This window comes from Marmota marmota, unplaced genomic scaffold, assembly GCF_001458135.2.
Source record: "Marmota marmota marmota unplaced genomic scaffold, marMar, whole genome shotgun sequence".
NCBI classification, from domain to species: domain Eukaryota; kingdom Metazoa; phylum Chordata; class Mammalia; order Rodentia; family Sciuridae; genus Marmota; species Marmota marmota.
Window position 1 is genome coordinate 10,597,555 of NW_026000020.1, and position 71,679 is coordinate 10,669,233.

The 71,679-nt window shown below is 46.5% G+C and overlaps 1 protein-coding gene and 2 long non-coding RNA genes across 4 annotated transcripts in view; 2 read left to right on the plus strand and 1 right to left on the minus strand.

The window, feature by feature from the left end:
• The first annotated feature begins 10,680 nt into the window (after positions 1-10,680).
• On the plus strand, positions 10,681-40,954 carry LOC125618850. Of its 2 annotated transcripts, XR_007350236.1 has the most exons (5): positions 10,681-10,691; positions 11,174-11,178; positions 11,458-11,671; positions 37,161-37,170; positions 40,923-40,954. It is a non-coding gene; the product is annotated as an uncharacterized LOC125618850 (long non-coding RNA). The 2 variants fall into 2 exon arrangements; XR_007350237.1 differs by lacking the exon at positions 11,174-11,178.
• Positions 40,955-41,826: 872 nt separating this feature from the next.
• Positions 41,827-54,859, plus strand: LOC125618866. The gene is made up of 5 exons (XM_048810410.1): positions 41,827-41,990; positions 51,365-51,507; positions 51,657-51,986; positions 54,470-54,584; positions 54,851-54,859. The coding sequence occupies exons 1-5, from the start codon at positions 41,868-41,870 to the stop codon at positions 54,857-54,859; spliced, it is 720 nt and encodes a 239-aa protein (XP_048666367.1). The 5' UTR covers positions 41,827-41,867.
• Positions 54,860-65,209: 10,350 nt separating this feature from the next.
• The window catches only part of LOC125618858, a 124,194-nt gene continuing 117,724 nt past the window's right edge, over positions 65,210-71,679 (minus strand). Inside the window, exon 3 of the long non-coding RNA XR_007350245.1 lies at positions 65,210-65,305. This is a non-coding gene — a long non-coding RNA (uncharacterized LOC125618858). The remainder of the gene's footprint in view (positions 65,306-71,679) is intronic.

Consider the following 71,679-nt stretch of genomic DNA (forward strand, 5'->3'; position numbering starts at 1 on the left):
ATCAATCGGCAATTGCAAATATGTTTGAAACAAATGAAGAACAAACAGAAAGCATCAGCCAGGGAACAGAAACTGTGCAAGGACAGAAAAAGGAAAGTTCCAGAACTGAAAACTCAGTTCACCATAAGAGCCCAGTGGGGAGCTGAGCAGGTGAATGGAGCAGAGAGAGGAAGGAGGCAGCAGGAGGGACATCCATGGTCACACCCAGCTAGAGAACCCGGGAGACAGCCTAGTGGGCCAGGAAACAGGGACTCAAATGACCAGGAGGTGCTGCCAGCCCAAGCCACAGTCACACTGCCAGCTTCTGAAGACAGAGACAGAGACCTTAAAAGCTGGGAGGGAAAAGCGACTCCTTAGCTTTATGGGAGAAGCAACTGGAATGAACAGAGAATTTCTCCCCTGGAAACAGGGAGGACAAAGGAAAGGACACACTTTCAAGTGCTGAAAGAAACGACTGTGGACCCAGAACTCTAGATCCAAGAAATGTTGTTCAGCAATCAAGATAAACTCAAGGGCCCTCAGTTGTAGGAATATAGATGTCCCTTATTCCTGCCATAAGGGACATCTTATTAAAGATAAAGTGCATCTTGAGGGAGACTCCTAGAGTCTGCAGGAGGTCCTCCCCATGTGGGGTGTGGGTGATGCTGTGTTTGTAGGACCATTGGAAGCCACCATCATGCACATATTGTTCCTGTTCCTGCAGCACACAGTAGGTCCTGCTGTGACAATTTCTGTCTCAATCACACCCTCTCTGAGTGTCTGGATGCTGATGCTCCTCAGAGTGCCTTGGGCAGGAAAGGCAAACTTGACCCACAGCACAGGTGTGTTCCAGGAGGAGGGTACCACAGCCCTCCAGGTGATGGTGATGTGAAACTCCTTCCCACAGATGGCTGGTGACATTTGTTTCTGCTGCTGAGAAATCAGATACTCTGTGATGGCTGTCGACCAGCAGCACCAGTAGAGGTGGTGGAGAGAAGAGGCACTTGTCATGACCCCCACCCCTGCCTCCACTGGACCAAGGATCTATTGTGAGAATATGGTGGAAGTGAGAGGGACACAAAGACCAGGCAATCTGACTAGAGGTGGGGAAGGCTTCTAGCATGGGTGCTCAGGGTCCAGGGAAGGTCCCTTCCTTCCTCAGCACCTGCAGAGGCTGAGGGGAGAGGCACAGGGGATGATGGAGTCTGGAGCTGCAGCACCACAAAGACCAACTCTGCTGCTTCTCATGGGGTCATGGGTGACCCTGCTGAGTGCTACCTCTGCATCTGAGAGACCCTGGGTGCTGCTGAGGGTCTCACAGAGGCTCTATAAATATTTGGGGTGGGAGCATGAGGCTTGGCTGGCAGCTCTAGACCAGCAGACCCAGGACTCTCCCTGCTCTGGTACCTCTGCACCCTATAGGGGTCTTCAGGCCCCTTCTTTCTTTGCCAAAACTACAACTTTGGCATCTCATGTGGGTCACATGGGCCAGGTGTCAACCTCCCTGAGACCAGCATGTGTTTTAAATTCCTGATGAACTGTTAATCTTTTGTCCTTAAGCCATGGACTATTACTTGTACAGAGGGATCACCTGAGTTTTGTGTAGAATCTTGTCTAATGAAGAAAGAAGAGGAACAGCTTTACAAACTGGGGAGAAAAGATCCATGCTCAAGACTGTGGAACCCCAGACTACAAATCCTGAATGTTGATTCTGCAGACTGTCACTAGAGAGCAAGCACAGCAGACAGTTACAGTCCCAGCAACCTGATCTAGAAACCCCCAAACAGGAGCAGTAGGTCCCTGCTAAGTTAGTCTTCTTACAATGATGATGAGCATTGTCACCATAGAGACTACAACACTAGAATCAAGAGCCCCTCGTGTTCTGTGTTAGATCTGTTTAAAGGTCTGATCTGTTTAGGTTGAAGTGAGAACTACCAGGAAGATGCTGTTGGTGTAACAGCTGCACAGATGTGCCCTGTGAGGCCAAGGGAGGTTGGAGACTGTCTTGATGTGACACAAACTGTCAGTGATAGAGCCCCATCTCACCCACATGGCCTGACTCAGGCCCAGCCTGACAGCATTAGGCCATGGGGTGGACACTGTGCAGCTGTGGTGAAGCTCTTATAGCTGAATGGTGCTGGTTCCAGGGGAAGGTGGAGCAGCCTCAGTGCAGGAGCTCCCTTGAGATGCAGAGAAATGTCAGGAGACCAAGAGTTTAGGTTTTCAGAGGAAGCAGCAGATGGATGGGGTGCGACAGAGTTTTCATACTTTCAAGGAAAGAAGGCCCTGAGTTGGTTGGTGGCTGCATTGTGCAGGATGGAGTGGGTAGACCACAGGAGGAACATAGGCAGAGCTATGTGGTGCTGCTCAGCCCTCTCATCCATTTCAGGGAGGAGGAGCAGCTCCCTGGGGCTCAGGCAGCCCTGCTCCTCCAAGCAGGTGTGGTTGACCTTTCATGGCCTCTTCTAGGCCTCAGGGAGGCTTGTTCTTTGCTAGTTTCTACAGAGAATGTGTTGGCCTCAGGGCCTCAGGAAATTGGGACAAGGAGCAAGTGAGATGTGCACCTGAAGGTCAAGTTCTGATGGACTCCACATTCCAGCCTGAGGCTGCCCTGCCCTGGTGCAGAGCATTGGGCACAGGTGAGGTAGAGAGTGACCTGGGGTGGCAGCTTCTCCTTTCCCTATGAGTTTGCCCAAGCAGCATGTCAGGGAAACTAGCTGACTGGTGAGGCAGGAGGACCTGGGAACTCCATGACAACAGGAGCTTGCACTAGCCTCTGCTGCTTCCAGGGCTTCCTTCAGTGAGCCTCCACTTATCCCAGGGAGAAATGCTGAGAGTCATTGGGAGAGTCCTGCAGGCCTCTGTTCTGGAAAAGCCAGAGGCTCCAGGCAATGGCAGCAGTGCTCCAGCCAGCGAGCCTTCAAATTGGGGAACAGCATGGACACATGGACACAGCTGGTCTCACACACATGTCAACGTACATAGCAACACTGTATGATTCTTATGTGAAACACTTTCCAGTACTGCACATGCTGGTGTGCCCTAGGCCTGATGCACACTCATGCTGTATATCAACATAGGAGACTTGACTTACATTGACATTGTTGATGCATTGCTAACACTCACATACTCATGAGCATTGGTAGATATGTTGGATATGCATGTGCTGTGTTTTCTGATGTTAATTTCTTCTCTCCTTGACTTTATTCCTTTACCTAGTTGTGTCATTAAAATTCCTAGTCCTGATTCTCTAAATTATTTTGTCACTCTGGAAGGATATACATATATTCTCCATATAAAATGCCAAGCCAAAGAATTTCCTGACTAGCTGGGTACATGATAACTCCTGAGGAGAAGTCTGAAGGAAGTGTCTTAGGGAAAGCCCCAGAGGGACAGTGGGGATTTGTCTTTAATGTGAGTTATAAGTATGAAGGCCACAGTGGTAAAACTAGAAAGGCAGAGTGTGTACTCAGTGACAGAGGGACTGGGAAGGCCTGTGAGCCTGTCCAGGAGGAGTGTGGATAACAGAGGGTTGAAGGTACAGGACGACCAGGGCCTGTGGGCAGGACAGAGGGGCTGAGCAGGGGAGAGCACCAGGAGGAGAGAGCAGTGAGCACTGTGAGCAGTTAGTGGACAGCAGGGCCCTGGGCCTGATGGGAGGTGAGGAAAGCACTTGTACTGGATTTCAGGCTGATCCCTGGGTCTCTGATGAGTTCCTCACACTGCTCATCAGGACTGTGCTGAAGCTAACAGCATGATAGAGTGGTAAAGTACCACAGCACACTTTGGGTGCTGATGCTGTCCTGATACTCTGCCTGTTAGAACTTGTTGGACAGGAGGATGTGGGAAATTCTATTACATCATAGTATCATGGATGTGAACCCTGAAGTAACTACTCCTGCCACAGTTCCATGGTGATGGAGCTCCACCCAGCCAAGGGCCAGCTTCAGTGCTTGTGCTGGTAACTTATAGAATGCTGGGGACATGATCTTCTGCAGGAAGAAGCTCTAACTTCTGAATGGATGAAGATTTCATTGGGAGCTGATGGAGCATTAATAGGAATTCCAGTGGGCTAAAAAAGGCTGGGGAAGCAAACTCATTGGACTCCTGTGGGGAAAGCATACATATAGGACATGAGGCTCAGAAGAGAGAAATGTAGCCTGAAGACCTGCTCAGCCTGACCAGAGAAGGCTCTGGACCAGTCCCTTACCTCCCCATGTGATCCAAGCTGAGGAGCCCAAGGAAAGTCAGCTGCATCCTCTGTGGATCAGAACCAGGAGCTGAGGTCCTCCACATTGCCCAGGGGAGAAGCTGGGCTCTGGTCAGTCATGCACATCACACAAGACAGAGAGGAGAGGGTTTTAGAGGGTCATTGAAGAAAGACATTCCTGCCTGCTGGCCAGCACTTAGGTCAATCTCAGAGACCTAGTGCCTGGAGTCTGAGGAGCCAGAGCCAGGCCCTTGTCACCTGGGCACTGGTGGTTTCTTGTATCACACTCTGGGGCTAAAGAGAGCTGCTCATACTACATCTCACACAGGGTGAGTTTCTCCTGGGCCTGCAGGAAAGATCAGTAAGGAACAAGGAAGAGGTGTGGCCTGGTCACCTTCTCTTGGCCAGAACAGGTAACCCTACCTCATGGAGAAGACCAGTCATGGGAGATGAAGAGAGAAGTGAGACCACAGCCTCCATGATGTTCCCTGTAGGACTGTTCCAATGTCAGCTGGGCAGTTTATCAGCCAGGTGAGGCATGAGGAAAGAGGTGAAAATCTGTAGCCCAGGAGGGAGATCTCCCTCAGGCTGAGCCCAGGACTCTCCTGCTAGGACCACCTGGGTGTTCAAGTGCAGAGAAAGGAGGCAAACTCTCTGCCCCAGGAGGCCCACTGGCCTCTTCCAGCTGCTTTGCATGCCCCACCCACACTGCTTTCCAGAGCCATGAGTGACTGCTTAAGGCTCTGGGGAGCTCAGTGTTAGGTGGGACCCTAAAGGAGCCATGCCAGTCCCCAGTCAGCTTCTCTGTGTCCTGTTACTCTGGCTCCCAGGTGAAGGACCAGGGGATGGTTCTGCATGTCTGTGAAACCTCTGACATTGTGGTTGAGTCTTGTGTCCTGGCACCTCTGTTTAGCAAGCCCAGTATTTCAAGCTCAGGGTGCTGCACAGTCCTGGCTCTACTCTGGAGACTGGGGTATGACCTAGACTGCACAGGTGACCTTTCTGTTCTTTTTCCATCTCAGGTGCCACTGACACAGACTTTGTGCTGACACAGACTCCAGCCTCTGTGGCTTTGTCTCCAGGGGAAAGAGACACCTTCACCTGCAGGGCCATTCAGAGTGTTGGCAGCTCCTTAGCCTGATACCAGCAGAAGCCTGGGCAGGCTCTCAGATACCACATCTATGGTGCATCCAGCAGGGTCAGTGGCATCCCAGCCTGGTTCAGTGGCAGTGGGTCAGGGACAGACTATACCCTGTCCATCAGCAGCTTGAAGCCTGGGGATGCTGCAGTTTATTACTGTGTGCAAGGACATACATATTGCCACAGTTGTTCAGTCCCCAACAAAAACCTCACCAGCTCTGCTGCCACCCTCTCTCCCCTGGGACACAGCAGCTGCCCCCAGAGGCCCCCAGTCAGATATTTTGTACTTTTCTCTTTCCTTGATCCTGCAAAGTTTGTGTGAGAAAGGAAATAAAGCTTCATTCAGGTCTGAAATTTTCATAGTCTCCTACACCCTCTTTTACTCCCCTAGAAAAAAATATGAGAGATTAGAGAGGATGGGGACAATTGATATTATTTCCCTACTTCACCAGGTGAGGATGGAGTGTCCAGAAGAGTCATAATATCCCAAACACAGGTGGAGTTAAATATCCCTAAGAGTAATTAATTTTTAGATATTTATTTCCTTCTCATTTTGACATCAACAACATCTTGCTAAATCTGTCAAAGCATAGACTGTCAACCGTGGTTCTAGAAACAGCTCCAGGTTCTGCTCACATTTATTTCATAACAAAGCCGGGTAAGTTGGGGAATCTTTAACACTTTCTTTTTGCTTGTGTCCACACAATGCCTCTCAGTTATTCCTGCTTCTCCACCTATAGAGAGCCCAGGGTTCCAAGGAGGTGGGAATTGGTGGAAGGTCAGGCTTTCTGATGAACACATTCCTCCATCCATCCTAAGGAGCTAATATCTGAGTGATTTGTCTTTTTCCTGTCACAATCCTGCTACCTGATGTTTGACACTGAATAATAAAGGGTGTGAATAGAACTGTAGCTCAACACACCTGCACATAAATTTCTTAAATAGTCAATCACTTAGGGAGTTATTTAGGAAAAAATTCCAGAACCCATTCAAGGACAATTTGCAATAGGTTATTTCAACAATGAAATTCCAAGAAAATTCCAACTGTCCTAGCCAATAAGCATTCTTTTTCTTCTCTTTTTCCCCCTTTGGCCAATGAACTTTCATAGTCTCAAGCTCAGTATCTCATATGCAGAACCTGATACCTACCCCCAAAGGACTATGTTCCTGTAAAGAGGAACTATGACCTTCTCTATCTGCATGATGGGGCTCAGACTCCCCTTCTCACCTCCCAGTCCACAGGCAGCCTCCTTCCCTTCCTGCAATCCATCTGCTCCCAGTGCTGGAGAGGTAGATGTGAGCTGAGGCCTCCTGTCCTCCATGCCAGCTGGCCTCACAGGAAATCTCACTCTTTTTGCAAACCTGGGTGTCCCAGTTTGGCTTCCATGTGCATCAGAGATAAGGCCTGTTTGGTGTCAAATACTTTCATGGAAAAGTTTGGAATCTCAGACCAGCCCATCTCCGGAGCTCAGGTTGGCTAGCAAGACCCCTCCTACTAGTTGGCTTCCTCATGAATCTCTGCCACTCTCCAGGACAAAGTGTTCCTATGCAACTCGTGCCATTGTGCGTTTCCCACTCAGCACAGGAGATGAGCATTTGTCCCTCTAGTGCTCTCTCATGTTTGGTGAAGAAAATTGGGATGTTTTTGCACAGACACTTGTGCTTGAATTTGAACCTTTGAAAAACATGCCAGGTGTTTCACATTTTACAACAGAGTCCTGGTATTTATCATTGCTACTCTGACTTCACACTAAAATCAGCTGTTTATTATATTCCCTTACCTGGAAAATGGAAGAAACACATTTTCCTTTCCTTCTAAGACATCAAGGAAATTATGGGTTGGAAGATGTGAAGAGCAGAGCCATGACCAGGAGCACTGACTGCAGAACTCACTCTTGGCTCCTCCTAGGCACACTTTGACTGTAAAGCCTTAACCTCCTTCTTTGCAAAATAGAGATAAGAAGTTTATTTTGCACAGGCTCCTATACTGAGTGTTACAGAATGATAATAAAGGAGACTGTCAGAAAGTAAATTTATCTCTGTCTGTTTGTTTTTGTGTTGAAAAGCCTCACATGAACATAGTAGTCCATCCCAATGGCTTTCAAGGCTGATGCAGGAGAATCACAAGATCAAAGCCACCTTCATCAACAGGAAGGCACTAAGCAACTCAGGGAGACCCTGCCTCTAAATAAAATACAAAAGAGGGATGGTGATGTGGCTCTGTGGTTGAATACCCTTGAGATCAATCCATGGAACCAATAAATAAATAAATAACAAAAAATAAAAGTAAAATAAGATAGCAGTCCATCTCAAATTGTTAAGCAAACTCAATGCAATAATTATCAAAAGCACAATCACATCTTCTTTCTTTCTTTCTTTCTTTCTTTCTTTCTTTCTTTCTTTCTTTCTTTCTTTCTTTTTTGCATAATTGGCAAATTGCTTCTTACAGTCAACAGGATAATGCAGGGGACACAGAGAGTCTAAATAATCTTTCAAAAAAGAAGTACACTGAGAAGCCTCAGTTTCTGATTTCTAATGAGTTTAATTTAATTTTGTTGGCTGTTTCTCTGTGGTGCTGGGGACAGAAACCAGGTCTCCCCCATGCTGCCAGTACTCTCACAGTGCCCGGACCCAACCCTCCCTTCTCCCTACCACAGTGCTGGGGAGTGAGAAGTCACTCTCCCCTGCAGATCCAGCAAGAGCATTAGCAGCGTCCAGCCTGGCATCATCAGTACCAGGCCTGCCTGCTGAGCTCATGTGCCTCCTGCTGCCCTCTGCACACCTGCCTGCCTGGGAAGGCTGTTGGACAGGGATACAGGTCATTCTGGCCCCCAGCAGCCACACTTCCTTCAAGGCACATGAACTTCTTCCTATCCCCACTAAGGGACAAACCTCCATTCAGATGCTGCTTGTGCACAGGGCTGCTGACAGTCTGAGGAACCTCAGGGGAGCAGGTTGGGGACAGTTATGAAGTCACACCCTCTTTCCACTTCACATTTCTTCTCCCCAGATCCTTAGCTCCTCCAGTGTTTCTCCTCTGCTCTCCTGCCTGGGTCTTCTCTGTCCTGTCCCTTCCTACCCTGAGTTCACACCTGTCTCTCCTCACTTCCCACATGGCTGTCCTCATATGGGTAACAACCCTGTTCTCCCGCACAACCTAGCCCTTCACCTGCCTTGGATGCCATCCCTTGGATTCTCATAGGCGAGTCAAAGGTGGTGCCTAGTGGTCTTTAGAGACCAGAAAGGAGAGCAGCACGTGTTCAGGGCTGTACGTGTAGCCGCCATGGTCCACTGTGAGAAGAGTCCCTGCATCATGGCAGATGTGACTTGCCAGAGGCACTTGTGTCCTTCTAATCAGAAGAATGGCCACCAGCATGTGTGGATGGCTTTGTCCTGTGGCCATGCAGTCACTGCGCCAGCTCTTCTGCCCTGGGAGGGGAAGCAACCATGCAGGAGCTGCCCATGCCCAGCTCTGGACATAGAAACAACTGTCCATCTCTATGACACTTGCTTCTCTCTGTCACTGGAGGCCGTCATATTCCCCCAGTGTCCTGAGCAATGGGAAAGTCACTGTTCCAGGCAGCAGCCAGACCCTGTGCATATCCTAAACTCCATGGTGCTCATGCTCAGGACATGAGAGTAGAGAGGCAGCCATGGGATTAGACATGAGATACCAGCTTTTCCTGCCCAGACTCAGGGTGTCTGAACTTAGAATCCCATTGGCAAGGTGGCACACACCTGTAATCCTGGACACCTTGAGACTGAGGGAGGAGGGTGCAGGTTCAAGGCCACCCCAGAAAAACTATGGAACACAGTATGTAAACAAAAGGGAGCTGACTTGGATGTAGTTCATCGTGGCCTAGCCTGTGAGAATACCGACTGCATCACTGCAGCTGAGAAACTAATATATAAACAAACAAATAAATAAATATAAAATCCTGCATTTATCAAAAAGTCAAGAAATACCTATGTCATACAAATATTCATACTAGAGTTACAGAGTAAACACAGACATAATCATAGGATTTATATTTTAAAAATTACATATGTGGCATGGAGTATTCCTTAAGTTTTAAATTTAACTCTGGCTGAGAAGAGGCTCTGGGGGTCATTGATGACCCCCCTCTCTGGTTGAGAAGGGTCTTTGCCCACGACAATGATCTCAGCACTGAGTGCAGAGCCAGGCGAGTGTTGACTACTGACCTCTGAACCTCCCTTGGCCATGGCATCTCTGCTTGGCTCAGCCCTGGGGAGTGGAGCACCTTCCTCCCCTGGCTCCCTGGCCAGAGAGCCTGAGGGCAGGGCCTCTGCTTCCCCAGGTCCTCACCACACTGCCCAGGAGAACCTCCTCTTCAGAGCCCAGGGCCAGAACCTGCAGCTCTCAGGCAGCTGCAGCCTGAGCTCAGCCTGCGTGGGCTCCTGCCCCAGTCTCTCCCATCTATGTCACCAGCAAAGTCCTTCCTTCATCAGATGCTCTGCACACATTCCCACAATTGTCCACCTGCAGGTTGTCACCTTGCTAGGGAGAAACTTGATCTGAATGTACTTTTCCACAGTAAAGATTACATTGTAGTCTCTCTTCGCTCAGGAACTCAGCACAAGCACAGGGATATTTAAAATAGGGTGAAGCTTTTAAACCTTCCCCTTTTCCTTTAGTTTACTGCTCACCAGCTCTGTCCTGCTGTTTGTGGTAGGAACAGGTGAGCCCCCCAGACCAGGGCAGGAGGAAGTATCAGGGGACAACTGATGATCTCAGAAATGATGTGTAACTGAGGGAAGGAGGGGCTGGGTCTCTGACTTAGAGGTAGAGAACTGTGCAGCATGCACCAGGCCTTGGGTTCAGTCATCAGCACCAAAGGGAGGAAGAAAGGAATGAAAAAATGAAAGAATGAGAGAAAGACAAAAAGAAAGAAAAGTTGGAAGAAATGAAGGAATAAAGAAAGGAAGGAAGGAAGGAAGGAAGGAAGGGAAAAGAAAAGAAAGAAAGGTTTTTGATAACTAAAAGAAGAACAGCAGTGAAAAACTTTATCCTGCTTTATTCCTGGAAAAGTTGCTAGAGGACCTGATACAGGACATTATGTTTAGAGACAATGCAGCCCTCTTGAGGTCATGATTCATTATTAAGAATTAAAAGGCCCTGTGGTAATACTGGAAAAGATATGTAAGATATGTAAGGATTCAGAATATTTACTGTTTTTACCAACATGCTGCACTAGCCCTGTATTCTCTAATCTTCTATAGTATTTTCACTTGTTTGTAAAATTATTCTTCTCCTAAAGGACAGTTAAGAGGAAGAGCCTGGCTGGCCTTAGACCTGCTGGTCTGGAGAAGATGGGCACCATGATGGATATAAGTGTGCTCTGTGGGACTCTGAGGCAGGGAGGGCTGGATCCATGAGTGGGTCCCTCCTTCCCTGCCTCTTACCCATGCTGTGCCAATGTCCAGAAACCCCAAACACCTCAGTGAGTTTTTACATCTTCCTCTCTTTCTGTCTTTATTTCTGCTTTTACTTCCAAAGCATAAACTATATCCTTGCTTCTGTAATGTCCCTTCTTCCTCCAAGGATCACCAACACAGAACTGTGCTTAGGACACAAGGACAGCCTGTCCTGATCCAGACTGTGTCCTGTGGCCCCAAGGAACCATGTTTCCCCCAAGCAAATCTGAGCTGCCCTGGTCTGACCTGGGACACCTGGACACACTGAGCCCGTGTTGATTGACCAGGAGGAGACTCCCTGCAGCTGGGCCCAGCCTGCCCAGCCCTGCTGATTTGGATGTGCCCACAGCACAGCCCACTGCCCTGAGGACTTCTTAAGAGGCTGCTCACACCCTGTGCAGGAGTCAGTCCCAGTCAGGACACAGCATGGCCATGAGGGTCCCTGCTCAGCTCATGGGGCTCCTGCTGCTCTGCCTCTCAAGTAAGGATGGACAGCACTGGGGATTTACTAATCACAGTGTTGTCAGTGCTGCCTGGCTACTCAGGAAAGTCCTATTGTAACATAACCCTCATAATTATATTTCTTTTTATGTTTACAATGACAGGTGTCAGATGGGAAATCATGATGACCCAATCTCCATCCTCCTTGCCTGTGTCTCGTGGAGACACAGTCACCATACCTGTAGGGACAGTCAGGGTATTGGCGGTTATTTACACTGGTATCAGCAGAAACCAGGCCAAGCTCCTAAGCTCCTCATCAGAAATGCAAACACTTTGGAATCTGGGGTCCCCTTGAGGTTCAGTGGCAGTTGATCTGGGACAGATTTCACTCTCACCATCAGCAGCCTGGAGCCTGAAGATGTTGCCAATTATTACTGTCAACAAGGTAGCAGTTCCCCTCCCACAGTGACACAGGCCATGACCAAAACCTCCCAAGGAGCAGAAGTGTGAGGCTGGGCTGCCCCAGCTGCTCCTCCTGCTCCCTTCACCTGCTGAGGGCACTGCTCAGAGGCAGCCAGGCCCTGAGCATTACAAGGGGGTTTGTCAGAGGATCCAGGGGAGCTCTTCTGCATCCTGACCCTTCTGCTCAGCCCCAGCAGGCAATGAGCTCACTGCTATGAAGAGATTGAATTAGGCAGTATCAGGAGTTGTGCAGCAAAGATAGGCCTCTCCATGTATTCCACATGGGAATATTTTAAGACTTTGATTTTTAGTGGAGTTTAAGTTCCCAGCAAAACTGGGTGAAGTGCAGGGTTCTCTTGTGTCCCCATGCTCCCCACAGACCCTCTGTCACCACCTCCAGACTCTGTTGCTTCTGTTACAGTTCATCAACTTCTGCCCAAGTCTACAGGTCACACCAGGGTCACGTTGTGCATTCTGTTGAAGTAGACAAGTGGACAGTGAGCTGTGTCCAACAGTGTGGCCTGGCATAGTGCAGGTTCCGCCCTCATATTCTCTGAGCTCCAGCTGCTCCTCACCCCCCATCTCTGCTGTGGACCTTCATGATTTTCCATCATGTAGTTTCACCTAGGCTGAGTGACCCCTGCCTGGCACTCACAGCAGGACGATGTTTAGAGTAACCTGTCACTCTCAGTGCCCAGTCACACAAACCTCCTCCAGGGATTTTCATTAGAGCATAGAGAGATGTTCCCTTTTTTCTTTTTTTTCAAATTTTTATTCAAACTTGGTATTAAATTCAGATACACACTACCACTCAGCTACATTCAAGGTCATCTCTCTCTCTCTCTCTCTCTCTCTCGTGCTCTGCCGATCTCTGCAGTGACTATTGGGAAGTATCAGAGGGTAACATGCTGTCCTCATCTAGTACAAACACCCCTACCCCTAGCATTGTGCTGTGCCCCATGGCCACACAGCAGGGCTCCTGGGTCACAGCACAAGCCTGCTGCAGAGTGTCCTTCTCTGGACTCCTCAGCACAGACAGGCTTCCCAGGTAGCTGATGAGTGGTTGGTGAAGTTTACCTAGCATGGAGTGTGCCATCTCATCTCTGCACAGAGCCCAGCCAGCACTGAGAATCCTTCTCAGTGGCTGGAGATACAAGGAGCAACTCCTTGTCCCTCCCCTGAAAGGGAGGAGTCAGCAGGCCTCACACATCTGAGCCCCATCATGTTCACAATGTGACAGGCCCTTCAGTTGCTGTAGGTCTGAAGGCCAATCACTGGACAGCATGGAATGCACTGGAAAACAGATCATCTCCTGCCCATCATGTCCAATCAACATGATGCTATCCAGGCAGAGTCTTATGGGGCAGTGCTGCATGTTGTCCACAGGACCAGAGTTTCTTCAGGCTGTGCTGCACCCTAGAACAAGAGAGTTCTCATTGCTTGAGGTCAGGCCTGAGGGCTGAGATGCTGGGGATTCCAGATGCCTATAAGATCAGGTAGAAGTCTGTGGCAGGTGGGTCTTTCCTGTGCCTCTGGGTCCTGTATCTGGTCCCTGTGCCTCTCTGAACAGAAACACTTGGTAATACCATGCTCTTTTTCTGTACCTTGTGGGTACACCTTGGGCCACGACCCAACCAACACCCTAAATCTTTCCCCCGCAGCAGAGCTGAACCCAGGTCACTGCAGGACACTGCCCTGTTCACCAGCTGTCACTTTTCAAACTAAAAGTGACAGATAACTTCTCTTGTTGCAGACAACTTCCCCTCTCCTTCCACTACACAAACATAAGGTCCATTACAGGTCTTCCTTTGGGTGCTAAATTTGCTCAATTATTGCAAAAGTTACTAATGGGGAAAGATTATGAAGCAGACAGGGCATGAAACAGAGTTGACGTGAAAGCAGTGCTCAGTTAGTAGTGTTCCCCTTGGCTTCTCTCTTCCAAAATCACCTCATTGGCATCTCATGTGGGTGACTTGGTCCAGATGTCAACTGCCCTAAGATGAGAATGGGCTATGAGTTTCTGAGGAGATGTTAATCTTTTGTTCTTAAGTAATTGAACAATTTCTGCTTAGGGATCACTTAAGTTTCCTACAGAATCTCTATAGTGATGAAGAAAGAGGAAGCTTCATGAACTGGGGAGAAAAAGATCCATGGTCAAGACTTTGGGACCCTAAACTATAGATTCTGGTTGTTGATGCTCCACTGAGCTGTCCCTAGACAGCAAACACAGGATACAACAAACAATCCTGGGCAGCAGATCCAGAATCCCTGGGACAGAAGCACCGATCCTGTCCCATGGGGGACACAAAGGCTTAGGAGCTCTGCCCTGCACTCAGGCCCACAGGGCTGCTGGGGCTCTGCACAATGGCAGTATCTCCCCAAATGCAAGCTCAGAAGGGTTTTCTGTTTATATTTTTGACCTGTATTAACCACAACTTGATGAAGGGAACTGTCCCCCAGGGATTCATGTAGTACCATTAGAATACAGGTCAGCAGAGGACAAGGCTGGTGGGAGGACAAGGGCCCTGCTCTGAGAATGCCCCCGGTGAGCAGGGAGGATGGACTGTCCTTGGGATTTCAAAAGAGGGGACAGGACACACTGAATGCCATTCAGTGATTGTGACCAGACTCTGGAGGTGTACCAAGAGGAGGGGACAGAAATGGAAAAGAGAGGTGTTGCAATTCGAGTGCTGTCCCCAGAGTGTCCCCAGAGCCCTCAGCAAGAGGCAGGTCACTGTTCAGTGCACAGGAGCCCAGGCTGGGCTGAGCTCCATGTTTCATTAGAGCCATGAAAGGAATTAAAACTTGTTTCTAAAATTACTGTAACTTCTCCAGAAAGACACTTAGGAAAGAGCCCTGCTGGGCCCTGCACCTGCTGCTCTGGGAGGACACACTCCATCCTGTCTAGGTGTGTGTTTTGGAGAGACTGAGGCACATGGGCTGTATCATGACTGGTCACACCCTCTCCCAGACTCATAGTCCTGCAAGGTCAATGTCTAGGAAAACCCAAGCATCCTCAAGGAGTTTTCAAATTCTATTTATTTGTCCTCATTGTTCTTTTTATATCCTAATCATGACAAATCCTTTTTCCCCTTAATTTATCCTTGTTACTGTTATAATAAAGAATTGTCATTAAGAAACACAGGAAAAGCCTTTCCTGAAAAACATGTCAACTTACAAGAGAGTGCACGGATTCTGTCCTGAGTGTTTCAGGCAGAAGGATATTCTGGCCTTGCTCATTTGTGCTACTCTTGACTGACCTGGGACACTGGGGACACCGAGTATGTGCTGAGTGACTGAGAGGAGCAGCTCTGCAGCTGTGCCCAGCCTGCCCAGCCTGCTGATTTGCATGTGCCCACAACACAGCCCACTGTCCTGAGGACTTCTTAAGAGGCTGCTCACACCCTGTGCAGGAGTCAGTCCCAGTCAGGACACAGCAAGAACATGAAGGTTCCCACTCAGCTCCTGGGGCTCCTGCTGTTCTGCCTCCCAGGTAAGGAATGTCTCAGGAAAAAGCATTGAGTGACTTGCCTTGCAGACTGTTTGGGTCTAATTATGTGAATATTTGTGTCTTACTGTTGTTTCCAACCTCAGTTGCAAGAAGTGACATCCAGTTGACCCAGTCTCCATCCCCTCTGTCAGTATCTCTGGGAGACAGAGTTGCCATAACCTGCAGGGCCAGTCAGGACATTAGCAATAATTTAAACTGGTATCAGCAGAAACCAGGGCAAGCTCCTAAGTGCCTCATTTATTGGGCAACCAATTTGCAATCTGGGGTCCCCTCAAGGTTCAGTGGCAGTGGATCTGGGACAGATTATACTCTCACAATCAGCAGCCTGGAGCCTGAAGATATTGCCACTTATTACTGTCAACAGTATAATAGTTCCCCTCCCACAGTGACACAGGCCATGACAAAAACCTCCCAGGAAGCAGAAGTGTGAGGCTGGGCTGCCCCAGCTGCTCCTCCTGCTGCCTCCACTACTTGAGGGCACTGCTCAGAGGCACCAGGCTCTGAGCATCATTGGGAGAGTTTACTAAAAGGGAGAGGGAGAATCATCTGCTCTAAAACCCCCTTGCTCTTCCTCAGCCAGAGCAGCACAGACTGGACAATGTTTTTCTTGATTTAATGCAAGACACACCTCATTACTTCTGTTGCAGCTCTGTGAAGAATCCATGAAACACGTTGCATGGTGTCAGCTTAATTGGGTGGTGAGACTCCTGGAGCATTAGTACAGCGTGCTCTGTGTGCGTCTGTGATGCCGTTTCAGGGAAGATTTGTCTGATGGTCAGGGGACAGGGTGAGGGCCCTCCCTGAATGTAGGTGGCACTGTTCCATATTCTGAGACCCAGGTGAATGTAGGAGGAGAAAAAGGAACACCCACTCCTTCTTACATCAAGCTTCTCCTCCCCAAGAGGATGTGCTGTTTATTCTACAACCTTGGTCACCGACCCTACGTCTTTAGGCCTTTGAACCTGGACTTGCACCTGCTGTCCTCCCTGGGGCTCAAGAGCCTGTGGATGTGACTGGGGATGCATCATGGTCTCTCTCTCTCTCTCCTGTGGCCCTCTAGTTTCTACTCCTGAGCTGAACCTCCCTTCCTTGGCCTCCAGCCTGCAGACCCCCTCTACAGAGGGAAGTCTGAGGGACAGATGAGGACAGCCTAAGAAGGAGGATGGAGACTGATCTGGGACACTTTCCTAGGGTGATGTCTGCCTAATGGAGAATTATAAGGAACACATTGATCAGATGTGAATGGACACAACAGAAAGTCTGAGCATTTCAATGTAGATCCAAAGGATAAAAAAAAAAAATCAATAGGGTTTTAAGATCCTGATTAGGTTAGTGAAAACGCACCTAGAGCCTATGTGGCTGTGGAGAAGCCTGCTTGGGTGAAACGGAGACTGATTTCTATGGGTCTCTGCTTAGTCTTCTAATGATGATGATGAGCATTGTCACCATGGAGACCACAACAACAGAATGAAGAGCCCCTTGTGTTCTGTGTTAGATGCTGTTGGAAGGTCTGATCTTGCTTAGGCTGAAGTCAGAACTACAAAGCAGATACTGTTGATGTAACAGCTACACATATGCAGGCCAAGGGAGTTTGAAGACTCTCTTTATATGACACATCTGTCAGTGACAAATACCCATCCCACCCAGATGGCCTGACTCAGGGCCCAGCTTGACAGCATTAGGCCATTGGGTGAACACTGTTTTTGTTGCTGAATTGCATGCCCCTCCCAGCCCATCCTGCTCTCCAGAGCCATATCAGTGCATCCAGCAGGGCCAGTGGTATCCCAGCCCTGTCCAGTGGCAGTGGGTCAGGGACAGACTTCACCCTCCCATCATAGTCAGGAGCCTGGGGATGCTGCAGCGTGTGACTGTCTGCAAGGCCACACAGGTTACCACACTGGTTCAGTCCCCCACAGAGACTTCACAGTCCCCTCTGCCACCCTCCCCCCTGGGGCACAGTGGCTGCCCCCAGATGCCCTCAGTCAGATCCTTTGCACTTTTCTGTTCCCACTGCACCTGAAAAGGTTGTGTGAGTGGAAACCAAGGTTTATTCAGGTCTGAAAGATTCATGGTCTTCTGGGCCCTCTTTGCTTCCCTGGAAGAAATGTGAGTGATTAGAGAGGATGGGGACACTTGGTGTTATCTCCCTATTTACCAGGTGAGGATGAAGTCTCCGGAAGAGCCTAATATCCCAAGCACAGGCAGTTAAAGGTGAATCCCTAAGTGTAGTTTGATTCCCAGATATTTATATCCTCCTCATTTTGACCTCAACGGTATGTGGCTAAATCTGTCCAAGCACAGACACTGTCAAAATGGTTTCAAAAATTGCTCCCAAGTCCTGCTCAAATATAAGCCAGGGTAAGAGGGGGGATCTCCCATATTCTGACCCTGGGATGTGGATGCAACCACATTCTCACTCTGATTTAAAGACAGAGCCCCCTGTCCTCAAGGAGGAGGAGAGGGAAGAAAGGAGGAAGCAGAGCTCCAGTCACAGGGTGCTCAGTCGGCAAAGGATGGTGGGGAGCTGGGCTCACAGAGAGGGACCTTCACAGAGGGACATTCACAGCCTTTATCTCACAGCTCTGGGTGCCCTTGTACAGGACGTTTTCTTCTGCTTCCATCAAAAAACAAAGAAATAATCCAAATTTTTGTAAACAGATTCAGATCAGGCAGATCTGGAACAGGTCTCAAGGGTCCAGAAAAGTCTTCTGTGTCAACAAACCAATTTTTTCTCAAAAGTTGGAGAGAAAATTCAGAATTCACATGTTTTCTATCTTGATTTATCAAATTACTTAGTCTAAGGCTTTTTTAATCAGCTGAAATGAACTTAGAGTTTCACAGTAGCACTTTGTGGTAAACTGGGTAAAAACATAAGTGCAGGTCTGTGTGAATATGAATGGTCAAGGTCACTACATTGAGAACAACGTGCTCCCCCAGGTTGTGTCTGGGAGCCTCTGTCTACTCTGGTGATGCTCCAGTGTGGTTCTGGATGTCGTCCCAGGTTTCTGAGTATTCTGGGCATGGCCTCTTGACATCTTTCCTGTATGGCCATCTTTCTGTTCAAGATCATATCCTTTGTCTTCAAGGCTTGACAAATCTATCTTCAAAGTGGCCTGAATGATTGGTGACTGTTTTCTTGAATTTAAATGTGATTTATTGGGTTAATTCCAGGGTTTCCTTTTGTTCTTTGTCAGAGTCTCTGGGTCGTCAGTGGAGAGGTCTTTCACTTCCTGTGTTTTCTAATCTCACTCCTGGCATCTCCTTTTAGCTCACTGGACACTTTAACCATGAGCTGGGTAAATTTTATCTCTGATGTTCTCCTCCACAGTGGTGTTGATGGCGTCAGGTATTGAGGTGTTCTGGGTTGTTTGATCTTTGATGAGTGATTTGTTCCTTTGATTTTTCATTTTCATCCATCTATCGGGATGGCTATTGCTTCCTCTTTGAAGCAAGGCACTATTTTATTAGCTTCTTTCCCTCTAGGCCCCTGGGTTGAGCAAATATCCAAATATTGATACTCTAAGTCAATGAGTGGCTTCTTCTTTTCCCAGTATCAGCTGATCTTTGAAAGACGCCACAGATTCTATGCTTATAAACTATAAATGGAGAACTGTCACATGTGAATCCTATTTACAACTGATCTTATACACTCTGAATTAAATTTTAAATTGAGTTTTTTAGTTGTTTCACTTCGAATGTTCAATGTCACATGTGTCTAATGGCCAGCATGATCCACCATGGCAGAATCAATGTGGGTGTAAAGATTAACTTGATCATTCCTGGTGTCTACTGTAGCTAGGAGCACAAACTTTTGAGCCATTGTTCATGAGCCTGAGGGTGTCAGGTCCTTCCTGGTTGGAACAGCTGCTGAGGTCTAGGTGTGGTTCTGGGAAGCTTCTGCATGGCAAGAAGGACCGACTGATGCACTGACAGGTGGATATCAGGAGGCCTGGGCTCCTCCCTCCATGCCTTACACCCTGCAGTCCTCAGTGAACTTTCTGAAGTCACACCTTGTCATCTCTCCTAGGTCGCACAGCTCATCCTGAACTCTCTTGTAACTAATCTCTTTTAGACCCCTGGGTGTCTGTTAGTCTTCAGTCCTGGACTAGCAGACAAGGTTCCTGACATGAGGGTAAAGCTGTTTTCCCTGCAGAACTCAGTAACCTGGTGGTGGCATAGTGGGATCAGCATCTTGAGTGACATTGAAGACTCTAGAGTAAAGGCTCACTGGGACCCAGCCTCTAAAATCCTGAGGATGTTATGTCACATTACAACCAGTAGATGGCAGACTAAGGACAATGAACTGAGAGAGCTGCCTATTTCCACAATATTAGGAAAATAATAGAGTGTTGTGTCATCTTATCAACAGGGAGCCCCTCTTCTTCACCAGTGTGTCTGTGGTGAGAAGAGACTCATGGGAGGACCTGGCAGGGGCTTCCTGGTGGGAAAGCTGCTCTGTGCTCTTGGCCTGGAAGCCCAGCCTGGCCCCTGTCTCTCTGTCTCCAGAGCCTACATGATATGGATGAATCCTGTTCCCTGATTTTATAGGCTGAAGCCCGACCCCTGTGGCTGCTGGTGGAGAAAGGGACAGTAAGGAGGTCATGAGGGTCAAGTGAGGGAAGGATGTGTCTCTGTGGACCTGGGACCTGCCTGGCCCCTGCTCCTGCTGCTGCTCTGACTCTGGAGGGGAGGGAGGTCTCTGCTCTCCCCTCAGTGTTGTGCTAAGCACAGGGTTTCTTGCTCATGAAGTTGTTCAGCTGTTTTTTTTTTTTGTTTTTTTTTTTTTCTATCAGAATCTCACCAAATTTAATGAGAGCCTGTTTGGGCCTCAAGTGTCAAGTTGTCATGGTCATTTCCCACCTACTATGACAGCCAATTGAGGTCAAAGCCCAGCTTCTTAATCCCTGGGACATGGCCTGCTTGGGGGATATCCATGAGGTCCTATGAGATCTGATGCAGAGGTGCTAGAGTCAGAGGGAGAAGTGACGTGGCACCTCAGGATGCCTGTCCACATATTCAAGTGGATCCTATGACTGTGGTGAGCCCAGTCCTCAAAGTGCTTCCATCATGAAACTGGGCAGTGCTGAGCCCAGCTTGTGCTGCCCTGTGCTGAGTCCAACAGTCCCCGTGTGGTGAGCAGCTAAGTCACTCAGTCACTCAGTGCCCAGGGCATGGTGCCAGGGCAAAGGGATGTTCTGGAGGCTGCTTTTAGAACTGTGAGTAGTTGCTTCTTTCTTCTGGATCCCTGGGGATGGCCTGCTTTTCTCTAGTGCTCTGCAGGTTTCTGCTGTGACCCTTTATTGGGGACTTGTCAGAGGCACACACACACTGTCCTCATCTAGTACAAACCCTTCTTCCCCTAGCAAGGTACTGAGCCCCATGGCCATACGGTAGGGCTCCTGAGTCACAGCACAAGCCTGCTGCAGAGTTTCCTGCTCTGGACCCTCAGCACAGACAGGCTTCCCAGGTAGCTGATGAGTGTTTGGTGCAGCTCACCCAGCATGGAGGGTGCAGTCTCAGCTCTTAAAAGAGCCCAGCCAGCACTGAGTTACAGGTTGGGGTGTTTGTTAATCACTCCTTTTCTCCAAAGGGAATCTAGGTAATAGAGTTTTCTGTATGATTGTTTGTTTGTTTTTATTCTGAATTTTAAATAAATTTTGCCCATTCTTAGTTTTTTTTTTTTATATATAACATTCTGGTGATTTTTGTAAGCACATAGTCATATTCGTGGGGTGTTTCTTGTGGGTTTTCAGGCTCAGTGACAAGATGGTGCTGACCCAGCTTTAGTTCTCCTGACTGCCTGCAGGAGACAGAGCCAGCATCACTGCAGGCCCACTACACTGGCACTACCAGACACCTCATCAGCCTGCAGTAGCTCCTCTCAGATGTGCTTCTCCATCCCTCTCAGGGTCCTAGAGGTGCAGGGGCAGGGATCTGGGGCAGGCTTCCCTGCCCATCAACAGCCTGCAACTGGACATGTTGATGCTCATTGCTTCCTGCACAGCCACAGTCCTCCTTACCTTGCTGCTATGAGAAAACACCTGGCTGAGCCTGCAGAGCAGAGACCCTGGGACTTCCTGCTCTGCCCCTGAGCCTGTCAGGGCCATCTAGGCAGTCACCTGAACAGAGCCCAGTGCTACCCTCCCCCAGCAGAGCTGACACAGGAGTCCCTTCTTGACCTGCCTCTGCACCAGCGGCCACTCTGCACTCTAGAGAATGGTGCTGTGGGTGACATCTTTACGTTACATAGATGTCTTTTATCAACTAGTGATAACATTATATGGCTTTTCTTTCCAGGCTGCAGGTGCCAGTGTGTTTCAAATGGATATTAAAAGAGTATGATTGTGAGTCACAGGGTGTAGCTTGGAGCTGAGGTGACAGCACATCCCATGGAAGCCTGCGTTGGTTTCCATGTATTGAAGATGGCACAAGGATCCCTGAAGCCTGGGAATTCCCTTCAGGTTCACATCACCTGAAGGACCTTTGTCCAGGTGAGTACTTGGACTGCGATCTTCTCCTCCCATTTCCACCCACCAGCAGCAATTTCCAGACTCCCGAAGACACTTAGAACTTGGGCCTTGTTGTAAGAAAACTGATCCAAAGTCAGCAGAAGTGTGGACACCCAGTGACAGTCTCTGCAAAGCAGACTCTCTCAGGAGGAATATCGGTTGGACTAAGCAGGGAATCAGAGTGCTTTATGGCCAGTCTTGGGCAGGACAGGGCTACAGGGCTCGGGGGTTGAGATGAAGACTCCTCAATCCTCAGTGTGACTCCATCATAAAAGATGACTGCACAAGAGACAAAACAGTAAGAGAATATGATTTTGCTAGCTCAAGGAAAGGTGGAGAAGCTCAATGGCCTCTTCTTCTCATATCTTTGTTGACTTGAAGCCCAGATGGGTCCTTCTCACCCTGTGAGTGGATCCCTGCTGCTCTCCAGAGACTTTGATCATCTTTCCTCCCATCATTTACACACTTGAATGCCAATTTGAAAACAAAATTCCTTTCTCTCACTATTTTTCATCACAAAGCAAACATCCTATGTCCAACATGTTAATTTAAACCTCAGCAACTCTGATCACTTGATTGTGTTTTCTACTTGCTCATTCCTTTAACTTTTTTTTTTTTTTGGTATAAAATTTCAGCATTAAGAAAACAGACTTATATTTCAGCCAGTGACAATTTCTATAGCACTTTCAGTAACTTGGTCACAAAAATTATGTGAGTGTTTAAAAATTTATTTTTCAGAACTACACATAATACACTGCTTTATTAGCATGGTATTTCCATCTGTGAAACCTGCAAACACCCCCATCACAGGAGCACATGCTGAGGCCCATCCTCCCTGAGAGCCAGGTCTAGGCCCAGCCAGGCTTCTCTAGATCCTACTGTTATAACAACAATGGCTGTAATATCCCCAAAACTGTCTTGCCATATACTAGAATAAAGGTAGAAAGGAAGATTAATAAAGCAAATGATCAAAAAGAGATCTGAGGCTCAGAGTCTTCTGTCTGTGGGGTGAGAGAGAGCAGGATTCCTATTTCACAGGATCTCACCTGCACTCCACAGGAGGATGCAATTTGTCAGAGGCTCCATTTGTAACAGTCATCCATTCACCTTCCGAATAGCCCTCATTTCTCTAAGGCTTATTTTTTTAACTATTTTTTTTCTCTCTCTTCTCCTTTCTCCCTAACAAGATCAGGGAGACAGTGTTATCTTTTCTTCCCCTGGTTAATTGCCCTTGAACACACCCACTGCAGGAAGGAGATGCCTACTGAGAACCAGCAAAGTGAATAACTCCCAAGTTAACAAGTGAATCTTAACAGGCCATCAGGGTGCCCTGAGACCCTCTACCAGAGCACACCTGAAATGTAACTCTTGAAGAGTTCCTTTCAAACATCCCATCACTCCTGATCAGAAGAGTCACAGACTTCGAACTCCTTTGCTAGCAAAGCAATAAAACTTCCTTATCCTTTTTCTCAAAACTGTGTCTTCATTATAAAATTGGCATTAATTGGCATTGGGAATAGGGACCAAGCTTTTGGTTGCACATTCTTTTGGGGATCAAGAGAAAAAGAATCACTACTAAATACAATTTAGCCAACAATTGGTAAAAAGAAATCAAATGCATATGGAACTGTCTTAATTTTTCTACACATCAGTAAAGAAGGAGTGAGCGATTCCCTCAGAGATGCCAGCCATGCAGGGGATGTGCTTCCAGCTCAGGATGCACCAGGACAGGGCATCCTGCATAGTCAGCATACTGATGAGGGGCAGGAAACACTGGCAGGGTGGAGGGGAGTCAGGAGAGAGGAGAGGACACAAAAGCCCTTCACATGCCTCCTGCTGAGTTTGGCTGAAGCTCAAGCCCCTGTGGAAAGGCACAGGATGCCCCTTGGATATTCCCAATGACATGAGGAGCTAGGGTGTGTGCCCCTCCTCTTGCTCCCCTGGTGCTGTCCTGGAAACACTCATCTCAGGCTCTGTGTCCACTGTGTAGAGACAGAGCACCCTCCCCAGCTCCAGGGAGCCCAGTGAGGCATAGATGTGGCTCAGGATTCAGCAGAAGCACAGGGAGGGAAAGGCCCAGGATCTGGCAGCCTTAGGCACTGATTCCTAATCCTACCAGAAAAAGCTGTGTCCTCATTTTAAGCTTCAGGAGATCTCTCTGGAACTTGCTCTGCCTAAGCTGTTTGATAGCAAGTGCTCTTGAAGTTTAGGCCCCTGGAAAACCAACAGGAGGTTCCTGCCCAGGTGGACCACTGTGAATGGGCCACCTGCAGTCATTATCAATACTAGCCCTGGTCCCCAGACTCCAGGGTAGGGATGGTGGGGGGCAGAGCTGGCTGCACTTCCCCTGATGATGAACTGGGCTGTATGTCCAGGGCAAAGCCACAGAGATGAAATATAAGTTTTTCAAATCTTTGTCCAAGTTTTACCTGACCCAAGATGTTTCCTTGCATGTATCTGCCCTGGATATATAGGAGGTAGAGACTGTCTCCTGAAGAAGCTCACAGGGAGGGTGGAATTGGGGGCAGAATGATGTCTTCCCTGCTAAAGGGCTAAGTAAGAAAGAGGCACATATCATGCATGTCAGGGATATGTGTTGAATGGCAGTGACCTTTGCTGTGATGGCATCTGGCATCACTAACTAGCCCTTCATGTGGTGAAATACAGGAAATAACTCTACATGGGACATAAGGGGAGAAGATGGGGAACACATATCAAAAATAAGGTGCAGTCCACATAGTCCCTGGGCATGAAAGTCACCTGTAGTTCTCAGTGAGAAGGAACTTGAGTGACAGTCACCGAGGTTCATGGTGTTGTCCTTCTGCACCTGCAGTAAGTTGCCTGAGTACATCATAAAATCCTATTGTATACATTTAACATGCTTCCATAAACATTTTCTTTTGTATTTAAATAAATAAAATTAAGGTAAAGTCTCAATTATGTTATAAAAACAACAGATTGTTTTCCCACTGAGAATTATTTGACAGTAAGTCAAAGTACTAATCATCTACCCCCATAAGAAACATAATTTCTGTAATATTTCTGTTTCTTTGGCCTGACCTGGGACACCAAGGAAAACTGGGCCTGTGCTGAGTGACTGAGAAGAGCCCGCCCTGCAGCTGTATCCAGCCTTCCCGGCCCTGCTGATTTGCATGTGCACACAGCACAGCCCGCAGCCCTGAGGTCTTCTTAAGAGGCTGCTCACACTCTGTGCAGGAGTCAGTGCCAGTCAGCGCACAGCATAGACATGAGGGCCCATGCTCGGCTCCTAGGGCTCCTGCTGCTCTGCCTCCCAGGTAAGGAGGGACAGTGCTGAGGATTTACTTTGTCCTGTGTGGTCAGTGTTACCTGGCTCTTCAGGGAAGTCCCTTAATAACACATTTAATAGTGTGAATGTTTGCTTTTGTATTTCCAATGTCAGGTACTAGATGTGACACCACAATGACCCAGTCTCCATCCTCCCTGTCTAAATCTCAAGGAGACAGAGTGGCGATCTCCTGCAAGGCAAGCCAGAGCATAGGTACTGCTTTAGCCTGGTATCAACAGAAAGCAGGGCAAACCCCTAAGCTCCTCATTTATCGGGCAACCAGTTTACAACCTGGAGTCCCCTCGAGGTTCAGTGGCAGTGGATCTGGGACAGATTTCACTCTCACCATCAGCAGCCTGGAGCCTGAAGATGCCGCCACTTATTACTGTCAACAAGGCTATCTCCCTCCCACAGTGACTCAGGCCATGACAAAAACCTCCCAGGGAGCAGAAGTGTGAGGCTGGGCTGCCCCAGCTGCTCCTCCTGCTGCTTCCACCTGCTGAGGGCACTGCTCAGAGGCAGCCAGGCTCTGAGGTCACTGGGGCATTTGGTGGAAGGGCCCAGGGAGGCTCCTCTTTGGCCTTACTCATTTTCTTCCTCCTCAGCTTCAGAAACGCAGGCCTAACAATGTGTCTACTGATGGGATTAGGTGCATATCAGTGCACATTCCTGGGGTGGGGGTGGGGTTATGGCATCAGACACAGAGTTTCACAGTTTGAAGAATGCATTTCTATTTTCCCATATTTATTGGATTAAACACTCATAATATCCTGGATATGATTAATTTAGAATGGTAGAAGAGGCTGTCCCTTCCTCCACAATCATCTGTGGGCTCAACATGGTCCCATGAAGCTAATGGATGGACTGACCTGAGATGCAGCCAGAACTGAGGACTTCAGGCCAGTTCTCTATGTGACCATCACCTGTGTTCTCCTGACACATCCCAATGGTTCTGCGATGCCCGAGGCAGGGTAAAGGGCCACCGCCTGCCAAGGCAAAGCACTGGAGACAGGAGTCTCTCTGAAATGATGGGGTATTTGGAACTTTTACAGGCCTTTCTCTGAGCAGCATCATGTCCTGGAGCAAGCTCCTGCAGGGAGCAGTAGCGAGGCTCCACAGAAGCAGGAATACTGTCCAGGGGACATGGTGTTGTTGTAAAGGAATTTGGGGAAGGAAAGATGGGGACACCTTGCTGGAAACTGCACTTCAAAGAAGATCCTAATTGGGAAAGAATAGGAATGAGGATGAGGTGACTGGAGTTTGGTCTTTTCATTCATGGGTACCAGGGTGACCAGGATCAAGGTGCTCCACATCCAGGCAGAGGAAGTACAACACTGGCAAGTTGCCCTGTGACCAGGGCTGAAGCTTTGGATACCTGAAGATCAGACTTACATTGCTCAACCACAGTGTCCTCATGGCCCCAAGACAGGATGGACAGGCTCTAGCTCCCTGCTCTTCCCTATGGTGAGCACCATGTCTCAGTGACTGAGGAGTAAAGGAGAAATACTGCATTTGGTTATATGAATACTGCTGATGATATTCAGAATCAAATGGGTAGAAATCCTGTTTCTTTTAGCCACCTTTTTTTTTGTCTCACAATCAAGGGTTTACCTTGAGTCTTGGATAAGAATTTGGTCTAGGACTTTTGCATAAGCAGGAATTATTAAGATTATGGGGACTCTTGCAGGGAGATTAAATGTATTTTTCATGGTGAGATGGACATGAGTTTCAGGGGTACAAGGCATAATGCTATTCTTTGAATATAAGGTGGCCCCAAAACTCATTTGGTGGATTTTTAATTAAATGGACTAACTGGGTGGAAAATCTGGGCATACTGGGCATTCCTGTAAGAAGTTAGGCCACATGTCCTTGAGAAGTCTACCTCATCCCTGTGGCTTCTTAGGAACCATGAGATGAGCAGCTTCTCTTCTCCATGCCCCTTTGCCATGTGCCTCAATTTGGACCAGAGGAATGGAATCAAATCAGACAACCATGAACTGAACTGAACCTCTGAAGGTATGAGCCCAAACCAACATGTCCTCAAAAGAAAGAAAGAAAAGTGAAAAATGTTTAACACTTCCATGAGTGTTGTCCAGTCCAAGGCTCAAACCTCATTCAGCTAACTCAGGTACTGAGCTCCCTCCTTTGGCCATGTCCATAGGTCCACATCCCCACTCACCCCAGCCCAGGCTTCCTCTCTCGGAAGGCCTCCAACACCAGCTGCCCCAAGCTCAACAAGCTTCCACACTAACGAGGTTGGAAGTTGCTTTAGTCATCTTTTTCACTTCTGGGGCCAGGAATCTGACAGGAACAATAAAATACAAGTTTATTTGGGGCTCATTGTTCCAAGGACAAAGTTAATAGACAGCCAACTGCATTGCTCTGGGCCCCAGCTGAGGCAGAACATCCTGGAAGAAAGGTGACCGGAGAAATACCACTTAGGACGTGGCAACAGGAAGCCAAGAGAGAGGCACTGCACATAAGGGGCAAAATCTATCACTCAAAGGCATGTCCCCAATGACCAGCCTCCAGCCACCACTTGCCTGCCTACAGTAACCCTCTAGTTAATCTTCAGGGGATTAATGTACTGATTAGGGATAAGATGACAACTCATAATCTGATTATCTCATCTCTAAACACCCTTGCATTGCTCACACATGAGATTTTGAGGAGCATTTTATATCCACATCATAACATTGTGCCCCTGACCCCCCCAGGTGGACTCATACCCACCTCACAATGTGAAATAAATTTAGGCCATTGCAGGAGATTGCATACTTTTAACACTTCCTGGGTTGCCTAAGTGCAAATTCAATGCAAACTATCAGTGTGATCCCCTGTACAAATCAAAATCATGTTACATGTATCCAATATATAAAATCATCAAATAAGGATTTCCATTCCAAAATTTAAAAAGAAAGAAAGTCAGAGAGTCATATAAGAAGGAACGGGACCTGTATACCTATATCCAGCTGGGAAAATTAGTCCTGTAGCCCCACATCCAGCCCCTGGGGCACATGACAATCTGATATTCTCTCCAAAGGGCTGTGGAGATCTACAGATGACTTTGTGGGTGCAACCCAAATGCCTTTTTTCTGGTCTTGTTTCTGCTTGATCCTGCAGCTTTTCTCAGCAGATGTTCTGTGTTACTGGCATCTCTCAGTCTCAGGGATCTCCAATGGACCTTCCAATTCCTTCCACTTTTCCAAACATTGCCCTCTCAGAGGCACCCCACAGGGACTCTGACCTTGGCACACTTGGTCTGGCCTCCAAGGACTTCCTTTGAAATCAGGTGGAAGCTTCCACAAACCCCTTAGCTCATTCATCCTGCATTCCTGTAGAACTAGTACTGTCATGTCACAGGACAATATCGATCAGGGTCACTCCAAATGAATTTGGAGAATAAAGACACAGACACAGAAAGTACCTTTTCTTTGGGTTCAATGACTGGTCTTCAGCAGCAGCTCCCACAAGGGGGCAAGAAGGCAAGAAAGAGAGCTGGGAGGAGGTGCTTAACTCTTGTATTGGGGAGAAACCATGCAAATGAGGCAAGGAGTCAGGTTTACAAAGGAACAGGTGAATGTAACTGAACCCCCATGGGTGATGCCTACACCTGGAGCCATGCCTTATTATCTTAGTGCTCAACACCCAAGTTACTGCAACCTGACACTGCCAAGCCAGACTGAAGCCAATAATTGGTCAGAACCTGGTGCATTGAGACTTAAAGACATCTGCATCCAGGCAGCTCCCGACCCAGCACTACTGGGTTGATGCCAAAGTCTGCCACCCTCTTGAAGAGTAACCAAGTCTCCAGGAGCCATGGCAGAGGTGGTTTCTGAGGTCTGGGGAGGTGACATGGTGAAACAATTCCCTCCATCATCCCAACCCCCTATGCAAATTAATCTGATTTCTATATTCCAAAAAAAAAAAAGCTGTATAGAAAATGTGTTTGACAGATACTCATTAAAATAATGATCAAAAACATAATATTTATTCTTTTACTCACTAAAAAAATGCTTACATCCAGGACAACATTGTCTTATTGATGGTTAAGGAAACAATATATTTTACACTGTTAGGTTACTCAAAGGTAATGATTTCCATATTTAACATAAACATATCCCACATCTGTAAGTGGATAACAAAGAAAATGTAATTTAGCTGAAGGTGTTTGTAGCACAAGTCTTCAGACTACACTTAAACCCCTATTCAGGAGTGTGAAGAGATATATCCAAAATTCTGTTGTCACTTGCACAGGCCCTGTGTGTGTCCTGGAACTGACGCCCACTCTCATGAGCAGGACGCTCACCAGGCCCTGCAGGTGCAGCAGTGACAGCACCAGCCCCCAGGGAGGGCAGCTTCCAGGTGCAGCAGGAGCAGTTGCAGACCCCAAGGGATGCTGGACACCAGGCTGGGCTCAGTGGGGACAGTGCAGAGCCTTGGAGGAGGCCAGGCAGGCCTGAGACAAAGCATGGACACTTGTGTGCAAAGTCAGTCCAGGGCATGGGCAGGATGTCCACAGAAACTCTTCCTCCCTCCTTGCTGAGGGCTCAGGCCCCATAGGCCCTAAAGGGAGTGGCCACATTGTCCTGCTCAGAATAGTCACTAAGGTACAATGCTGCCATCTTTACTGGCTGATGCTGGTCAAGATCCTCCTGCACCCTGACACCACCTACTGCCATCTGATCCCCTAGGGCACTTCCTCCTGCCTTTTTCTAGTGATGTCCCTCTCACCAGGCATCAGAAATATGGAGAGAGGTCTTCCCAGCATGTCCTGTGTCTTTTGGTCAAGGGAAAACACACAAGGTCTCACACATGTTTCTAGTCTTCCTTTCTGTGTCCAGGAGAGAGGTGACTGTCCCCTGCCGAATCTGAAAGCATGGACACCTGCAGGACCAGGCCTGGCTGCTGAGCTCCTGCTGCCTCCTGCTGCCCTCTGCACACCCTGCCTGTGGGGAGGGAGGGCTGTGGGGCAGGGACACAGGCATTCTGTCCCCCAGGAGCCACACTTCCTTCAAGGCACAAGAACCTCCTTCTCCCACCACTGGGAATGAACATCTCCCCAGGTGCTTCTCTTGCACAATTGCAACTAACAGTCTGGGGACTCTCAGGGGAGTAAGTTGGGGATAGTTCTAAAATCACACCCTCTCTCCCTTTCCCATTTCTTGTCCCTATGATCCTGGGTTCCTCCTCTACATTCTGGCCTGGGTTTTCTCTGTTCTGTCTCCTCCTACTCTGAGTTCACACCTGTCACTCCTCACTTCCCACGTGGCTGTCCTCATGTGGGTCACAACCCTCTTCTCCTGCAAATCCTGGCCCTTGGCCTGCCCCTCTGACTCCACCCATTGCATTCTCATGGGAGAGTCAAAGGTGGTGCCTGGTGGTCTTTGGAGACAAGAAAGGAGTGCAGTAGATGTCCAGAAGCTGTTCGTGTGGCCAACATGGTTCACTGTGAACAGAATAGACAAAGGAGGCTTTCAGATGCCAAAGGTACCTGTTTCCCTCCAGTCAGAGGAAGGCCACCAGCCAGGTAGTCACTGATCCATCTGTTCTGCTCTGTGTTGGGAAAGCCAGAAGAGAGGAGCCAGCTCTTGACAAAGACCTTCTGTACCTTTAGGGCCCATAACAAATACTTACATCAGTGTAACTACAGACCCTCAGGACTCCAGTGTCTGAGAAATGGGAAGGTCACTGTTCCAGGCAGCAAGAGCACAAGGTCAGGCCTTGAGCTTCATGATCCTCAGTTCTCTGCAGTGGAGAGGGAGCCATGGCTTCTGGTACATACGTGGGTTTTCAATGTCCAAGTTCATTGTAGCCAGCTTAAGTTCAGCAGACTCTGTAGCCCACGACTGTAATCCCAGCTACTTTAGAGTCTGAGGGAGGAGGATCACAGGTCCAAAGGCAGTATGGGCCACATACACACTGTACCAAATTAAAGTTTTAAAATACTTGCAGTGTTCTTCAGACACTGCCTAGCCAACATGAGGCCCCAACTGGATCACCAAAACTGAAAAAAACAAACAAACAAAAACCTTCCATTGGACAAATAGGCAAAGTAGCATATTTATGTTTAAAATATTTGTATTTCTGATGCACATTGTATATAGACTTGTCAATATAGTTTATGTTCTAAGTAGCATGTACCTGGCATATTTTAGTCCTTTTATTTTGAACTCTGGCTGAGAGGATGCACTGGGTGAGTTTTTCTGACCCTCCTCTTTAGAACACCAGGGTTTCTGCCTCAGAACCCCTGAGTCCTGGTGCTCCTCACCTGGCTGTGGGCTCTCAGCTGGCTCAGCCCCAGGGTGTGGAGCTCCTTCTTTTCCTGGATCCCCTGACAAGCAGGGAAAGAAGCAGTGATCCTGTCCCATGGGGGACACTAGGACTTGGGAGCTCTGCCCTGAACTCAGGCCCACAGGGCTGCAGGGGCTCCGGGCACCAGCTGTGTCTCCCCAGATGCAAGCTCAGAAATGGTTTACATTTAATTTGTGATCTGGACAAAGCAGACAAGCAGACAAGGAGACCATTTCCTCAGGGATTCATGGAGTAGAGTCAGAGTAAACATCAGCAATTGGACAAGGCTGGTGGGAGGACAAGGGTCCCTGCTCTGAAGGTGCCCCAGGTAGGCAGTAAGGATGAATTTCCCTTGTGAATTTAAGAAAGGGGACAGAACACACTAAAAACCCTTTCAGTGATTGTGACCAGACCCTGGATGTATCCACAGAGGAGGGGACAAGAGTGTGGGGGGATTGCAATTCCAGTTCTGTCCCCAGAATGTGCCTATAGTCCTCTGCTGGGAGCAGGTCACTGTTCAGTGCACAGGGGCCCAGGGTGAGCTGAGCTCCATCTTCACTGTAGCCATGAAAGGAACTAAAACTTGCTTCTGAAATTACTCTAATTTAGGAAAGAGCCTGTGTAGGCTTTGCTTGCTCTTCTCAGGATGGGAAGAACCACCACATGTCTAAGTGTCTCTTGGGGACACTGAGGCAGGAAGGGCAGAATCATACTGGGCACCTGACATGTGCTGAGTGACATATGAGACCACCTTGCAGCTGTGCCCAGCCTGCCTATCCCTGCTGATTTGCATGTGCCCACAGCACAGCCCACTGCCCTGAGGACTTCTTAAGAGGCTGCTCACACCCTGTACAGGAGTTAGTCCCCATCAGGAAACAGCATGGCCATGAGGGCCCCTTCTCAGCTCCTGGGGCTCCTGCTGCTCTGCCTTCCAGGTAAGGAGGAACAATATTTGGGATTTACTCATCACAGTGTGGTCAGTGCTGCATGGCTACTCAGGAAAATATTCTTGAAACATGATTAATTATAAGAATATTTCTTTTTATGTTTCCAATGGCAGGTGCCAGATGTGACATCACAATAACCCAGTCTCCATCCTCCTTGCCTGTGTCTCATAGAGAGAGAGTCACCATCACCTGCAGGGCCAGTCAGAATGTTAACAATTGGTTAGCTTGGTATCAACAGAAGCCAGGGCAAGCTCCTAAACCCCTGATATATAAGGCATCCAATTTGCAATCTGGGGTCCCCTCAAGGTTCAGTGGCACTGGATCTGGGACAGATTACACTCTCACCATCAGCAGCCTGGAGCCTGAAGATATTGCCACTTATTTTTGTCTACAGTATGACAGTTACCCTCCCACAGTGATACAGGCCATGACAAAAACCTCCCAGGGAGAAGAAGTGTGAGGCAGGACTGCCCCAGCTGCTCCTCCTGCTGCCTCCACCTGCTGAGGGCACTGCTCTGGGGCACCAGACTCTGGAGGTCTCTAGTAAATTTTGGTAAGAAAGGCCAGGGAGGCTCCTCCTCTGCACCCCACCCTCTATTCTTCTCAGCCCCAACAGGTGAGACATGACCATTTGCTCCTGATTTAGTGAGTGACATTTTTGGGAGGAGTTGGCTCTCTGTGTCACTTTGGATTCCTACCTCAAATTACAAGACCCTCTAGCCATTTCAACTGGCATTTTTTGAAATCCATGGAATCACAGTAAGTCACAACTTTCAAAACTTGGGATCTGTGCATGAGAAGGGCCCTTGCTCCCCAGAAGCCACAGCTCCTCTGAGTCAAGGTGGAGCTGCGGATTCCTGCACTAGCCCAGGAGCTCCTTGGGGACACTGACACCCAAACTATAGCACAGACAATAATGTGCACATAACTGTTGTGATTCCCACATGCAGAATATAAAACAGAAAAGGTGCTGGGGTGTGTATCAGTCATTAAGTGCCCCTGGACCAATCCCTGGTACCAAGAGCAACAGCAATATCAGACCACTCTGCTGGTTTATCCTTGAATCCTCCTCCTCCCCAGGCATCCTATAGAAACTGCTAGCACCTCCTCTCTGTTGTGCCCTGGCCTGGTCAGGACCCCAAACAGTTCTACCTACTCATTCTGTGATAGCTCCCAATCTAACCTTACCTCCTCTGGTAGCAAGTTATCATCTGCTTTTGACACGTGTCCATCAAGTTTCCTCGGTCCTGATACACTCCAAGGTGAACTTCTCTGAGCCGTCTAGTAGGGAGCAGGAGACGGTCACTGCAGTAGTTTTGAAACTGGACTTTTCCTGGCTTCTATGGGCAGGTGGGGTCAGCACAAGCTGCAGCCTCTGGAGCTCGGGAGTGTGGCTGCTCTTAACAGGGCAATGCTTGCCAGCCTTGCACAGATGCCAGAAAACTATGCTCACATCTTGAACTCAGGTCACTCCTCTGTCCACATTAAGGTTAGGACCATATGCTCTACTCAGACATCTGCTAACCTCAAGTAATATGTCAGTTGTCCCCATTACCATGGCTGCACTGGGAAGGCAGTGCACCTTCTTTGTGCCATTTGAGGACAGTCTAGCTTCTTTCCATGTGGCATTAACATATGTGTAAAATCAATGAGGCCACATGGGTCAAGTGATGCCATAAGGAAAGGGAAGGCTCTTGGGACCCTGGGACACTGTGTTTGCATTCAGTGGAGCCTCTGCATCTCCTCAAGTCCAATCTCAATATACCACTTCCAACTTAATGTAAGCAGTGTTGGGCTCAGCTAGTGCTGCCCTGTGCTGAGTCCCACACTCCCCTGTGATGAGCAGCTCAGTCACTCAGTCACTCAGTGCCCAGGGCATGGTGCCAGGGCTCAGGGATGCTTAGAAGCTCCTTTTTAAACAGTAAACAGTGTTTTCTTTCTTTCCTTCCTTCTGTTTTATTTCCTGCTGATCCCATGCTCTTCTCTAGTGCTCTGCAGGTCTATACTCTGACTATTGGAAAGTATCAGAGGCACACACACTGTCATCTAGTATTTCTTCCCCTAGCAATGTGCTGGGCCCCATGGCAACACAGGAGGGCTCCTAGGTCACAGAAAAAGACTGCTGCAGAGTGTCCTGCTCTGGACTCCTCAGCACAGCCAGGCTTCCCAGCTACCCGATGAGTGGTTGGTGCAGGTCACCCAGCATAGAGGGTGCAGTCTCAGCTCTGCACAGAGCCCAGCCAGCCCTGAGCTTCCTTCTCAGTGATTAGAGTACAGGGAGTAACTCCTTGTTCCTCCCCTGAAGGGAAGGAGCCAGCAGGCCTCCAACATCTGGGCCCCATCATGTTCACAGTGTGACAGGCCCTTCAGTTGCTGTAGGTCTGCAGCCCAATCACTGGATAGCATGGACTGCACTGGAAATCAGAGGTCTTCCCATCTCCTGCTCATCATGTCCAATCAACATGATGCTACCAGGCAGAGTCCCAGGGGTGGTACTGCATGGTGTCCACAGGACCAGAGTTTCTTCAGGCTGTGCTGCAACCTGGAACAAGAGAGTTCTCATTGCTTGAGGTCAGGCCTGAGGGCTGAGCTGCTGGGGATTCCAGATGCCTACAAGCTCAGGCAGAGGTCTGTGGCAGGTGGGTCTTTGCTCTGCTGCTTGGTCCTGTATCTGGTCCGTGTACCTCTCTGAACAGACACACTTGGTTATACCACACTCTCCTTCTGTACCTTGTGGGTACACCTAGGGCCATGACCTGACCAACACCCTGAAATCTGTCCCACCCAAGCAGAGCTGAACCCAGGTCACTGCAGGACACTGCCATATTCACCACCTGTCACTTTGCTAACTAGTAAACACTTGTTGCAGATAATTTCCCCTTTCTATCCACTACACATACATATAGGGTCCTTACAGGTCTTCCCTTGGGTGCTAAATTTGTCATTCAAAGCAAAAGTTACTAATGGGGAAAGATTATGAAGCAGACAGGGCATGACATAAGTTGAGGTGACAGCAGTGTTCAGTCAGTGGTGTTCCTCTTCTCTTCTCTTTTCCAAAACCACCTCATTGGCATCTCATGTGGGTCACATGACCCAGATATCAACTACCCTAAGATCAGCATGTGTTATCAGTTCCTGCTGAACTGTTAATTCTCTGTCCTTAAGCAGTTGAATAATTTTTTGAGCAGAGGGATCACTTGAGGTTTCTACAGAAACTTTCCTCTTTATGAAAGAAGAGGAAACTTCATGAATTGGGAGAAAAAATTAATGGTAAAGACTTTGTTACCCCAAAATACAAATCCTGGTTGTTGATGCTCCACAGACCTGTCCCTAGACAACAATGAGCAGAAAATAAATAATCCAAGGAAAGTGATCCAGAAACCATGGGACAGGGAACAGAAGCAGTGATCCTGTCCCATGGGGGACAGTAGGGCTTTGGAGCTCTGGCCTGCACCCAGGCCCACAGGGCTGCTGGGGTTCCACACATCAGCTGTGTCTCCCCAGATTCAAACTCAGGAAGGTTTTCTATTTTCATTTGTGACCTGTATTAACTGAAACCTGACAAGAGGAAATTTCCCCCAGGGACTCATGGAGTTGAGCCACAAAACAGGTCAATAGTGGATCAGACTGGTGGGAGGACAAGATCACCTTCTCTGAGGATGACCCGGGTGAGTAGTGAGGATGGGTTGTCCTTGTGAATTCCAAAGAGGGGACAGAACACACTGAAAGCCCATTCAGTGAATGTGACCAGACCCTTGAGGTGTCCAGAGAGGAAGGGACAGGAGGGGAAGGAAGGGATCTTGCAATTCCTGTGCTGTGCCAGGGTGTCCTCAGAGCCCTCAGGAAGGATCAGGTCACTGTTGAGTGCAAGGGGCCCCATGAGGGCTGAGTTTCATGCATCACTATACATGAAAGAAAAGGAACTGAGACTTGCTTCTAACATTACTCTTCCCTCTCCAGAACAGACCCTTAGGAAAGAGCCTGGTGGAGCCTCAGACCTTCTCTTCTTGGGAACAGAACAACCATCCTTTATATAAATGTGTGCTGTGGGGAGACACAGGCAAGAAGGGCAGAATCATAATGGCTTCCACCTCCCTGGCCTCCTGGTCAGCAAGGCCAGTGTCTGGATAAACATGAACCATGTCAGAGGGTTCACACACTCCACTCCCCCTTTGCCTTCAGTGTTCTTTTTACATCCTAAGCATGAGATGTTCTTTCTGTCTTAATTCATCCATACTCCTAAGGTCAATAATGAAGAACTGTCTTTAGGAAGAGAAAGGGCTTTTCTGGATCATGGAGAGCAATAGGTCACTCTTCACAGAGAGCTCACTGGTACTGTTCTATGTGTTCCAGGAAAATGCATATTCTGCTCTGGTTCATCTGTGTTGCCCTGAAATGACCTGGTCAATGGGCACATACCTGGCCTGTTCTGAGTGACTGAGAGGAGCCTCTTTGTGCCCAGCCTGCCTAGCCCTGCTGATTTGCATGTGCCCACAGCTCAGCCCACTGCCCTGAGGACTTCTTAAGAGGCTGCTCACACCCTGTGCAGGAGTCAGTCCCAGTCGGGACACAGCATGGCCATGAGGGCTCCTGCTCAGCTCCTGGGGCTCCTGCTGCTCTGCCTCCCAGGTAAGGTGGGATAGTACTGGGGATGTAGTGAGTCCAAAGTGGTCTGTGACATGCCCTTATGTCTAATTGGGTGAATATTTAATTCTTGTTTCCTATGTCAGCTGCCAGATGTGACATGCAGATGACCTAGTCTCCTGCCTCCTTGTCTGCATCTCTAGGAGACAGAGTCACCCTCATCTGCAGGGCCAGTCAGGGCATTAGCAATAATTTAAACTGGTATCAGCAGAAACAAGGGCAAGCTCCTAAGCTCCTCATCAAATATGCAACCAGGTTGGAATCTGGGGTCCCCTCAAAGTTCAGTGGCAGTGGATCTGGGACAGATTTCACTCTCACCATCAGCAGCCTGGAGCCTGAAGATGCTGTCACTTATTACTGTCAACAGCATAATAGTTCCCCTCCTACAGTGACACATGCCATGACAAAAACCTCCCAGGGAGCAGAAGTGTGAGGCTGGGCTGCCCCAGCTGCTCCTCCTACTGCCTCCACCTGCTGAGGGCACAGCTCGGGCACCAGGCTCTGAGGGTCAATGGGAGGGTTTCACAGAAGGTGAGAGGGAGAGTCCTCTGCCCATGAGCCCCCTCGTTTCTCTTCAGCCCCAGCAGCAGACAGGACAAGGCTACTCCTGGTCTAATCCAGGACAGAGTTTGTTGCTGTGTGTGGTTGTGTCTTGATGCTGTGATGGACACTGTGTATTGTCAGCTGGGCTGGATGGAGAGGCCTGGAGTATTGGAGTGTTAGTAGGGCATGTTCAGGAAGATTAGTGGGATATTCAGGGCGCTGAGTGAGGAAGTCCCTCCCTGAGTGTAGGTGGCTCCATTCAATGTGCAGGATCAGGTGGACTATAGCAGGTACAGGGGACACTCACCCTATATCTTCTCTCATCTCATTTTCCCCAAGAGAATGGGATTCTACTGCCACCATAATTAAACTTGGACCTTGAGTATTTCAGCCTTTGGGCCTAGACTTGCACCTGCTGCTTTCACTGGGGCTAAGGGACCTGTGGATGTGGACAGTGGACACCAATAAGCTGCTTATTACATTGACATAACTTATTGGTTTTTTCTCTGGAGAACCCTGACTAACTCAGGCATCACAGAAAATTTATCCAACAAAAGATGACCACTACAGCTATTCTAAGCAGAAAGGTTTTTTTAAATGCAGAAGTTTAATATAAATTACAAACTTTAAAATACATAACATATGCTATTGAGAGTAGCTGAAGATAGGAGGTGTCTCATTTTCCCAAGAAAACAGAGATAGTCCACTAAGGGTGCAGACACCAAGGTATGTGAATCTGCTGTGAAGGAAGCCAGGCTGGTGATGATACCCACTCCTGGAGCACCTCCACATGACTCAAGTCCTCACCTCTGTCACCTGTCTGCCTGCAGGTGTCATTAATATCAAAATCTCACTGAAGTGTCATTCAATGACCAATTCCACAGGAAACCCCAGAGGAATAGAAAAGAGAGAACCTCTTCCAGCTCTGAAAACCTGGAGCTCAAGGAGGCTTTAAAATGTCCTCGAGTGCATCCAAGCATTATCAGCATCTTTAGAGTCATAGACAGAAAATTTCCAGATAATGCTACACAGAAAGAGAAGGAGGTGGGAACCCGCTACTATATGTGGTTTTCTGCTCTATTCCATCTGGGCTATGGAAAATGGGCCCTTTGACACTTCCCACATGGATGGGGTTGCGATAGGTGTACAAAAGTTCAAGGTTTTTCCTATTGTAACTCATCTGGCCTTATCTTGACCAGGCTCTCACTTTGAATTTTGTGTAGAATTTTTAATGTTATAAGAATTTTCATTCTTTTTTTCAGTTTTCTCTCGTTTGTTTGATTACTTTTTTATTTCAGTACCAGAAAAAAAAATCCTGGAAATCCTCATTTTTATTAATTTTACCCTGACTCTGCATGATATTAGTTAAAAAATGTTCATAATATTGATAAATTGATGTAATTTATAAAAATTCATTTATTCTGGCCATTCATTTTCAGTTTGAAAGACTGAGTTTTCTATCTCTTCTCCAAAGTTTTCCTTAAATTAAACTAAAAAATTACATATTTTCATTTTGGTGGTACTCATCATGGGATTTAATAGGCTTCGTGGTGGACTGCTCTCTCTATCACATGACTTAGAACTCAGTCAGGGACAAGTGCAGGGCTCAGGTCTCAGGTAAGGACTATGGACAGCAATGGTGGGTGTTACTGTGTGTGACCATTGTATGAAGGCAAAGGATTCAGAAAACTCTCAGCACACCCAGGCCCTAGAAGAATCTGCCATGGGATGCTCTGGATAAACAGCTTAGTTAAAAACAGCAGTGTTTGTAGGGAAATTGAAGGGGAAACACATACTCAAGCACCTGAATGCCCAGGAAAGATAGAAACCTCCACCCAGGCAGACCCCTAATATGAGAGCAAGCCCTGACAATTAGTGAAGGGGTTCTACATCAGAATCCCCAGACAGGAGCAGGTGATTATTTAATTCAAAGGCTGCATTTCAACAGAAGTTGGCCAGGCACACAAAGAAGCAGGGAAATATGAGCCATTCAAAGGAACTAAAAATCTCTAGAAACCATCCAAAGAACAATGACATTAGAGTGACAGGTCATCACCTTTTCAATGTCTGCTCCACCGATATGTCAACAGTAAAGGGAAATGCAGAAAAAAAACAGGGAAATATTATGTGGAAATATTGCACCATCATTGAAGAGACATGAATCATATTCAAAAGAGAGAGCTAGAAATTTTGTAGTTGAAAAATACACTAAGTTCAAAAACTGAGATCCAGAGTTGAACAGGCAAAAGAATCAGTCAAACATAAGAAGCTCAATTAAATGCTAGATTCAGAGGAGTAGGAAACCAAAGGGTGAATAAAAGAGAAGCAATGACCAGGAAGTTACAGCAGAACTCCAGGAGGAATCATGCGCTCCTCAGAAATGTGAGGGACAGGCAGAGGGGACACCAAAATGTGAGGGACAGGCAGAGGGGACACCAAAATATGAGGGACAGGCAGAGGGGACCCACGAGGAAAGAGTTAAAAAAACAGGTGTACTTGCTGACCTCACTGCTCAGTAGCCTGATGCTGCGAACAGTGGCCACAGTGGGCAGCACAATTCTCTGTTGGTCTAAATGGTTAACTAGATCATTTATAATGTCATAGTTCCTAGCACAAACCTCCCAGCCATTGGTCACTAGCCCTGGTGGTCTCAGGTCTTTCTCAGTCTGGTGCAGCTACTATGGCTGTGGAGGCTTCTGTCCAGAATGAGGCTGCATTGACAGATGGAGACCAGGAGCCCTGAGGTCCCCCACCCCTGCCTTACACCTGCTCCTCAGGAGCCTCTCTAAGGCCAGACCTTTGGCATCTCATGTGGATGACAGTCCTTAGCCCCCTGTGACTGACATCTTTACTGAATTCTGGATTGTATGTCAGTCTTCCCTCAACTCCACATCTGGACTATTGGGAGGAGGATCCACTCTGTGTTCCCTACAGATGGATCCTGGAGGTGGATGCACAGGATCAGCTCCATGAGGGACAGTGAAGGGTCCCAGTGAAGCCTCCAGGAGCCAGACTCTGAGCCCTGTGAGGTGCACTGTCCCAGAGTGACCAGCAGAGGGTGACAGGCCCACAATGAGGGAAGAAACAGCCTCACCTAAGAAACATCAGGGAAGTGATGGCTGACAGTGTCCAGCACCTACAGGGAGCCCTGAAGACTTGGAGGGGTCTATGGTCTGACCAAGGACATGTGGGAGGGGCTGAGCTGTGGGGAAGCTCTCTCTGGGTTTGATGGTTTAAGACTGGAAGGCTGATCTTTTCCCCTGGCATCCTCTGAGTCACCAGAGTCCTCTCTTAAGGCATTATTTTGTCCCACAGTGTCACATGCAGACTTTCCACCCAGTGTGTGTGTGTGTGTGTGTGTGTGTGTGTGTGTGTGTGTTTGAGAAAGGAGCTATGAGAAGGGAACTGGTGACTAAATAGGTCACCCTGCTGGGTCTAATTGCAGGGGGCATGTGTCCTTATGAGGACAGGCCCAGGGAGCTCTCTCCCTTCCTCTCAGGGATCAAGGTGAAGCCTGAAAACATGGCAAGAAGTGGAAGACAGGGAAGGTGAAGAGATTTGTTCTTTTCTTTGTGGAGCAGGTATGAAAGGATATGATGCTTAGAGCCACCACAGCCCTCTTGGGCGTGTGAGACAATATGTTCAAGTTTGAAAGTTCTTTGCAGTGAATGTGGTGAAACATCATGTAGAAAGCATCTGGGAATGATCCGCTTACAAGAAGCCATTTCGATAACCACACAAACTCCAACTTTCTTTTTTATTTGTGAAAGTATTGCTATAGTGTTTATTACTTTCTTCTCAAATTATTCTAATTTCTCTCACAAAGGCACTTAAGAGAAAATAAAACCAACCTGGGCCTTAGACCTACATTTCAGAAGACAGGCAACATCAGGCTTGAAAGTGGGTGTTTTGAGGCGACTGGGGCATAAAGGGCTTCAAACCTCGTCAGGTTACCTACAGACCTGGCATCTTGGTCAAGCTACCTCAGTGCCTAGAGAAGTCCACACCACTTCATAAGTTCATAGAATCTATTATTTTCTTTTCTTAATTTCTCTGTTGATATCCAATCATGAATTATTGCCTTGCTTTTCATAATTCCTTCCTCAACCAAGAAACATGAACATCAATTTGAAATTTAAAAATGCAAGAAAAGTGTTTGCTGCAAAAATGAAGAATGCATCTGATCACTACTGAGAGGACAGTGAACCCATACGACATGATGTTCCCAGAATAATCTTCTCTGCAGGTGAATCTGCACTACCCTGGTTGGACTCAAGAAAATAGGGACATTGGTCCTGTTCTTAGTCACTGAGATAAGCCATCCCTTTAACTGTGCCCAGCCCTGTTGATTTGCATGTTCCCACAGCACAGGCCTCCGGCCCTGAGGACATCTTAAGAGGCTGCTCACACCCTGTGCAGGAGTCAGTCCCCATCAGGACACAGCATGGCCATGAGGGCCCCTGCTCAGCTCCTGGGGCTCCTGCTGCTCTGCCTCCCAGGTAAGGAAGGACAGCACTGGGGATTTACTAGTCACAGTGTGGTCAGTGCTGCCTGGCTACTCAGGAAAGTCCTCTTGTAACATCACTACTTACAAGGATATTTCTTTTTATGTTTCCAATGTCAGGTATCAGATATGATATCATGATAACCCAGTCTCCATCCTCCTTGCCTGTGTCTCATGGAATCACAGTCACCATCACCTGAAGGGCCAGTGAGGACACTTACGATAATTTAAACTGGTATCAGTAAAACCAGGTCAAGCTCCTAAACTCCTCATTTATGGTGCATCCAATCTGCAACCTAGAGTCTCCTGTGACCTGCCAGAGGCACCCCTGTTTCTCCAGACAGAAAGGTGGCAACCAGCAGCTGTGAATGGGTTGTCCTGTGGCCATAAAGTCACTGAGTCAGCTGTTCTGTGCCCTGTTGGGGAAAACACAAGGGAGAAGCTGCCCATGCTCCACTCTAGACCAAAAACTTCTGTCCTCTTGGGGCCCAGAAAAACTGCCCATCTGTATGACACCTGCTTCTATCTGTAACCAGAGCCCCTCAGGTCACCCAGTGTACTAAGCAATGGGAAGGTCAATGTTGACACAGTAGGCACACAGGAGCAGGTTGTGAACTCCATGATGCTCATGCTCAGTCCCTCTGAGTGGAGTAGCTGCCATGGTCTAGGCAAGAGATGTCACCTTTAAATATCCAAGCTAACTGATTCAAAACTTAACGTCCAATGGGTAGGGTGGCTCATGCCTATAAGCCCACCTACCTTAGAGACTAAGGGAGGAGGAATCCAGGTTCAAGGCCACTACAGGAAAATTATAGAAACACTTTAGATGAATAAAATAAAAAGGCACCTCATACATTGCTGGTATGACTGCAAATTGGTGCAACCACCTAGGAAAGCAGTATCGAGATTCCTCAGAAAACTGGGAATGGAGTCACCATTTGACCCACCTATCCAACTCCTTGGTTTATACCCAAAAGACTTAAAATCAGCATGCTACAGTAATGCAGCTGCATCAATGTTTATAGCAGCTCAATTCACAATAGCTAGACTATGGAACCAACCTAGGTGTCCCTCGATAGATGAATGGAAAAATAAAATATAGTATATATACTCAATGGAATATTACTCAGCTTTAAAGAAGAGTAAAATGATGGCATTTGCCAGTAAATGGTTGGAGTTGGAGAATATCATGCTAAGTGAAATAAGCCAATCCCTCAAAAACAAAGGCTGAATGTTTTCTCTAATCCTCATAGTTCAGGGCCAGAGCCTGCAGCTCTCAGGAAACACCCTGAGCTCAGTCTGGCTGAGCCCCTGCCCAGACTCTCCCATCTACAGCTATGGGCCAGGCTACATGGGCAGTGACCACACAGATTCCATTTTACCCTGAGGTTCCACCTCCTATAAGAAATGCTTCTCCCATGGGAACTCCAGCCTCTGTGCCCATCCACAGTGGCTGGCACAGCAGTTTGGCAACACAAAATGGCAATTCTTATACAAAGTAAAGTTGTTCTCTCTGTGGTCCCCACATTTCCTGGGACATGCATCCTGTCAGAGAATGGTCTTCTAGATGTTGGTGACTGTGGTAAGCCATTCTTATAGACCGTGGCCACCATTAGAAGATGGCGCCGGCTTCCACTGTGGCCTGTGATAAACAACTCCTTTTATGGAGAGTTGGCACGCAATCCCTTACCACCCTATGAGAGAGATCCACGTGGCGGCTTAGGATTGGGATGCGGGGGGCTTTATTAAGCTGTGCTTGGGCGTGGCGGGCGTGGGCGCTAGAAGATGATACATGACTCAAGGCCTGAATAAACTGCTGAAAGAAGAATCCTGTGTCGTGTTTTCCCTTGCCGGCGAGGGGTCGCGACAGGTGACCATCCTTTAACCTGTGCTCAACTAGAGTGATTTTGACCCACTTCCCTGTGGCTTATGATTTTAGATCTGTGATGTTTCTTTGTGGTTTTGAACCAGTAACAGCCACTTTTGATTAATGTGCTGTCATTATTTACTTATGGTATAAAAAGTGGACTCAAACCCTGGGGCAGGGGGAGGTCTAAAGGTGTAGACTTGTGGTCTGCCCCTTGGCCTGCTGGATGGTGAATCCTGACCACTAGCTGGTGAATAAGTGTTTCTTCTCCTGCTTTAAGATCAGGATTCATCTTAAACTGGTTAATTTATTGTGATCTCGCCATGACACTTCTACACAAGCAAAGTCCTTCCTTTGTCTAAAGCTCAGTACACATTTCCACAATTGTTCACCTGCAGGTTGTCACCTTGCTAAGTAGAAACTTGACCTGAATGTACTTTTCCCAAACCCATAGTAAAGATCTCATTGTAGTCTCTCTTCCCTAAGGAACTTAGCACAAGCACAGGGATATTTAAAATAGAGTAAAGCTTATAAAACATCTTCCCTTTTCTTTAATTTACTGATCACCAGCTCTTTCCTGCTGTTTGTGGTAAGAACAGGTACCCTCCCAGACCAGGGCAGGAGGAAGTATCACAGGGCACAACTGATCATCTCAGAAATTATATGTAAATGAAGGAGGATGGCCTGGGGCTCTGACTCAGAGGTAGAGATATTGTGAGGTTGGGCTGCCCCAACTGCTCCTCCTGCAGCCTCCACCTGCTGAGGATACAGCTCAGAGGCAGCCAGTGACTGAGCACTACAAGTAGGGTCACTTAGAGGATCCAGGGGGCTCCTGTGCACCCTGACTCTTTCCTTCACTTCAGCCCCATCAGGCAAACATGACAATATTCTCACTGCTATGATAAAGAACTTAATTGAAGACCTGAAGTGATGGAATTAGGCAGTATCAGGGGTTTTGCAGTAAAGCTAGGCCTCTCCATGTATTCTACACAGGATTATTTTTAGACTTTATTTTTAGTGTAGTGTAAGTCCCACAAAAACTGTGGTGAATTGCAGAGTTCTCCCATGTTCCTCTTCTCCCACAGCCTCTCCGTCATTAGCATCTCTCAGACACTGTTGCATTTCTTACAATTCATCAGCCTCTGCCCATGTTTATAGTCACACTTGTGTCCTTTTTTGCATTCTATGATATTAGACAAGTGGACAGTAATATGTGTCCTTAATGTGTCTTGGCCATTCCCTCACGGAGGTGTTTTCTCATGTGTTTTAATTTTCATTTCCCTGATGACCTGGGATGTTACAATGATGTTTGGACAGATGTCCACAATGTACAGTGGTCAGACCCAGATGTCAAATGCTTGTCATCTGTCCCTCCTTTATGGTCCTTCTCCATCCCTGTGTTCCAAGGTCCATGTTCCTCTCACACATTATTTCTTTATAGAGCACTATGCCCCCACTTTGGGGTTAGCTATGTATTATTCTCTTTGTTTTTCTACACCTGAGGGGCTCTTGATTTTACCTTCATTTCTGAAGTACATTTCCCTGGATCTAGAGTTCTAGGTCAACAGAATTGTCCTTCAGCTGTCCCCTGTCCTCCCTGTTTTCTGGGGAGAAATTCTCCTGTGATTCTACTTGCTTCTCCCATAAAGCTAAAGATTCTGTCTCTGTCTTCAGAAGCTGGCTGTGTGGCTGTGAAGGGAGCTGAGAGGCACCTCCTGGTTCATTCTGAGTCCCTGTGCATTTGCCTTCTCAGGGTTCTCCCAGGTTCTCTAGCTGGGTTGACCTTTGCTGTCCTTCCTGCTGCCTCCTTCCTCTGTCTGTTCCATTCACCTGCTCAGCTCACCTCTGCTTTCATGGTAGTGGATGCATTTTTCAGTTCTGAAACTTTCATTTTTTTTTGCCTTTGTACACTTTCAATACTCTTGTTGATGCTTTCTGATTGTTTTTCATTTCTTTCAAACACATTTGCAGGTGCTCGCTGATGTACTTTTATGGTGTCTGCTTTATAATCCCGTTCATATAATCCTTAGATACATTTCAACTCAGTGTTAAAGTGAACTGACTGAACTTTCTCATTCACATGAGTTTACCCAGGTTTTCATACAATGAAGGATGTTTTCTTTTTTACCTGAACATTACTGGTATCAGGTCCCCACATAGGCCTAAAATTCTTATTTTCTAGCAATCTCCTATTTAGTGCCAGTGCTTTGACATCTGGTCTACAGAGGGCCACAGCTCACCCAAAAGAAAGGTTTCTTAACCTGCCAGGCCCAGGAAGCACATTATCCTTGTAAGCACTTAGTCCCCACAGAGGCCTGAATTCAAGGCAAATCCTCTTAATAACTAGTGGTCAGTTTCATATCAGTGGGACAAAATTCCAACATTCATCTAACTTAGAGGAGAAAAAGTTTATTTAAATACATTTGTTCTGAAAGTCAGTCCATGGTCAGCTGACCCCATTGCTCTGGGCCCAGGTGGGCAGAAATTCAAGGCAGAAGAGTGTGGGGGAGGAGAGCTGCTTCAGCATTGGTGACCAGGAAGTGCAAGGAGAGAGGGGAAGGGGCCTCAGGGAGGATGCACCTTCCAGGGCTCACCCCTAGTGACCACCTGCTCCAGCCACTCCCCCCTGCCCTCAGTCACCACCCAGTTAGTCCACCCAAGCCAGGAAGGACTGAATAACCTCAGCTCTCCTAGTCTTGTCAGTTCACCTCTGAATATTCCTGCATTAACACAGTCTGTATACGGGGTCACCTGAAGCTGAAACCAAAGCACAGTCTACAGAAGTGCACATGAAATGACATCAATATAATTGTTTTGATTCTAGCAGAAACTTTTTTTCTTTGATAAAACAGTGACTCATGGTCTGGAACCAAATACCACACATGGCACATGATCTGAAGGGAGTTTTCATGGAGCAGAAAACTAGGAAGTCCTCACTGTGTCCTTTCCCTTTCCTCTTTCTGTCACTAGCCTGCCACAACAAAGCTGCAGCCTCTGCTGAACCTTGTGTTTGCAGGGACAGGAATTAAAATATTCTCTCTATTTTCATTTCTTCTGATTATTCCCAATTTTACTCTATCTTCATTTGAGGACAGCTCTCATCTGCTTTTGACAAGTGTATATCTTCTCAGATCACTTGGACTCTGATTTATGTCTTCTCCCTACATGCCTTGAACCAACCTGCTTTCCAGGAATACATGCTCAGATCTTTGACAAGGACACGCATATCTCCACAAAGAGCTTGGGACCATACAGTCTTCTTAAATATAGGTTATCTTGATAAAATATATCAGAGCCACCCATCATTCTGGCTACATTACCTGTGCAATCTTATGATGCTAATGCATTCAAGTCAAAACCTTTCCAGGCCCCCCCACCCTTTCGCATTAACTGATGAGGACAATCCTCGTGGTTCTCAAAGTGAGCTCATGATGAGGTGTAGGGTAAGAGAGAAACTTGGCACTAGACACCCGGTCTTGTACAAGAATTATAACTTTGCTCTGAATCTCTGATTCCCAGAGGTGTCATCTGCATCTTAGAATAAAGTGTTTTCTATCTACTCTTTCGCTTTTTCAAAATGATATTTGGCATAAAACCCCAACATTGAAAATACAAATTTGGATCTCAGTTGATGACATTTGTTAATAATTTTCACAAATTAGTTTATAAAATTATATCACTTTTTTAGTCATTTATTTTTCAGCATTGCACAGATTTTATGCCAAACTTTGCAAAAAAATAATAAAATGATATTTCTATACTGTGTCTTCTGATAGACACACTCACCAGTTATCTTCACAAAACAATTTAATACAGGAGAACATCACAGCCTGGAATTGAGCCAAGAGTTTGAATTCAAATGTGAAAATAAGCTGAGTGAGAGGGAGTTTCTATAGGACACCAGATGTGCATGTGTGTGAGCTCTGTGCACTGGATTGGAAGCACAATATTTTCAAGTTCTATTCCACGTACTCTAGGTCCATGTAGAGTGCTTCCCAACTCCTTTCAGGTCAAAACTCAAGGAAAGAGAGCTGTAATTAGTCACCTGGTCCTGAGGCTGCTCCTCAGTCCCAACTGCCTTCCCAAGATTGATCCTTGCATGAAGCACCACCCTCCTGGGGTCTCTCCCTCTTCTTTATGGGGTACATTAAAACTCTATCGATATTTTACACACAAGTTATCTTTGTATCACTTCAAAACATCTTTGTTGTTCTTGTAACTTTCTTTTCCATTTCTCAATAGATATTTTCTCAACTGTGAAAGTAATTGTACCTGAAGCTTAATGAAATTCACCATTTTTTTCAATATAAAGCCCAGACATTCTCTGATGTTTGAGGGTTTTCAGGTTCATGGCAGAGTTTGCTGGAACAAGTCACAGCCCTCACATGGGGTTAAGTGCACTTGATCCAGTGTGTGATCTAGGCTTTGATATCCTTGTGGTCATGGAAACCAAGCCATGAAGGAAACAGTTGCTGCAAGATTGAAAGTGGGCAGAATCATTTCAACCCTGATTAACTACATGTGGGTCTGCTGTGGTGAGTGGGGTATGGAGGGTGTGGCTCTTCCCCTCTGTGGATCCAGGAAGGCACAGGGGCATTTGGAGATGCATCTGAGATGGGAGGTGGGATACCCATGACCAATAAACGAGAGCAAAAGCAAAGACCACAAGATGCCCCTGGGAACAGCAAGGACCCCAAGATCTCAGAAGAATATTGTTCATTGAAAAGCATATATATATTTTACTTCTGCAGTNTATATATATATATACATTTTTTAACTTCTGAAGGGTGCAAAATCAACCAGGCCTACAGTATTGATAACCTTTTCAAAATAATTCAAATAACAATCACTAGTTAACTGACCACAGTCCCCAGTTAGAAGAGCCAACATTAAAAAGGCTGGCAAGGCATAAATGTGCCTGATACTCCTTACTTATCATCCTCTTCTTCCCCCTTCACAAGTGACTTTCTGATCTGTTTCTAGGGGCTGTAAAATAATCTGTTTTCTTCTTCAACTTGGCCTCTGCAGAGAGTTCCTGTGTAGGTGACCTTGGACATCTTCACTTCCTCCTCCTGTGTTAGTGACTGGAATGAGTCACAGCTGTGATGTGCTTAACCTCCCAGGCCACAGCAGACTCCAGACCTCAGCGAGGGACCAAGCTCCTGACACACCCTCCCCTGCAGAGCCCCAGGGTCACCATCCTCCTGGCCCACCACCAAGTGAGTCTGTTCTTGATACAAAAATAGTGTCAGAAAACTTGATTAAAAAAGAAAAATCAAAGCTGCTCTTGCCTGGGCAGCTAACACACCAGTCACCCATTACCCTGGAGCTCCAGGACACCTACAGGAAAGTGGGGGTCTGAGACAGGTCCTCAAAGGGCCAGGAGTAGGTCCCTCCCTTGCTCAGCACCTGCAGATGCTGAGGGTAGAGGATGAGTGTCTGGTGGCACCTCGACCTGCAGTACCTCTGGGACCTTCCCTGCTACTCTCCTGGGCCCTGGGTCACCCCACCTAACTGCTGAGTGCTGGCCCTGGTCCTGAGAGCCCCTGGGAGCTGCTAATGTTTCACAGAGGTTCTGGAAGGAATTGGGTGGGAAGCAGTAGTTGGGTTGGCAGCTCCACACCTGGAGACCCTCATAGCTCCCACCCCTATGCCTGCACCACACAGCGTCCCTTAGGCCCCTTCTTTCTTTGACAAAACCACATCTTTGGCATCTCATGTGTGTCACACAGCCAAGACATCAACTATCAAAGACCAGCATGGCTTATAAATTTCTGATAAACTGATAATCCTTTGTCCTTAAGTAGAAGGATAATTTCTTGGGGAGAGTGGTAACTTGAGTTTCCTACAGGATCTCACCTAGTGATAAAGGAAGAGAAACAACTTCATGAATTGGGGAGAAACTATCCATGGTCAAGACATTGGGACCCCAGGTACAGATCCTGCCTATTGATGCTCCCCAGTCCTGTCACTAGAGAGCAAATGCACTTTTGACCACGACCTGCACAGATGAGATAAACTGGGTTTAAATGGGCTGGCTGCAAGTTTAAGCTAAGAAGAAGGTAGCAAAAAACAACATAACAGAAACAATTTTGGCATCAACATCAGGATGGCTCTTTGAGCATAAGGGCCAATCTGTCATGCTGGAAAAAAAAAAAAAGAGAGAGAGAAAGAGAGAACACATTTTCTTTATTTTATAGGGGGAATATCAGAGGAAGGGAAAAGTTTTCAAAGGTGGGGTCATGCTACATGATATCTTTTGGTCAGCAGATTGACTGACATCTTGGCAGGTCACACCCACCTCAGGTGCTCTGTGGGATCCTAGGAAGAGCTAGAAGGGGAGGCGCACCTGCATCATGTGATCAATCCATGACAGGGACTTTGCAGTGCCAGACCTGTCCCCTCAGGAGGCTACTATGCACAAAACAATCCACACACAGCCCATGGAGAGCTCATGACAACATACCAGAAAATAAACAATCCAAGAAAACTGATCTAGAAGCCCTGGAACAGGAGCAGTGATCCCGCCCCATGGGGGCCACTAAGGCTTGGGAGCTTTGCCCTGCATTCAGGCCCACAGGGAGCCTGGACTTGGCACATGGGCTATGTCTCCCCAGATGCAAGCTCAGGTAGGGTTTCTGATCTATTTTGTGACTATAATAACCACAACCCAACACAGGGATTCACGGAGTGGAGTCAGAATGCAGGTCAGCAGAGGACCAGGTTGGTGGGAGGTCAAGGCCCTGCTCTGAGGGTGCCCTAGGTGAGCAATGAGGATGGACTGTCCTTATGAATTCAAAGAGGGGACAGAACACACTGAGAACTCATTCAGTGATTGTGAACAGACCAGGAGGTGTCCAGAGAGGAGGGGACAGAAGTGGAAGAGAGAGGTGTTACAATTCCAGTGCTGTCCCCAGGATGTGTCTATAGTCCTCAGCTAGGAGCAGGTCACTGTTCAGTGCACAGAAGCCCAGTGTGGGCTGAGCTCCATCTTCACTGTAGCCATGAAAGAAACTAAAACTTGCTTCTAAAATTATTCTAATTTAGGAAAGAGCCTGTGTAGTCTTTGCCTGCTGTTCTCAGGATGGGAGGAACCACCATAGGTCTAAGTGTATCTTAGGGACACTGAGGCAGGAAGGGAAGAATCACACTGGGTTCCATCCCACCCTGGCCTCCTGGTCCAGCAAGGCCAATGTATACAGAAACCTAAAACCACATCACAGAGTTTACAAATTGTGATTTCTTTCTGTCTTCAGTGTACTTTTCACATCCTAAGCATGAATTGTCCCTTTGTCTCTTAATTCCTTCTTGTTCCTATGGTCATTAATAAAGAAATGTCCATAAGAGACACAAGAAAAGCCTCTCCTGGATCATGAAGAAAGCAATAAGTCACTCCTCATGGGAGAGTATTCTGGTTGTGTCCTGTGTGTTCCAGATGAAATAATATTCTGTTCTGACACATCTCTGCTGCTCTCAACTGAACTGGGACAATGGGCACCTGGCCTGTGCTCAATGACATATGAGCCTGCCCTGCAGGTATGCCCAGCCTGCCCAGCCCTGCTGATTTGCATGTGCCCACAGCACAGCCCACTGCCCTGAGGACTTCTTAAGAGGCTGCTCACACCCTGTGCAGAAGTCAGTCCTCGTCAGGACACAGCATGGTCATGAGGGCCCCTGCTCAGCTCCTGGGGCTCCTGCTGCTCTGCCTCCCAGGTAAGGAGGGACATACTGGGGATTTGCTCATCCCTCTGTGGTCATTGATGCCTATCCCTTGGAGGGTGGAGCTTGTATCATAATTAATGATGTGGTAATTTATTTATTTGTTTATTTATTTATTTAATGTTTTCAATGTCATGTTTCAGATGTGACATCCAGATGACCCAGTCTCCTTCATCCTTGTCTGCATCTCAAGGAGACAGAGTCACCCTCACTTGCAGGGCCAGTCAGTACATTGGCAATTATTTACACTGGTATCAGCAGATACCAGGTCAAGCTCCTAAGCTCTTCATCAGAAATGCAAACACTTTGGTATCTGGGGTCCTCTTGAGGTTCAGTGGCAGTGGATCTGGGACAGATTTCACTTTCACCATCAGCAGCTTGGAACCTGAAGATGTTGCCACTTATTACTGTCTACAGACTAACAGTTACCCTCCCACAGTGACACAGGCCATGACCTCCCAGGGAGCAGAAGTGTGAGGCTGGGCTGCCCCAGCTGCTCCTCCTGCTGAGGGCACAGCTCAGAGGCAGACAGGCTCTGAGGTGCCTGGGAGGGTTCCCTAGAGGGGAAGAGGGAGGATTCTTTTTCCAGTGGTCCCCTTGCTTTTCCTCAGCCCCAGCAACTCAGAGAAGACAATCCTTTTCCTGGTATAATCCAGGATAAAGCTTGTTTCCTCTGTGCTGTTGTGTCATGATTCTGTGAAGTGCACTGTGTTGTGTCAGCTGGGCTGGATGGACAGATGCCTGGAGCATTAGGATGTCCAGGAAGGTGGGTATCATGTTCAGGGGACCCAGTGAGGAAATCCTTCCTGAGAGTAGGAGGCTCAACTCAATGGACTGGGCCAGGTGGACTGTAGAAGAATCAGGGGATGCTCATCCTTGATCTTCTCAAGCTCTTCCTCCTTCAGAGTATGAGCTTCTCCTGCCACCAGGCTTGGACATCAACACCAAGTCCTTTGGCCTTTGGCCTTGGACTTGCACCTGCTGCCTCTCAGGGAATCCTGGACCTACAGACCTGGATTAGGGTCCATCATGGACTCTCTCCTTCTGAGGCTTCTGGGTTCTTGACTGAGATGCTAATAGAGATGGGCAAAGCCATGCTGGTGACCACCAGTTCTGACATCATCACTGCTAACACACACACACACACACACACACAGTTACAACACCTTCCTCTCAGACCACACCCTGTGCTTTCCAGTCTGTTGTATGTCACTCTATTCTAGGTAAAGCTGAGCATCCTCTTTCCTAACATCCAGAATCCAAAATGCTCCAAATCTGAAACTTTTTGATGATTCTAGTGTGGGTTTTGGTTTCTGAATGGACATGCTCAGCTAGTAAAGTTGAATCAAAGCTTCCAAAAAATAAAAAGCAATGAAATCTGTTTTTCTTCCAACACACAACACATTTTATGTTATTTGTTCAAAGGACAGAATCCATGTCCTGCTGGTCCCCAAAACACAGCTGCACCCTCCAGGGGACTGGCATCTGAGAAATAGTCTAAGATAAGAGCTCAGCTCTAACCTGACCTTGACTCACCAGGACTCCTCACCTCGGCTTCTCAAAGTGAGGTTCTTGCTCAGCTCCTGGGGCTACTGCTGCTCTGGTTCCCTGGTGAGGACTGAGGGGATTAGGAGGAAAACGATGGTGAGCCCTGGGGCCCACAGCTGCCCATGTATGCTATTTCTGGTATGTTATATATGCAGGTTTTCTCTCCAGGATGGGACATGCAAGATTTTGGTTTATACAATGGAGGAATATTTTTAGAAGATAAAGGAATTTTGTACCAGTGGATACTGGGATACAGGAAGAGAGGGGGGTCTTTGGTGACTTCTGGAGACACCTTTCACCTGGCAAGTCGATAACCCATTAGAATTTGTGTAATTTTGGAACATGAACCAAATCATCTCTCTCTCTCTCTCTCTCTCTCTCTCTCTCTCTCTCTCTCCACACACACACATACACACACACACACACACACACACACACACACACTAGCCTAAGATTAAATTTGGAAGAGAAATCATGAAAATGGCTCATAATGGTAGACATAAACTTCCATTTTTCTCTTATTTTAGGACCCAGAGATGCTACTGTGATGACCCAGGCTCCCCACTCCTGCCTCTCAGCCCTATAGAGTCACCTTCCATCTCCTGCAGTTCCAAACAGAGCCTTCTACAGACTGATGAATACACTTATTTGTATTGATTCTTGCAGAAGCCAGGTAGGTCAGTCCACAAGCTTCTGACCTCTAGGAATTCCAATTGTCTCTGGGTCTCAGTCAGCTTCAGTGGCAGAGGGTCAGGGTCAGATTTCATTCTGAATCTCAGGAAGGTAGAGGCTGAGGAGGTTGCTGTTTACTCCTATGTGCAAGCTGTTAAATTTCCTCTCACAGGCTCAGCCCTGAACACAGCCTCCCTGCTGGGTGGCTCAGCTGCCATGTGTGCTGCCTGCCAGGGGAGCAGCACAGCAGATTCTCTGCCTGTAGGAGAGAAAGATTCTGGGATCTGGGGTGAACAGGGTGTAGTTGAGGACTCTGGATCATGTGCCTAGGTCTGGCTCAGGCCTGTGTCTGGGCCCCATCAGATGGACACAGAAGGAGCAGAAGGGAGAAGGGAGGATATTCAGGAGCCTCTTTTCAACCCACCTGATGGAAGAGAAGGCTGAGTGACAGCTCATCCTAGTGTTCCTTCCTAGTGCCTATCAAGTATGTTCACGAGGACCAGAATCAGCATGGATTTGAGGCAAAACAAAATCATGTTTTTTCTTTTGCATTTATTTTAGTGTAAAACTCATATGCACTCAACTGGATATGATGAGTGTTCTAATTACTCTTCCTCCCCCACACCCTTCTTAGCCCTTCCTCTATTTCTGGCCCATGTCCCTGTTCAGTGCAGAGCCAGGCTCTCCCCAGGGACACCTCAGGTCTATACCTTTGACCAGTTTCAGTCACAGGTAGTGGAAATAAAAGAAAAGTATTGGGAGTTCCGTGGATATATCCAAGAATAATGAACCGAGTGTGGAAGAATTACAGATATATGGTAGATGTCACTTTCCACAAAACTCGCATGGATGTAAGAACCTGTGAGCCAATACTTGCTCAAAGGAAGTAAAATAGTATTACTATTAGGGCCACAGCCCTGAACGAGGAGGTGAAGTTTGCGTGCTAGGGGTCAACACTTGCTCAACACCTGCTGTGGCCATCATTGGCTGGGGAGTTCACACTGGTGGTGTGGGGTTTACATAGAAAGCTAGATGAAAACTCTTTATCTTTCTTGGAAAGAATCCCAAATTTCACAGATCTTGCCTTGGCCCTCAGGTTGTTTTTGCACCCTCTTAGCCTCAATGAGTCATGATACATCCAACAAGGCTCCAGGGACCTATTAACTCAAGGGTCAGTGAAACTCCTGTCCAAATGGGCTTCTTCCACTATCCTAGTCCACCCAGTGGGGTGGGGACATGTTCCTGCCAGTTGATCTTTCCCAGAAAATAGATTTAGGGGTGAGTCCAGAGAGAATGGTCACTCAGGAGGGACAATGCACGCAAGATAGAAACGATGTTGACCAGGAGGCAAATCTGGGCTGGGAGGATGAGCAGACATACAGGAGTCCAAAGCCATGTCCCTGACATACACAGAGATGGTCAGTGCAGAATCACAGGAGAGGAGGCCCCATGAGGACTTGGCATCCTGCCACTTTTGCCATCCCTGACCTCAACAAATGCCCACAGGAGAAACCCAGCTTGCTGTTGAGGACTCAGCCATGTCAGTCCACCTCACAGTTCAAGGCAACTCCCAAAGCTCAGTCAGGTCTCTTCCCTAGGGCAGCCCCTCTGCCAGGACCATGCCATAGTCCTGGGGTCAGTCACATTCAATATATTAAAGCAGGATCAAAAAATAATAGGTGAAAGGCCAAAACTGTCTCAGGAGTTGTAAGTCTTCATTTTGTTTCTTTCATGGCTTCTGGTTGTTGTGACAAGCTTGATTGTAAAGTGATTTTTTTGTTGTTGTTGTTATTTTCTTCTGTACTTAGTGCAGTGATTTTGATGGTCTGCTGATCCCTGCTACATCCTAAGTGAAAGTGGAAGTTCATTTTTTAAACTGAATATAATGTATGGATTCCAACTTTGCTACTGAGTTTTAAACTTCTAGATCTAGATATATCTAGACACATCTAGATACTACACGGGCACAGATGGTTAAAATAATGAAAACCCTAAGGAAATGATGATGGTCAAAGCCAAGCTCACCATGACCAACAGTGGGTGACTCCATATTCCAGGCTAAAGGTGGGGCCATTATGCTTGTAATTCAAATGTTTTAAACTGTCATCTACTAACTATAGTGATCCACAAACAGAATTCTGATTATAGAATGATATAAATCAAAGGTTTGTATTAAACAAATAAATTATCCTAATTTTACTTACAAAAGCATACTGTGTTTGTGAAGGTTTCCACTTCCAACTAAATATGTCCCATGATGAATACAATAAAAACTAAAATATATAATTTTTTAATGTATCTTAAAGAAAACATTATAGAGGAGTTAGAAAAATTAATATTTCAAATTCAAAAAGAATGGTCTCAATAAATAAATTTTTACATCTTAAATCAATTTCATCAATGAATTTTTTTAGTGGATGACAGGGTTAGAGTAACATTAGTCAAATAGAGTTTCTGGGATTTTTTTCCATATGGAAATATAAAATTAAAATAATTTTTAAAACAAAAAAAAGTAAAGAGAAAATGTGATAAAATTTTTTGATAACATGCCAAATTCTACCAAAAAATAAAAGTGAAAGCCCAGTCATGAAAGTTACAGTAGGAATCACCCTGGACCTTTGTGTACCTTTTCAAACCCCATCCTGTGGGAATTAGCATTCTCCACCCATGGCCCAGGAGAATAGAGTAGCACTTACCTGTGGGCTGCCTGGTGGACTGCTGTCTCTATCACATGACTCAGAACTCAGATGGGGTCAAGTGCAGGGCTCAGACCTCAGGTGAGGGAACTGTGGACAGCAGTGGTGGGCATCACTATGTGACCACTGCATGAAGGAAAAGGGATCAGGCAACATACAGCCCAACCAGGCCCTAAAGAAACTGCCATGGGACCCTCTGGATAACCAGCTCATTAAAAACATCAGCATGTGTAGGAAAATTGGAGCTGGAACCTGCTTTCTCAGCACAGACTGAACACTATTCCTGGGCAAGCCCTGATCATTAGTGAAGGTGTTCAACATCAGAATCCAAAAACTGGGCAGGTGACTGTTTAATTCAAAGTCTTCATTTCAACAGAAGATGGCAAGGCACACAAACGAACAGGGAAACATGAGCCATTCAAAGGAATAAAGAATCCTTAGAAACAACCCTAACAGGAAAAGACATCAAAATGACAGGACATCACCTTTCCAATGTCTTCCTTACAGATGTGTCAATTATGAAGAGGAAATGCAGGAAAACAGCAGACGAAAATCAGGAAAATGTTATGTGGAAAAAAAATCACAGTATCATTGAAGAGATATAAACCATATTAACAAGAAAAAACCCCAGGAAGTTCTGGAGTTGAGAAACACCCCAAGGAGCTCTAGATAAGGCAAAGGGGAGAGAGGGGAAGGGAGGGGACAAGGGGGTAAGAAAGATTGTGGAATGAGATGGACATCATTATCCTAAGTACATGTATGAAGATATGAATTATATGAATATCCTTTGTATATAACTAGAGATATGAAAAAGTGTGCTCTCTATGTGTAATATGAAGAGTAATGCATTCTGCTGTCATGTATAACAAATTTAAATTTAAAAATTTAAAAATACCCTAACAAGTTTGAACAACAAAGTGCCAGGTTTGAAGAGGCAAAAGAAAAGGGCAAACTGAAGCAGCTCATTTAAATGCTGGAGTCTGAGGAGCAGGAAACCTAAGATGAATAAAAGAGAGATGATGCCCAGCAGGTTACAGGAGCAAAACAGATGGACTCATGAGCTCCTCATTGCCGTCTCTGGAGGTCTGTGAGGAAGGGGCAGAAGGGACACCTGAGGAAAGAGTAATACTGCCACCTGCACTTGCTGATCTCACTGCCCAGTAGCCTGTTGCTGCTAATGGGGACCACATTGGACAGCTGTATATAGTTGTCTCCATCCAAGCACAATGCTCTGTTGGCCAGTGTTTGTCTAAAAGGTCAACTAGATCATTCGTGGTATTGAGTTCAGAGCACAAACCTCCCAGCTACTGGTCATCAGGCTGGGTGGCCTCAGGTCCTTCTCAGGTTGGTTAACATGTTGAGGTCCAGAGTTGGCTCTGGAGGCTTCTGTAATGGCAGGAAAGAGGCTGCACTGACAGATGGAGACCAGGGGTCCTGAGGTCCTCCACCCCTGGCTTACACCTGCATCCTCAGGATCCATTCCAGAGAATGAGAGTCCAAATGATGGCTTTATTAATTTCTTTTGTTTTTCTCAAATTGTATGCACTTGTGGGTTGCAAAATGAGGTTTCTATACCTACATATATTATGTGATCATAAAATCTTCTAATTATCACATTCCTCACCTTAGACATTAATCACTAATTTCTGGCAAGTCTTTCCACACCCTGGGCATGTGGCAATAGTAGGCACAGATTTTAGACATGGACACACTCTGCTCCTCCCCAGACATCAGTGTGCATTTGCCACAGAAGGCGTGAACCTCTACCCATGAGGCCTTCAACTCTCTGGGATCCCAGTGTTGGGGGGGTGGAGATGACATCAGTGTGGAGCCCTCCCAGGGGCTTCTCTGTCCTCACCTGTGGGCACAGGTCTTAGAACAGGTGCTGGGGCTGGTGCAGGATCCTCTCTCTTTTGTCCCTTATTGAGCAACTCTACAGAAAACCAGAGTGGAAAGGGCTAATGGCAAATGTGCTTCAATGATGATCCTGAGGATTGGGGTTGACAGCTGGTGGCCCAGTGAGTTAGTCAGCTTTTCAGCACTGTGACAGAGAAACCTGACAAGAACAATTTCAGAGGCAGGAAATGAATTTCATGCTCCTGTTTCAGTGGTTCAGTCGGTAGATTGCTCTAGGCTTCAGTGAGGCAGGACGTCACGGTGGAAGGGCGTGAGGAGGAAAGCATCTGTGGACATGGCACTCAGGAAGCAGAGAGAAAACTTTCCTCTTCAGGGACAAAATCTGAAAGGCATGCCCCCATGTCCTCCACCCACACACTGTGCACAGAATCTCCTCTCCTCTGTCACAGTAGGGCAGACACAAGTATCACTCCTGATTTAATTATGTCCAAAACCATTAAAACTGAGGGTGTGGGCTATAAGAAGTGCTAGAATTTTTTGCAAAGAATGTACTCTGTGAGTTCTAAACAGAAACTTTTCTTAAGCACAGGAAATGAGAATCTAAACTGCATTCTTTCAAACACTGTAGAATATGTTAGTCAAAGCTATAGAAAAAAAACATTGTAAAGTTTTTATTAATTTTTATTTGTTTTAATTAGTTACACATGAAAGTAAAATACATTTATGCAGTTTGATATGTCATATATAGATGGGGTATAATTTCTCATTTTTCCAAGTGTACAGGTTGCAGAATCACATTGGTCATGCAGTCACATATATACATACAGTAATAATGCCTGTTTCATTCTACTATCTTTCCTATCCCCACATCCCCCCCCCCTTCATTCACTTCCCCCTCTACCTAATCTAAGGTAACACTGTTCTTCTCTAGTGTCCCCACCTTATTGGAATTAGCATCCACATACTAGAGAAAACATCTGGACTTTGTTTTTGTAGCATTAAACATTTGATAGCAGAATCGTGGGTTCTCTGCTCCTCCTGCAAAGGTCAGAACAAAAACTTCACTGCAGGAATTATTTAAATGTAGACTGTTAGAATCCAAGCAACAATAATTGAGAAGTTGGGGCATTTGATATGGAGGGCAGCAGATGCTATAAATGGAAGATTCCCTGATGCTCCCCAGATGGCAGAGCTCACCTGACACTGAAGGCACAGGCGGCTGGCCCTGTGTTCCTCGAACCTGTGTGGGAGCCCAGGTGTGGGGCTGATGCCCTCAGCTACCTGCAGCACCTCACAGGTGATCCCCAGTCCTCCCTCAGTGCAATTCCCTCATGAAGCATCTCCACAGATGCATAGAGGAGACGAGTCCTGGGAACTGTGCTTCCAGAAGCCATGGTGACCACAGATGTAAAGCTCACCTCCCAGTGAGGTCACTTCTCCCCGACACTTGAAATACCTCTGAAAGGGCAGGGCCCAGAATATTTTAATATGTGACCCTCAGTGCCATCTCTAATTTGGAATCATAGCCAGAAAGCTTTATTAAGTGGTAGAGTCCACAGAAAATGAAGAAATTTCAAGCAGTATATCAGAATTCTTGCACAATCCATTGAAAAATTCTTCATGACAAAATGAAAAGCAAGACCAACTAAATGTGGATGTAGTATTGTTTTCCCTGCCACTCAAATGTGTGCCCCGAATGCAGCAGCAGCAGCAGGGTAAGCATGGCTCAGAAGCAGAACTTCAGGAGCCCTCAGCTGCTGTGGGTGAGGATTACTTTTTAGCAAGTGTCACAGCTGATGAGATTGTGAATGTCAACTACATTTAGGAGGTGATACTTGAGGAGAAGAAGTTTTCTGTAGCTCCAAAGAGTCCACAATTTCCATTCAAGTTCATATTAAAATCTAAAGCAGAAAGTCTATTAATAAGATTTCTGTTGCTAAAAGGACACTTAACCTGAGTAAATAAAAGAGGTTTACTTCTGTTTTTAGGCTGAAAGTCCAAGATGGGGTAACCCACTCTGTTGTCCTCAGGTGAGGCTCCTGGCCTGGGTCACAGTGTGGTGTGTAAGTGGGAGCCAACTACATGCTGCAGTGGCCAAGAGTGGCCTCGCATTATGACAGCCCACCCTGGTGAGAACTCCCTCACTCCACGGGGCCAGCTCCAGTCCTTCCAGGGCCACTGCCCCTGATGACCACCTAAATATCCCTGCAGATCTATTTGTGCCCAAGGTGTAAATGGAGTGGGATGAGGAGGGGGGGAAAGAAGGGAGGAACCCAGGGAAACATCTTGAAGGTGAGAAAAGTTTTGTTTTTTTCATTCAGCTTCTGAGACCTTCCGTATCAAAACTCACCTTCATAATACCTAAGATTCCTCTCACCTTGCAAGAATCACCATCATATGCAGAGTGCTGGTGACACTGAAAGACTCGTTGGTCAGATTCACAGTACTCTAAGGAAATACCACAGAAATAAACTTGTGAAGAGGAAAAGTTTCTTTGGTTCTGGTTCTGTAGGATTCTGTCCCAGATACCAGGAAACAAAGAGGAGCAGGATAAGGAAGAGCCTGGGGTAACCATGATCCCCTTGCCTCCAAGGCCTAAGGCCCCCCATGAGGTCCCCCTTTTTCAAGGACCACAGAACATCCAACAGCACCTGCCTGGAGCCAATCCTTTAACTCCAGGGCCTGGGGGGACATTCAAAATCCACAGTAGCAGGTGGGGATGGGAAATGTACCTGAACTGAGTCCAACAGACCAGTGGCCCAGCTGACCTCACCAAGTTTTCATTTAAGTCCCAGGATCCCCTGTGTTTCAGTCGCCATGAGCTGAGAGTGATGTCAGCCTCAGCACAGCAACATGGTTCCTGGGGATGCCACTGTCCACCACTATTGCATTGGCTTGGGACAAGCTGTGCCTATCAATTAGCATGGACAATCTTTAGGGTAAGTGGGCATTCCTAAGGAATTCAAGTGCTGTTGTGGGTTAAGTGGGTTCACAGAGAAGAGCTTCACCATAATTAATATTGAGCATCTGGTGGTTGATGATATGATTTTAATGCTTCCAACTAACTTTCAAGAATATGGAACAGTGGTTTTTGGTTTTGGTCTAAGTTAACTGTTTATCTTCCCTATCTCTCTCCCCAGCATCTTCTAGCCCTTGTAGTTAAGTTTAAGGCATTTGGAATATTTTATTTATCAAACCACACAGATCTTGATGGAACAGGTCAATAAAAGTATCCTTGTAGCTCAGCAGTAGAGTGCTTATCTAGCATGTACAAGGCCCTGGGTTCGATCCTCAGCACATATAAAAAGAAAGGAAGGAAGGAAGGAAGGAAGGAAGGAAGGAAGGAAGGAAGGAGGGAGGGAAGGAAGGAAGGAAGGAAGGAAGGAAGGAAGGAAGGAAGGAAGGAAGGAAGGAAGGGAAGAAAGAAAGGTATTGTGTCCAACTACTTCTAAACAATTTTTTTAAGTATCCTTCAAAAACAGATAAACTGAAGTGCTTGGAACCCAAGCACCATAGCTGTCTTGTCCTTTCATTGCTACCTAGAGAGTGTTGAGCAGCAGAATATGGTGTGGCTTTTGAGTTCCAGACGTGGTGGCCAAATTTGTGTTCCTGGAGTGTTAACATCTAACTGGAAAGTATGCATCATTTCTATTGAAACTATGGTCTTCAAGAGAGCCTGCAATACACTTATACCTAATTATCTAAGTAAAATAACATGTGCAACCATGATTCATTTTTCACAACATGCAAGAAAGCACATTCTTGTTCCTCTAGAAATGACTCTGTCCACAGAAAACACCTCAGGGTTTTTCTCTGCATGTAGCCAATAGGGGGAGCAGTGCACTGCAGGGAAGGCAGAGAAGGGTCACAGGTGACCCTGGAAATCAAGTCCAGTGGAGACTGACCCTGGGGGTGATTGTCATTAGCACTTCATCACCGTCTTTCTTTAATTTCCTAGGTTTCATTACAGGGTCTGGAGGAAAGTGAACATAACAAAGATTTCATCCAGAAATAATGTTTTAGGAGTTCAAGTGTTTGGTTTTATTTGGAGAAAGTGAATCCTTGATTGTCTGTTAGACTTTGACTTCAACTAGAAGAAAGATTGATATTAGGAACATTTGTGTTCCTTACAAAATCTGTCCCAGTGATGAATACAATAGTGTCAGCTTCTTGAGTTGCTCTGGGACCCAGACTCTAAAATCCTAACCATGTTATGCCCAAAGATAACCAGTAGAAAGCAGACAAGCCACACCAAACCTGTAATCTTGTCTTAGAAATATTAGGAAGTAGATAGTGGATCACAGCACACACAGCAAATGTTCCTCCCACCCATCCACCCACCCACAAGTCAATCTATCAATGTTCCCTGCTAGGCCACAGTCACATCCTGTGTTGTCTGGTTGACTCTGTTCTAGTCTACTTTATTCTAGGACAAGCTGAGCATCTCTAGTCCTAATATCCTAAATCCAAAATGCTCAGAAATCTGAAACTTTGGTATGGATTCCTGTAGATTTTGGATAGTCAGTTGAGAATGACCACTTGGTAATCTCTATGCAATGTCTCCAAAATCTGAAAAACACTGAAATCTGAAACACTTATCCTACACTTAGAAACTGGATATTCTGTTTTCTATTTTCTGTCATTAAAATATTTGATCATAGGCCTGTACAAATATACAACAGTGAAGCCTCCTAATATGTATGATTATAATGCACCAAAAATTTTTAAAGATTTTACTGAATGGATTTTCTGGTCCAAAATTGATAAAAATCCCACATTTTCTAAAATTGTGCCTTAGTAAATATGCTTCTTGCCCATATTCAAAAAACTCTAGAATAGAAAGTTGGAGTAATTCTACTGCAGCAGACTTCAAATGGTGGTGGTAGTTTTTCCATCTTCTATATCACTAGATAAACATTAGAGAAATGAAGAAAAGATTAAAAGACAAAATAAGGGTCACATAGAAGGAAGGGTGTAACATGACCTGTGTGGGTTTCCTGGGGTGATGATTTCAACATGGATGGTGATAAGAACACAGAGGTCAGTTATGGTGGATGTGATCAACAGTCTGGCACATCAATCCAGATCAAGACAAATAAGTAGGATTTAATATGTGAGAGCAGGGTGGTGAAAAAGCCACCCAGAGCCCAATATGGCTGTGGAGGGAAATCGAAGGCTGATTCCTGTGGGTCTCAGCTAACTATGACTTTTATTCATAATCATAGAACATTCCAGAAGCTCACTACATTCCACAAGTTATTTGCACTCTCTAAATGTGTGTAGAATAAATTCCACTTTCCCTTTATATGGGTGCCACCCCAAAATTGTGCAGGCAGGTGAACTTAAGATGCCTTATGTGAATTTGCAGGGACACCAAAAAAACACAGACTCAATTTGCCTTTACACAAACTTCAGGAGGGCTTCTCCACTCTCCACCTCAGGCTCCACAAGAGGGAGAGCAAGAGAAAGTCATGAGAGGCTGGGGAGAGAGAGGGAGCATGTTCAGAAGTGAGTTTTTATTGGGGGAACTCCTGATCTTAGAAAGTTCTATCCAAAAAAGTCCAGAAGGGGCAGGGTTACATGGGACATGTGACTATAACTGAATCCTCACATGTAACACCTACACCTGAAGACCTGCCTCTGTATTTGAGCTGGGACAACACCCAATTCATGCTTTGCCAGAGCCTCCTGCTTCAGGACTGGAAGGCATGGTCACTCAGAGTGGCTCCCCACACATGGGTTCAGAATTGATGCCCTAGGTCCATACTTTAAATTCTTAGATTTTCTGGTCTAAAATTGATAAAATCCCACATTTTCTAAAACTATGCCTTAGTAAATATGCTTCTGCCATATTCAAAAAACTCTAGAATAGAAAGTTTGTTAAGTCAGTAAGATAAATATGGATGGGATCACACCATGTGTTCCAGAAACCAGTGTCCTGTATGTCACAGTAGCATCACACACACAATTAGAGGTTCAGAGCTTCCACCGCCACACCAAGGAAACTAGTGATGGATATGATTTGTGTTATCTTGTTTGATGTGAGGACAACTGGACATGCATACAACATGAGGTCGTGAACACACACACTTCATTCCCCAGCCTCCCTCTCTGCATCTCATCAAGTTCTGCATCTTTTCTTACTAAGTAGAGTAAAACTGAGGTTTTCCATCTTCAGTTTCAAGGCCCATTCACTGTTAGAATTGCAAGCATTCACTTCTCAATCAGCAAAAAAATAATTGAGGCAAATCAAATATTTTAGCATTAGGATCTTAAATCTTATATGAAATTATTAAAATAAATTTAGGGCTCAAAAGACAACATTACTACTAATTATTCATATTGGGCTCCTCCTGAGGATAGGTGTTTAAAAGGATTTCCTGAACAAGATGATGCAAAGCAGCGACATTAATGTGGATGCTAAAAATTGGGTAAGTGGGAAAACACAAATTTCTAAATATTACCACATGTGATCCCATGAGAAGTAAATAGCAAACTAGTCATTTCCAGCACAAACTTGACTTATATTCCACTGATCTGTACCCACAGCCTTCCTGTCATGCAGAAGAGATCTCCTTAACAACTCTGGGCTAGGCAGGGAGGCTTGGGCTGGGCTCTCCCTCAGCTCTGCCTGCACCATAACTGCTGCACAGAGGCACTGGGAGCCCCTCACCCTCCCACTGCTCATGCTGTCCGGGCCTGATGCAGAAGAGGAGGTGTAGCATGTCATGCATGAGCTACAAGCCAAGGACCAGGGGAGCAGAAAGCCACAAGCTTTTCCTCAGGTACTGCTGCACCTCTGTTTCACACAGACACACATCATCTGCTGAGCTGCTCCCCAGATCCGCAGCACATGTGGCACCCGGCCATCCCAAGGAGGGAGGTTTTTGTTCGGGTCTGCACTGCAGCCTGTGGGAGAAAGCTATGCATTCTGCATGCAATAATACACTCCAGCATCCTCAGCCTCCACCCTGCTGATTCTCAGTGTGAAATATGTCCCTTACCCACTGCCACTGAACCTGTCTGAGACCCCAGAACCCCTGTTGGAAAACTAATTGATCAGAAGTCTTGAAGACCGACCTGGTCTCTGCAGGTACCAATTCAATAGGTGTTTCCATCACTGTAGGAGCCTCTGACCTGGACCTGAAGGAGATGGAGGCTGGCTGTCCAGGGGTGATGGGCAGGGAGAGAGGAGTCTGGGTCATCACAGTTTCCACACTGGATCCTGAAATAATGAGAAAAGTGCAGGAAGGTCCTCCCCAGGGAGCAGCTTGCAAATCCACTGGTGGGTGCATTTGGGTGAGACCACCTCCTGGGTGAAGGGGAAAGATAGCAGGAGGACAGGCCCACCTCTGTGAGGTGACATCAACTGTCCCTTGGAAGAAAACAATTAGAGAGAAAGTCAAATCTGCTTCCAGGAATGGAAGAAGGATCTGCAGTTGCAAATTTACATTCAGGAAATGCAACACTGAACCACCCTGTCAATGGAGCAGAGTCCTCCCCACCTAGATTTGGGTGTGTATGGTTAAATCAAGAGCTGAGTGCTCTTCCTGACTGCATTGCCCTGGCTACTGTGGAGAAGGACACAGTTCTCACCTCAAAAAGCATGGGGCAGAGGCCTCCAATGGGAATGTGGACTTGAGCAGGTAGAGAGCTGTCTGGGAGTGACCACCAGGTGCAGTGTTTGAGAATGGGGGAGGCCTGTGTGAGGAACTGCCTTTCCTGAGCTCAGCAGCAGCGTAATGGCAAAGGGCTTCCCAGGGAGAAAGAGAAGTTCCTCTTGTGGTTACAAAGCTGGTAACAGTTAATAGAGAGCAAAAATAAATAATCTGATGCCTTAAGCAGTGAATGCACAATTTCTGCTGAGAATTATCACAATACGAAATAAACTACACCATAACTTCCTCAAGCACAGCACACCAACCACAGGGTGTATTAGATAAGAAATCCCCATGATAATGACAAAGAATTAACCAGAAATAATTTTGTTTCCTCTGAGTGGTGTTTAGAAAATGGCCACAAGGTCAGTCTATAGACCCAGGTCCTTCCATATCCCGCTCCTTGTCAGCTGTGTGAGAACTTATGTCTCTGGCCTGTGTGGGGGAGCCACATCCCTGAGCACAGGGTCAAGGAGATCCCATGTGCAAGAGGCCACCTCTCCATATTGATGCACTAATATTGAAATCATTAGCGACTATTAAATGGAACCATGTCACATCACTGGCTTTCAGGGTTCAGCCCCTCATTAAAGGGTTTTGTCTAGAAGCTGAGGTGCCATGCTGCTGCTCAGAAGGGAAGGGAACAGTGGATAAGAGGCTTATGCATTGTGGCAATGTCACTAGGCTCTGGTCAGGGAGGTCCAAGGACACAGTGGTCAGGAGGTTCACAGCCTGGGCTCATCTTACCTGTGGCTGGAGTATATGGGTGAGGTTTCTGGGGATGTGCATAGAAAACACTAAGTGGCTGAAAATCTGCTTCTCTGGACAGTTTTTAATCTGATTGGATGCATGAATTTTGAGCTTGTCAGGTGATTTAGAAATGAGCTTCTAGTTTAGAAATTAATAAGATAGGACCATTGGATGCACAGAAGTCATCTTTGGCTCATTGCCAAACATTGCTGGTCATTCTGTAGATTTGCTTCCTATCCTGCAGGAGTTCAGTGAGTCCAAACTTATATTACTTTGGATGTCATTGGTCAGACACAGTTGTGGGTCATTGTGATTAAAGTGATATTGTGACCTTGGGTGAGAACTGAGAGGCAGCCACTGGATGCAGCGCCCTGTATGGAGCTCCAAGTTATCCAGAACCAATTAATGGCTCCAAGGCACTGTGGTTGAAGCTCTTAGGGGCAGACAGATGGGGATGGTGGGAACATAAGTTAAGAGAATAATTCTATAAAATGGGACCACTGTGCTGACCCCCACATGCTTTCTTTGCCAAAAAGCAATTTGCCTGCAGCCCTGTCGGGCCTAAGTGGACAGGATATGTCACATTCTTCAGCAAACAACCTATTATCTGCAAGGAAATGCAGACTGGAAATAACATCAATAAGAAAAGCCCAAGTTACTTTGAAGGGAGAGACATTTGTGACCCTTTCTATAGACCAGATTCTTGAAGATAAGGCTAGTTTCTTCTAACCATGAAGTCTGTAAGAAATTAAAGTTAAGGATTCAACTGGGACTGGTCAGCATGGGCCAAAGTGACCTAGATTTGTCATGGCAGTGGAGACTCAAAAGTCTGATGTCACCAGTCAAAACTCACAAGGTGGATCTGGGTGGGACTCTTTGGAAACATGATGGAATCCCCAATAAAACTGGAGTGCAGGGGAGTCATGTTGTTCCTCTTCTCTTGGGAGGACCTCCTCTCTCCCTTGAGACTGTCTCCTGTCCCTCTTCCTATCCCTTCAATAAACTCATGCTGGTTACTCTGAATGACATGACTGAAATCTTTTGGACTTGGTAGTAAGAATCTGGATTGTAAGAGGGGGAATTCACACTGCCTTGTTTTCTTAGAAGGCCATAACTCTGTCACAAATCCAGTTGCATTTTCTAAATGCAGTTGTCACTCACTAGAGGATGAATTTGTGAACAAACATTCTGGAACTCTGTGAGTTTTACACATTCGTATCTTGTAGGCAAGCAAGCTGAGAATACAGAAAATTCTCCCCTTGAAATCCATACTCTGAGTCATTGCTCTGCATTTCACATCACCATCAGCCCACACATCCCCTTGATTCTTTAGGGAGGAAGCAGAATTCTTTTCTGCCATTTCTCATATAAAAATATAATCATAACCTAGTTTTAATGTGAAGACCAAGAATTCAGAGCCCGCATCACAGATACCAGGGCTCTGTGAAAGGGTAGTACACCTGGCATGTTCTACAAGCTACACAAATTCAAGCAAAAGGGGCTGTGGATGAATCTAGGCTTTCCTTTGCCAAGCATGAGAATTGCAATAGAGGAAGAAGGACCCTCAAGTGGTGATGAGTGGGAAAATGCACAGTGGCAGGAGGTAGGTGACCATTGTGTCCTAGAAATTGTTGCAGAGGTTCACAAGGAAGCCATCTAGTGGGATTAACTCCTTGTATGATGTTGATCTCACCAAACTGCCTTTTCTGGCATATTGTGGGATGGCCAGCACCTCACCAGGGAACCCTTGCTTGCTTGGAGAGATAAGCCTCCTAAGAAATTAAAGTCAGAAATAATTAGTGAAGAATTAAAGATAGAGTCAGAATTAGTTTTAAAGGATGGAGCATCTGATGATAGGCTCAACCCACATAGGAGCTGGAGTTGGAAGCTAGAAAATGGCTCCTGTGGTTTATTTAAGGGGGTACTTCAAAGACAGGGATAAGGTTTCAGGGGTGGGGTCTTGCTTTGTAATGTCTTTCAGTCAACAGACTGGCATCTTGGCAATTCACACTCATCTCTGATAGGCTGTGTGGCTGGGTGGTTGTAGTGGTTTACCCCATCTCTGGTTCTGTGTGGGACATTTGGCAAGAGCTGGGTGCGAGTTCACATGTACTTGGACCATCTTACAGCAAGCAGAGTAGCCACTTTAAGTTCCAAGATGCCAAACTTTCCCACTCAATGGACTTCCATGCTGATCTGGTGCAGATTGAGTCCACAGATGGCTCTCAACACTAGGAATCAGAGCTGTATCCATAAAAACACTTGTAAATAAACCTGCTGTCTGATGTACATAAAGCCCAGCACATACCCCCAAATTTGCAAAAAGAATCAGCTTTATCATGAGGGCAGCTTACAACAGGGTCAGGAGGAGAAAGCTCAAAGCTGGGTACAATCATAGTTGGAAGCAGTGGAATTTACAGAAAGGGAAGGGAAGCTGCTGGCTGATTGGATGGTGAGAAGGGAATTAGAGAGCTCTTTTTTATAGGTACAGAAGGCCTTGATGCCCCTTTCAGGTCACATGTCCCCTTTCTGGGAAGTTACTGTGTTCTGCATGAGAAATATTGAATTTGTAACATGCAAAGTTCATTGCCCAGAAGAGCTGGTTTCCTCTGCACACATCCATTCTTGGGAATCCTATTGAAAACTGTCCTTGAGTGATTCTGAAGGCTTTAGAAAAAAGAAAGAAAGAAACAAACAAAAACAAATGCCCTTAAATGGTTTGTTATTTAAGGAATTTCTGTCCATCAATGTCCAGGCCTAACATGAATTCACAATTTTTCTCATTCAGAATCAAGCAGGATTCTGGATGGCAAAAGGAAAAAGAGGAAAAGACACATAAACCATGCTGCTTGGGCATTAGATTAGGGAAAGGACACAGGAACCTGGTTATAAAAAAAGCCTGATTTTCTACAAATTCTGTTCCTTGGTGGAACCAAGCAACAACTAGAGAGCAAAAGTCAACTGGGAGCATCCAGTGCCCAGAGTAGGGATTTGGAAACCAGTCTCCAAAACTCAAATTGGCATTAAGAGGAAATATCCTGTGGGAAAGACCTGGAGGCAATTTCTGGAACCATAGTTCACCAGGTCTCTGCTTGACAGAGGAGACCATCATCCATCAGGAGGAAATGAGAAGGACCTGGGCACACAGTTGTGCTTACATACTCACTATTCACTCTCTGCATGAACTCGGGTATTTAGACCCTTCCTTAGACTCCAGTTCCCCTTACTAACAGGGAGATAAGAGCAGCTCTTCCCAGTCGTCTTCCATCTCTGACATTTTATCTGTGGAAGTAAGAGGGACCAAAGAGGCCAGGCATCTTTCAGACCTGAATGGAACTTGGTGTTTTCCTTCTTAAAACCCTTTTTTTCTCATGCCAAGAATATGGATAAAACAGCAGAATCTGACTTTGTGCCTCTGGAGTAGGCAGCTGTGAACCAGAGAGGGACAAAGGGGAGAAGGCAGGAGGGGCCGGGCACGTTTGAGCTGGGTGCTGAGTCACAGATGCCAGTAGGCAGGAGCTGATCCTGGCATGACCCTCGATTCTCTGCACCACTCCATCCTTCAAGGTGGGTGCCCTTAACCAGAATCAGCCCTTCTCTCCTTAACAATGTAGGAAACTCAGGTTCACACTCCCATAAACCTGCCTCTTCCTTCAAGAGGGTGGACTATGGCTTTCTCTAGTCTCGAGGAAGCTCTGGCATTGATGACCCTCCAAGTTCCCACGGAATAGTCATCCTTCAGCAACTAAACCTGCTCCCCAAAGTGCAGCCTTGTCCCCATATCAATTCAATAGTCAGGACACAGTTTGGGGAGAAGGGAAAAAGAAGGTTTATTGCTTTGCCGTCAAAGGGGACACTCAGGGAACTCCAATCCCAGAGGCTGTGTTCTGCCCATAAAGGGGAAGAGGGTTGTTAAAGAAGCTTTGAACACCTTCCAGGTGTGCCCTGATGGGTCTCAGCTGTGCCCTGGAGAGGTGCTGAAACTCACTTACATTCAGCCTTTGGTTGTTCTGGGATTGGCTTACTCTGCTTAGCATGATATTCTCTAAATCCATCTCTTTACCTGTAAATGCCATATTTTATTCTCTTTTACTGCTGAGTGATAGTCCACTGTGTTTCTTTATTCATTCATCTATTGAAGGGCATCTAGTTGGTTCCACAGTTTGGCTATTGTGAATTGTGCTGCTGAGAACATTGGTGTGACTGTGTCCCTGTAGTATGCTGTTTTTTTAAGTCCTTTGGGTATAGACCAAGGCGTAGGATAGCTGGGTTAAATGATGATTCTATTCCAAGTTTTTAAAGGAATCTCCATACTGCTTTCCAGATTAGCTGCACCAATTTGCAGTCCCACCAGCAATGTATGAGTGGGCCTTTTTCCTCACAACCTAGCCAACACTTATTGTTGTTTGTATTTTTGGTAACTAGGCTTGGTGTTTTAGCATGACAGGTTGTAGGACATGATTGGAACATTTGGCAGGGTGGATTTGGATGAGTTTCAACTTGGGTGTCACCAGCTGAGCCTCAGACACTGGGGCATGTGAGTTGTTCATTTTACATTATAGCACCTGACATTCCTTTGCAGGAAGAAATATAGATTCACAAATCTGTATTGTCTATAGCCACTAAAATTAGAAATCATATTGGCAAAATTAATTGTTATGTTAACAAATGGACAGATAAGGTTGAATCCCACCATTGTATATAATTACAAGGAAAAAATAAAATATAGAATAAAAATTGTAATTGATAGTTTAAATATGTAATTTCATCTGATTAATAGATACAGGTACTTGGATATTTTTATCATGGAAATTATGTCATAAGAGTTGAGCTAGAATTATAAAATTATACAAGGTTGTCAGGTCTATTCCCTTAGATCCATAAGAGGCCTAAGGCTTTTTAAAATTTTCTTTTTCTTTTGATACTTAAAAAATAAGTTACTCAATTAACTGAAGTGAGGAATTAGGGAATGTATATAGGACAAA

Coding starts and splice junctions, on each gene's coding strand:
- LOC125618866 (XM_048810410.1), top strand. CDS start 41,868: ATGGCCATGAGGGCCCCTGCTCAGCTCCTGGGGCTCCTGCTGCTCTGC. Junction 41,991..51,364: donor CTGCCTGGCTACTCAGGAAA/GTCCTCTTGTAA, acceptor TGCTGATTTGCA/TGTGCCCACAGCACAGCCCA. Junction 51,508..51,656: donor CCTGCTGCTCTGCCTCCCAG/GTAAGGAGGGAC, acceptor GTCATGTTTCAG/ATGTGACATCCAGATGACCC.